Source organism: Manihot esculenta, chromosome 12 (assembly GCF_001659605.2).
Source record: "Manihot esculenta cultivar AM560-2 chromosome 12, M.esculenta_v8, whole genome shotgun sequence".
NCBI classification, from domain to species: Eukaryota; Viridiplantae; Streptophyta; class Magnoliopsida; order Malpighiales; family Euphorbiaceae; genus Manihot; species Manihot esculenta.
The window spans coordinates 26379077-26451165 of record NC_035172.2 but is presented as its reverse complement, the minus strand read 5'-3'; the positions used below and the strand labels follow the sequence as shown (position 1 = coordinate 26451165).

Below are 72089 nucleotides of genomic sequence, written 5' to 3'. Positions count from 1 at the left end.
TAATGTGTTCAAACTAAAAATTAAAGCAAAAATGGACTTAAAATAAGTATTCAGAGATATGCACCCCCACACCTAATTCATGCATTGTAACGACCCGAAAATCGGACCGTTACCGGCGCTAGGATCCAGGTCGGCTTAAGGCCGCCGGGACCCGTAGCAAGCCTGACATGCAACCTGTAAACCTGTTTAATCCCATACATGATCAACAACATACATAAAAATTAAAACTTTCCTTTCATTCATACACCAAACTCAACCTGTGCATGCACTAAACATGATCATAATCATATCCATGACCCCTCTGTGGGATCTCATCAATGCCCCAATAGGCGATACAATATATGTTGAGTTGGTTGACATAAACATCTAAGATCATGTATTAAAAGGGACACCTTACACATAGAGTCAAGCACAACCTCTAATCCTCAACATCATTACATTACATAAATATTCATAACTTTACATTTCATCATGTCCACATTCTACCTATTACATACAAATGACTTCAAAACAAGATGAAAACTTGTGAAAATCGTGAAAGATTTGAAGGAAGAACTCAAAGATTGGTGAGGGACGGCGGAGAGCTCACCTTGGCCGAAAATGGGGAGAAAAGCTCGCCCATTTCGGCTAAGGGACCCTTTTATAGTGGCTGGCCAGGCCACGTTCGGGGGCCGAACGTGCCTCCGCATGCATGCCATGTTCGGCGGCCGAACTTGAGGTTCGGCAGCCGAACCTGGACTTTTCTCACTTATGCCTTCGGGGGCCTAAGGCACACCCGAAATGCATGCATGTTCAGCGGCCGAACTTGAGATTCAACGGCCGAACCTGGGTTTTCCTCCAAGGTTATTTTCATGCAAAAACTCATTTCCTTTTTACTTAAAACCATGGAATACATTAAAACATTTTATGAAAACATGTTTCTACCCTACTAGAGGCTTCCGACATCCGAGATTCCATCGGACGGTAGGAATTTCGATACCGGAGTCTAGCCGGGTATTACATTCTCCCCCCCTTAAGAACATTCGTCCCCGAATGTTCCTCAACTAGCACATGCAAGGTACACAACATATCATACACATAAAACACATGAAACATATAAGAAACTAACCTTAGAAAAGATAAGGGTATTGCTGGAGCATGGACTCCCGTGTCTCCCAAGTGCATTCTTCCAAATTGTGGTGGTTCCACAGGACTTTCACCATCGGGATTTCCTTGTTTCTTAGCTTTCTGATCTGGGTGTCTATGATCCGTACTGGCTGTTCAACATAGGTGAGATCCTCTTGGACCTCCACATCAGGCTCACTAAGAACCTTGCTCGGATCGGACACAAACTTCCTTAACATGGAAACATGAAAAACCGGATGGATTCTTTCCATTGAAGTAGGCAAATCCAGCTTGTACGACACATGTCCAACCTTTTGCAAGATTTCAAAGGGTCCGATGTATCGTGGGGCTAGTTTACCTTTCTTCCCAAAGCGAACCACTCCTTTCATTGGAGACACCTTGAGCAATACAAGATCCCCCTCCTGAAACTCTACCTGTCTTCTGCGGATGTCTGCATAACTCTTCTGTCTACTTACAGCAGTCTTGATTCTTTCTCTGATTATGGGTACTACCCTGCTGGTAATCTCTACTAGCTCAGGCCCTGCCAAGGCCTTTTCTCCCACTTCTTCCCAGCAAACAGGTGATCTGCACTTCCTCCCATACAAAGCTTCATATGGAGCCATCCCGATGCTAGCATGATGGCTGTTATTGTAGGCAAACTCCACCAAGGGTAGATGCTGCCTCCAAGAACCGCCAAAGTCCAGCACACACATTCTAAGCATATCCTCTATGGTCTGGATGGTCCTTTCTGATTGTCCGTCCGTCTGTGGATGGAAAGCAGTGCTAAAATCCAACCTGGTACCCATGGCATTCTGCAGACTCCGCCAAAATCTGGAGGTGAACTGGGGCCCTCTATCCGACACTATTGAAACAGGAACCCCATGCAGCCTGACAATCTCATCAACATATACCTGCGCCAACTTGTCCACAGAATAGCCACTCCTGACAGGGATGAAGTGAGCAGATTTGGTGAGTCTGTCCACAATCACCCATATGGAGTCCAATCTGTTGGACGTCGCCGGTAACCCCACTACGAAGTCCATAGCTATATTTTCCCATTTCCACTCTGGAATAGGTAGCGGGTTAAGCATTCCAGCCGGCTTCTGATGTTCCAGCTTCACCCTCTGACACACTTCGCAGGCTGACACAAACTGTGCCACTTCTTTCTTCATAGCTGGCCACCAATAAACCTTCTTCAGATCTTGATACATCTTGGTGGCTCCGGGGTGAACGTTGTATCTTGCATTATGAGCCTTTCTCATAATGTCTCCCTTTAGCCCTATGTCATCTGGTACACATAGTCTGCCCCCATAGCGGAGGATCCCTTTGCTGTCGAATCTGAACTTACTATCTTTGCCTGACTGAACAGTCCTGGCAATCTTCACTAACTCTGAGTCCTCATGCTGTTTCTGAGCCACCTGCTCCAGAAACACGGGTGCCACTCTCATCTGGGCTACCAAAGCACCTGTACCAGACAACTCCAACTGTAGACCTTCCTCAACGAGCTTGTAAAACTCCTTCACCACTGGCCTCCTCTCTGCGGATATGTGGGATAAACTGCCTAGTGACTTCCGGCTTAGGGCGTCTGCCATGACGTTCACCTTACCCGGATGATACTGAATCTTGCAATCATAATCACTCAGCAGCTCTACCCATCTCCTCTGTCTCAAGTTCAAATCTCTTTGGCTCAGGATGTACTGCAGGCTCTTATGATCTGTAAAGATCTCACATTTTACCCCATAGAGGTAGTGCCTCCACATCTTGAGTGCAAAGATTACTGCTGCCATCTCAAGGTCATGTGTGGGGTAATTCAACTCATGCTTCTTCAGCTGCCTAGAAGCATAAGCAATCACCCTCTCATTCTGCATTAGTACACAACCCAGTCCCATACGGGACGCATCACAGAAGACTGTAAAGTCCTCATCACTAGATGGCAGAGCTAACACTGGTGCTGAAGTCAACCTCTTCTTAAGCTCTTCAAAACTCTCTTCGCACTAGTCGGTCCACACAAACTTTTGATTCTTCCTGGTTAACCTGGTCAGAGGAGCTGCAATTTTCGAGAAGTCCTGGACGAACCTCCTGTAGTAACCTGCCAAACCCAAGAAACTCCTGATCTCTGTCACTGAAGTGGGTCTAGGCCAGTTAGCCACAGCTTCTACCTTCTTGGGGTCCACCTCTATCCCATTTTTTGTCACAACATGTCCCAAGAATGAAATTCTCCTCAGCCAGAACTCACACTTGGAGAACTTGGCATACAAGCCATGCTCCCTCAAGGTCTGTAGAACCAACCTCAGATGATGGGCATGCTCCTCTGCATTCCTGGAATACACCAAGATATCATCTATGAAGACAATAACGAAGTGATCCAGGTACTGGCTAAACACTCTATTCATGAGATCCATGAATGCTGCAGGGGCGTTGGTTAACCCGAACGGCATTACAAGGAACTCATAATGCCCATATCTGGTCCTGAAGGCTGTCTTCGGCACATCCTCCTCCCTTATCCTTAGCTGATGGTACCCCGATCTCAGATCTATTTTGGAGAAACAACCTGCTTCGGCTAGCTGGTCAAATAGATCGTCGATCCTAGGCAACGGGTACTTATTCTTGATAGTGACTTTGTTCAACTGCCTGTAGTCGATACAAAGCCTAAGGGATCCATCCTTCTTTTTGACAAACAAGACTGGAGCACCCCAGGGTGAGGTACTCGGTCGGATGAAGCCCTTGTCTACCAGCTCTTGCAACTGTTCTTTCAACTCTTTCAATTCTGCTGGTGCCATCCTGTAAGGAGGGATAGAGATCGGTCGAGTTCCAGGCATCAGTTCTATCTCGAACTCTATCTCCCTAGCAGGTGGTAAACCTGGCAGCTCGTCTGGGAACACATCCAAAAACTCTCTGACCACCGGCACCGAGGCGGGCTCTCTAACCTGACTGCTAAGCTCTCTCACATGAACCAAATACCCCTGACATCCCCTCCTAAGCAACCTACGAGCCTGAAGAGCTGATATCAGACCTCTAGGTGTACCCCTCCTGTCTCCCCTGAAGACTACCTCTGACCCATCCTGACCTCTGAACCTGACTACCTTGTCCCTGCAGTCCAAGGTAGCACTATGGGTAGATAACCAGTCCATCCCTAGAATGACGTCAAAATCTGTCAAATCTAGAACCACCAGGTCGGCGGACAAGCATCTTCCCTCAACAAACACAGGACTGCACTGGCAGACTGACTCTGCCACTGATGGATCACACTTGGGTCCACTAACCCAGAGAGGACACTCCAACCCAGAGATCATCAACCCCAACCTCTCAACGGCTCTCGGTGCAATAAAAGAATGAGATGCACCAGGGTCCATCAAGGCATACACATCTGAACAACCAATGACTAAGTTACCTGCCACCACGGTGTTAGATGCATCTGCCTCCTGCTGTGTCATCGTGAAGATCCGTGCTGGAGCTGATGGACCTTCACCTCTGAAACCCGCTGAAGAAGAGGCTGTCCCTCTCCCTCTACCTCTGCCACTGGCCTGAGTCGTGGCTGGAGCTGCTGGCTGCGCTACACTACCTGAAGCTGTCTGCTGGGACTGTGCCATCGGGGCTGCTCTTGGACATTCTCAAGACATATGCCCCTCCTGACCACATCTGTAACAGGCTGTCGTCCCAAACCGACATACTCCCCTGTGTGGCTTACCACACCTTGCACAAACTGCATTATCCGCACCAGAGCTTGAGCCACCTCCAAATCCCAGACTGGACTTAACCTTGTTCAAGAACTTGTTCTTCTTGGACTTCCTAGAGCCTCTGTCCCACTTTTTACTACCTGAAGCTGCTGCACTCATTGAAAAAGAGCCTGGAGTCTTAGAACCAGAAGGCTGTGCCACTGACTGCTTGACTTTCCCCTCGATGATAGCACTAGCCTCCATCCTCCTAGCCATATCCACTATGGCATGGAAGCTCTCCCTATCTGCGGACTGGATCAAGGAGGAATACCTGGAGTGAAGCTTCATGATATACCTCCTTGACTTCTTCTGGTCTGTGTTAAGAGTTTACCCTGCAAACGGCAACAGCTCCAAGAACTTGTCGGTGTACTCCTCTACACTCATTTCCTCTGTCTGCCTTAACTGTTCAAACTCAATCATCTTCAATTCTCTTGAACTGTCAGGAAAAGCCCATCCTACAAATTCATTTGCAAACTCCTCCCATGATAGGCTGTCCAACCTCGGGCTCACATAGTTCTTAAACCACTCACGGGCCTTTTTGCATTTTAATGTGAACCCAGCCATCTGAATGGCTCTACTGTCATTTGCCCCTATCTCATCTGTAATTGTCTTGACCCTCTCAAGGTACACAAACGGGTCATCTCCGGTTTCAAACTGGGGAGCACCCAGCTTCATGTAGTCGGTCATCTTGACCTTGCTCCTACCAGATGAGCTAGGCTTAGGCATATGGGTTGCTGGAACTGTGGGTTCTGCTGATGGTGGAGGAGGTGCAACATTTTCTGAGGTAGGGTTTGCTGGATTTGGATAGTAAGGTGGGGGTGGATACATTGGGTATTGTGAATATGGTGGGTAGTAGGGTGGGTATGGCATCTGTGTGGGATAAGGGGTGAAGCTAGGGTAATCCGATGTACCTCCCATCGAATACCCGGGATTTTGTGAGAAGTGTGGGTAGTGGGGTGGCTGAACAAATCCCGAGGCCTGAGTACCTCCTTGGGACTCTCCCATTCCCTCTTCTGACATGCTAACTCCCAGACTGCCATCCCTCCTCTGCTCTACATCCATATCATCCCCCATGTCTTCTGACATTCCTCCCTGAACTATTCCCCTCACTGATCTGCTCCTACCCAGATCCAGAGACCTTCTAGGGTCTCTTACTGCTCTTTCTCTATTAGACCTACTAGACATTGCCCTAGGCAATGTAGGAGGACGGGCGCTCATGCCCTCATCCTCAGGTGGCACTCCAGTCAATCGTGCAGATCGACGAGTTCCTCTCATCCTATTTTCTGAAAACAGCACCAAACACGTAAACATTAGCATCATATGGTTCATGTGGGCACACATGAACCCGCATCACATACATCACATAACAATCATAACATTAATGCACATGCATATTATCATGGCATTTCACATCATTATACAAGACAGGACTCCACATCCTATCCTAGTGGACATGATCTTTCCTATTGTGCTTGACCTTCTATAACATCTATGAGCCCGACACTCTAGGTCCGACCATATGAACCTAGGGCTCTGATACCATTCTGTAACGACCCGAAAATCGGACCGTTACCGGCGCTAGGATCCAGGTCGGCTTAAGGCCGCCGAGACCCGTAGCAAGCCTGACATGCAACCTGTAAACCTGTTTAATCCCATACATGATCAACAACATACATAAAAATTAAAACTTTCCTTTCATTCATACACCAAACTCAACCTGTGCATGCACTAAACATGATCATAATCATATCCATGACCCCTCTGTGGGATCTCATCAATGCCCCAATAGGCGATACAATATATGTTGAGTTGGTTGACATAAACATCTAAGATCATGTATTAAAAGGGACACCTTACACATAGAGTCAAGCACAACCTCTAATCCTCAACATCATTACATTACATAAATATTCATAACTTTACATTTCATCATGTCCACATTCTACCTATTACATACAAATGACTTCAAAACAAGATGAAAACTTGTGAAAATCGTGAAAGATTTGAAGGAAGAACTCAAAGATTGGTGAGGGACGGCGGAGAGCTCACCTTGGCCGAAAATGGGGAGAAAAGCTCGCCCATTTCGACTAAGGGACCCTTTTATAGTGGCTGGCCAGGCCACGTTCGAGGGCCGAACGTGCCTCCGCATGCATGCCATGTTCGGCGGCCGAACTTGAGGATCGGCGGCCGAACCTGGACTTTCCTCACTTATGCCTTCGGGGGCCTAAGGCACACCCGAAATGCATGCATGTTCGGCGGCCGAACCTGGGTTTTCCTCCAAGGTTGTTTTCATGCAAAAACTCATTTCCTTTTTACTTAAAACCATGGAATACATTAAAACATTTTATGAAAACATGTTTCTACCCTACTAGAGGCTTCCGACATCCGAGATTCCATCGGACGGTAGGAATTCCGATATCGGAGTCTAGCCGGGTATTACATGCATTGTCCTCAATGTATTGCAAATATTAAAGTTCAAAGAAAACTGAGTACTCCCCTGGTGTGGTTGGTGTGGTGCGATCAACTAAGCAAGCTGAGAGGGATGATTAAGTGGAACTCCTTCCACTACTTGCACTATGAACCCTTCATAGTATAGTTGCAGGTATGGTTCATCCCAAACATCATGTTTTGCACCCTTCTTTGTTTTGTCTTTATACCATGGTTCATCAGTTTGGGCATGGAAGATTTGTTCATAGAAGCCACTCTCATTTTCTTCAGATTCTGAAAGTTGCTGCGTGGGGAGCTTTTGTTTGGGCAGGCAAGATTCCACTTGTATGGGCGGTTGGAGTTGCGATCTGAGCTGAAGAGGTGCGGGTGGTCCTTTATCTTCCTGCGTTTGGTCGCAGTTTACCTGCTGAATGCAGCAGACTGTTGCTTTCAGTTTTGGCTCTTTTTGGCTTCCTTCATCTTTCTGGCTAGCCTCCCTACAAAAGTCATTGTTTAGCATATCATCTTGATTCATATCAAGAACTTCTTGACTCAAACAATCAATGATATCTAAACTATATACGGCGGACATGTCATGGGGATATTTCATAGCATCATAAATGACTCGCGGTTGTCGAAGCCGGTCAAAAATAACCTCTACGGTTATCAACAATCTTACAACTGCAGATAGTGGTAAAGGATCGAATCCACAGAGAATTGAATACTTATCTATTTTTCTCAAACAAGATCAACTGAAAGCACAATTGGAGGTAAGTAACTGAAGGCAAATCAATAACAAAGTGTAATAAAGTAAAAAAAGGGGGGTTTTGAGATGATTTGATTAACAACTATTGAAAGCAATTAAAACAGCAAGTAATTAAAATAAAAGAGGAAATCAATATGAGAAAAGTCTAGTTGAAGATATGGATCCACTTTGGTTGTTTGGGTTGATCATTGAAACTTATGTTCTCTTGATTGGTTCAATAGATTAGTTATGGGGGTGGAAAACGCTTCTCACCACCATGTCTCTCCTTATGATTAAATCAATTAGGGAACGTCCTCTAATCAATTACTAATTAGCAAATTGCCAAGGAACGTCCTTGGGCCTTAGGCATCAAAACAATTGTCAATTGCATGAAGAAAGAGAGAGATCCAACCCTAGCTACTCAAACGCTTGAGATGTTGCTAGATCACACAATTCCTTAGTTTTTACACCAAGTGTTCTTAGGTCAGAATATTTTCAGCAATTACGGACTAAAAAATATCCCAACTAACAATCAATTAACTTTGTAATCAAGAATCAAGTGGCCAATTTGATCAAAACAACAAAGCAATCTTAGATTTAAGCACACAATTGCATGAATATTGAACTTAATCAAAAGCAAACACTTTATGTGCAGGTCTCACAACCTTTTAAACAACCTTAGTTTGAACCAAACTTCAACTAGAATTAAGGTTTCAGCCACTCATGGCTGAACCAAAACAGAAAATAAAAGAAAAGAAAACAAGAAGATGAAGAACCAAAGGGGAGAAGCCTTGGAGAGCCTTGGCCGAACCTTGGAGGAGTTGTGTGGATGTAAATCTTTTGTTCTTGTGTTCATAAGGACTTTAAATATGTCTTGAGAGGCTGCCTAGGGTTTCTTGGGTGTCCATGCAACTTTTAGAGGCTGTCCAAAATGCCCTTGGTCTTATATGTGCCTTCTATGTGCATTGCAAGGACTTTTTGGTCTTTTAATTGTTGCCCAAGTGTGTCCAAGAAGTTTCCTTCACATTATTCATGCACTAAAGAGGAAGGTGGAGCCTTGTTTTGAATTTTGAATGTGCATGGCATGAAGTGGGAAACATGTGATCTCCAAGATTTGGCTTCTTGAATAAGGAAGAGGCTGTTCGGAGGGACTTTCGGCCGCCTAAGCTTAGTTTCGGAGGCTGGACTTTCGGCTCTGGACGAGACTTTCGGCCGTCGAAGGTGCCTCCGAAGGTGGGTGACTTTCGGCTCTGGACGAGACTTTCGGCTTTCGAAAGTGCTTCCGAAGGTGGGTGACTTTCGGCTTCCGAAGGTGGTTTAGTTTCGGCTCTAGACTTGACTTTCGGCTTCCGAAGGTGGTTTTTCCAGATTTGGCACTTTTTGGCATTTTTAAGAGCATTTTCTCCGGATTGTCTCTTTACACCTAATATCTGCAAAACATGATTAAAACCCCAAAATTAGGTAGAAAAGGTGTAAATAAACATCAATAAGATCATGATAATATGGACTAAAATATGCTCTATCAATAAACATTAAATTTTATCACTTCCCCTTCAAATTCCATGGTCAATGTGTCATCATGCACATCTATCTTAGTTCTGGCTGTGCTCAAGAAAGGTCATCTAAGTAGGATGTCTGAAGTAGTGTTGCTATTGTCCTCCTCCATATCGATCACATAGAAATCTACTAGAAAGACAAATTGATCTACTTGCACTAGAACATCTTCTAGAACTCCTTTTGGATATACTAAAGATCTGCCAGCCAATTGAATGACCACTCTAGTGTCTTTTAGTGCACCTGCATTCAAAGAATTATAAATAGAAAGAGGCATAATATCAATTGATGTACCTAAGTCACACATGGCCTTTTTGATTCCCACATTGTCAATTTTACAAGAGACAGCAAACATCCCTCTATCTTTGCACTTGGCTGGGAGTTCTCTCTTTATGACAGCTGTCACAACTTCTCCCACACTTACCTTTTCTTTCTCAACAAGCTTTCTTCGGTTAGTGCACAGTTCTTTAAAAGATTTTGCATAACTGGAAATTTGTTTCATAGCATTTAGCAAGGGTATGTTGATCTCCACTTTCCTGAAGGTTTCAAGGATCTCTTTTTCTTCTTTTTCTTTTTGTGATTTTTCAAACCTTTTTGGAAAGGGAGGTGGAATTGTAACGACCCAGAAATCGGACCGCTACCGGCGCTAGAATCCAGATGGGCTTAAGGTCGCCGGGACCCGTAGCAAGCCTAACATACATCCTGTATACCTGTTTAATCCCATACATGATCAACATTTACATAAAATATTAAACTTTTTCTTTCTTTTACCGAGCTCAACCTGTGCATGCACAACTCATAATCATAAAACCCCACACTGGAGCCCTCATCAAATGCTCCAATGGGGTAACATATCATACATTAGCTTGGTTTACATAATACATCATTAAAAACCTTTCATTAAAAAGATCATGTATCAAAAAAGGATTAACTTTACATACTAGGGTCAAGCACAACTCTAAACCTCAATAAACATCATTACGTTACATTAATGAACTATACATCACATTCCATTACTTTCATGTCCACATCTAGCTATTACATAAAACTTGACTTTACTCTTGCTGACATTCTGATCTAGTCCGTACCTACAAACCTGGGGGATTAAGGGAATGGAGTGAGCTACTAGAGCCCAGTGAGCAGAATAATAAAACATTATATTTAAAGTTCATGCTTTCATGAAATGCATCACATCACAAACAAATCACCTTAAGGATGAACTTGTCACCAATAGCCCTCTACACAATCCAATCATGCCAGGGGCGTAGTGCAGGCCACACCTGGTCTTTCTCTTACACATAACATAACATACATATCCATTCGTGCCGGGGGCGTAGTGCAGGCCACACCCGGACTTTCTCTTACATTGTGCCAGGGGCGTAGTGCAGGCCACACCTGGACTTCCATACCATATCATCATCATATCATATCATGACATACGAGGGCTAATGGATCATTCAATGTTCATCCGCATCAACATCATATTATGCAATGCAACATATTCGTGAATTCTAATGCAAACAACCTAATATATCTCATGGCATTCGTGATGCATGAACATGCTCAAAACTGATTTATTTACTTGAAACATAAAGAGTTATTCTACTCACCTCAGGCTAGCTCTGAAAGACACTGAAGCAGCTAACTCACTGCTGGGGTCCTCGGTTCCTCAGGTCCGAACCTACACAGGTGGACGCAAATGAGGGACCAAACATATACTAACATGACTCTGAACTACTCCCCAAAAACCCCCTAAAACATCACAAACATGCATAGAAAATCATGCAAAGGAAGGCTGAACAGGGTACTTTCGGCGGCAGGTTCGGCGGCCGAAAGTCCCTCCAGAGCTGAAAGTCATGCACCTTCGGCGGCACTTTCAGCGGCCGAAGGTTCCTTCCAGATCCGAAACTCGTGCATGCTCGGCGGCACCTTCGGTGGCCGAAACTCCTTTCCAGAGCCAAAAGTCCACTTTCGGGGGCAGGGTTCAGCAGCCAAAAGTTTGCCTCCACAGGCAGGTTCGGCGGCCGAAAGTTCCTTCGGCTGCCGAACCTGAGTTCTTCCAAAGTGGCAGAACTCAGCCATCCTATGCACATTTGCCTCCCAAACCTTTCAACTCAAATCCAACACTTCCAAAACATGCATACACACATACATAAGCTTATAGGGGTCTCAAACTAACCTAAACCCCAACACAAACACATCAAACATACTTATACAACATACATTAACCATAAAAGCACATAAGTCTTAGCTCTAAACAACTAACCTAATCATGCATTTCTACCCCATGAACCTTGAAGAAACTTAGTCAAAACATGAAAAAAGGTGAGGATCTACTTTTACCTCTTGAAGATCGAGAGGCGAGGCGATCCAACTCGGAGGTGGGAGAGATCTAGCTCTTTTGGCCTCCAAACTTCAAAAACTTGTTCTAAGCTCACAAATCTTCAAAAATCAAGTAAACGCTTGTTAACACTTGAAAGATTTGAGGAAAAATCATCAAAATCAACCACGGGAGGGCATGGACTCACCTCTAGCCGGAAATGGGGAAGAAACTCGCCCATTTTCGGCCATGGGGCTTCTTATGGGGGCTGGCCAGGCCACCTTCGGAAGCCTAAAGTGCCTCCAAAACTCATGCAAGTTCGGCCGCCGAACATGAGGTTCGGCGGCCGAACCTGGATTTCCCTCCATGGTCTTTTTCATTCAAAACTCAATTTCTTTCTTACTTAAAACCTTAAAATACTTTAAAACATTTTATACAAACATGATTTTACCCTTCTAGAGGTTTCCGACATCCGAGATTCCACCGGACGGTAGGAATTCCGATACCAGAGTCTAGCCGGGTATTACATTCTCCCCCCCTTAAGAACATTCGTCCCCAAATGTTCACCAAACAAGCATACATAGCATAAAACATAAACATACATACAAAACACTTAACACTAACCTTAAAAGAGATGAGGATATTGCTGGAGCATAAACTCCCGTGTCTCCCAGGTACACTCTTCGATATTATGGTGATTCTAAAGGACTTTCACCATCAGAATTTCCTTGTTTCTTAGCTTTCTGATCTAGGTGTCTAGGATCCACACCGGCTGCTCAACATAGGTGAGATCTCCAAGGATCTCCACGTCAGGCTCACTAAGAACCTTGCCCGGATCCGACACGAACTTCCGTAACATGGAAACATGGAAAACCGGATGGATTCTCTCCATTGAAGCAGGTAAGTCCAACTTGTACGATACATTCCCAATCTTTTGCAAGATTTCAAAGGGTCCGATGTACCGTGGAGCTAGCTTACCTTTCTTCCCGAACCGAATCACCACTTTCATCGGAGACACTTTGAGCAATACCAAACCCCCTCCTAAAACTCTACTTGCCTTCTACGGATATCTGCATAACTCTTTTGCCTGCTCACAGCAGTCTTGATCCTTTCTCTGATAATTGGTACCACTCTGCTGGTGATCTCTACTAACTCTGGGCCTGCCAAGGCCCTTTCTCCAACTTCTTCCCAACAGATAGGCGACCTGCACTTCCTTCCATATAAAGCTTCATACGGAGCCATCCCTATGCTAGCATGATAGCTGTTATTATAGGCAAACTCCACCAAAGGTAGATCCTGCCTCTAAGAACCGCCAAAATCTAGCACACACATTCTGAGCATATCTTCTATAGTCTGGATGGTCCTTTCTGACTGTCCGTCAGTCTGTGGATGGAAAGCAGTGCTAAAGTCCAACCTGGTACCCATAGCATTCTGCAGACTCCGCCAAAACCTGGAGGTGAACTGGGGTCCTCTATCAGACACTATTGAAATAGGAACCCCATGCAACCTAACAACCTCATCAACATACACCTATGCCAACTTGTCCACAGAATAGCTACTCCTGACAGGGATGAAGTGAGCAGATTTGGTCAGTCTGTCCACAATCACCCATATGGAGTCCAATCTAATGGACGTTGCCGGTAACCCCACTACGAAGTCCATAGCTATATTCTCCCATTTCCACTCTGGAATAGGTAGCGGGTTAAGCATTCCAGCCGACTTCTGATGTTCCAGCTTCACCCTCTGACATACTTCGCAGGCTGACACGAACTGTGCCACTTCTCTTTTCATGGCTGGCCACCAATAAACTCTCTTCAGATCTTGATACATTTTGGTGGCTCCAGGGTGAACACTGTATCTGGCATTATGAGCTTCCCTCATAATGTCTCCCTTTAGACCTACGTCATCTGGTACACACAATCTATTCCCATAACGGAGGATCCCCTTGCTGTCGAATCTGAACTCTTCGTTCTTGCCCGACTGAACAGTCCTGACAATCTTTACCAACTCTGGGTCCTCATGCTGTTTCTGAGCCACCTGCTCCAGAAACAAAGGTGTCACTCTCATCTGGGCTATCAAAGCACCTGTACCAGACAACTCCAACTGCAAACCTCCATTAAGGAGCTCGAAGAACTCCATCACCACTGGTCTTCTCTCTGCCGTGATATGGGATAGACTGCCAAGTGATTTCCGGCTTAAGGCGTCCGCCACAACATTCGCCTTACCCGGATGGTACTGAATCTTGCAATCATAGTCACTAAGCAGTTCTACCCATCTTCTCTGCCTCAGATTCAACTCTCTCTGACTCAAGATGTACTGCAGGCTCTTATGATCTGTAAGGATCTCACATTTTACCCCATAGAGGTAATGCCTCCATATCTTGAGTGCAAAGATTACTGCTGCCATCTCTAGGTCATGTGTAGGATAATTCAACTCATGCTTCTTCAGCTGCCTAGAAGCATAAGCAATTACCCTTTCATTCTGCATTAGCACACAACCCAGTCCCACACGGGACGCATCACAATACACTGTGAAGTCTTCATTACTGGTAGGCAGAGCTAACACCGGTGCTGAAGTCAACCTCTTTTTTAGCTCCTCAAAGCTCTCTTCACACTGGTCAGTCCATACAAACCTCTGGTTCTTCTTAGTCAGTCTGATCATAGGAGCTGCAATCTTAGAGAAGTCCTGAACGAACCTCCTGTAGTAACCTGCCAAACCCAAGAAGCTCTTGATCTCTGTCATTGTAGTGGGTCTAGGCCAGTTAGCTACGGCTTCCACCTTTTTGGGGTCCACTTCTATTCTATTTTCTGATACAACATGCCCCAAAAAAGAAATGCTCCTCAACCAGAACTCACACTTGGAGAACTTGGCATACAAGCCGTGTTCCCTCAAGGTCTGCAAGACTAACCTCAGATGATGGGCATGCTCCTCTGCATTCCTGGAATACACTAAGATATCATCTATAAAGACAATAACAAAGTGATCCAAATACTGACTGAAAACTCTGTTCATGAGATCCATGAATGCTGCAGGGGCATTGGTTAACCCGAACGACATCACAAGGAACTCATAGTGCCCATAGCTGGTTCTGAACGCTGTCTTCGGCACATCCTCTTCTCTTATTCTCAGCTGATGGTACCCGAATCTCAGATCTATCTTGGAGAAACACCCTGCTCCTGCTAGCTGGTCGAATAGATCGTCGATCCGAGGCAACGGGTACTTATTCTTGGTAGTGACTTTGTTCAACTGCCTGTAGTCGATACAAAGTCTAAAGGATCCATCCTTCTTTTTCACAAACAGCACTGGAGCACCCCAAGGTGAGGTACTCGGTCGGATGAAGCCCTTGTCTACCAGCTCTTGCAACTGCTCCTTAAGCTCCTTCAATTCTGCTGGTGCCATCCTGTAGGGAGGGATAGAGATCGGTCTGGTTCTAGGCATCAACTCTATTTCAAACTCTATCTCCCTAGCAGGTGGTAAACCTGGCAGCTCGTCTGGGAAGACATCTAAAAACTCACTGACCACGGGCACTGAGGCGGGCTCTCTGACATGACTATCCAGCTCCCTCACATGAGCTAGAAAACTCTGACAACCCCTCCTGAGCAGCCTACGAGCCTGTAGGGCTGATATCAAACCTCTAGGTGTACCCCTCCTGTCTCCTCTGAAGACAACCTCTGACCCATCCTGACCTCTGAACTTGACTACCTTGTCTCTGCAGTCCAAGGTAGCACCATGGGTAGATAGCCAATCCATCCCTAGAATGACGTCAAAATCTGTAAAATCTAGAACCACAAGGTCGGCTGAAAGGCATCTCCCCTCCACAAAAACTGGACTACACTGGCAGACTGACTCTGCCACTGACGGGTCACACTTGGGTCTACTGACCCATAGGGGACACTCTAACCCAGAGACCACCAAACCCAACCTCTCAACGGCTCTCGGAGCAATAAAAGAATGAGATGCACCAGGGTCCATTAAGGCATAAACATCTGAACAACCAATTATGAGATTACCTGACACCACGGTGTTTGATGCATTTGCCTCCTACTGTGTCATGGTGAAGATCCGTGCTGGAGCTGATGGACCTTCACCCCTGAAACCCGCTGAAGAAGAGGCTGCCCCTCTCCCTCTGCCTCTGCCACTGGCCTGCATCGCGGCTGGAGCTACTGGCTGAGCCACACTACCAGAAGCTATCTGCTGGGACTGTGCCACAAAAGCTGCTCTAGGACACTCCCATGCCATGTGTCCCTCCTGCCCACATCTGAAGCAGGTTGTAGTCCCAAATCGACATACTCCCTTGTGCGGCTTCCCACACTTCATACATACTGCACGATCTGCACCTGAGCTCGAGCCACTCCCTAATCCCAGACCTGACTTGATCTTGTTCCAGAACTTGTTCTTTTTGGACTTCCTGAGGCCTCTGTCCCACTTTTTCTTTTCACCTGAAGCTGCTGCATTCAGAGAAGAGGAGTCTAACCTTCCCCCGCCGGGGGTCTTGGAACCTGAAGACTGTGCCATTGCCTGCTTAACTTTTCCCTCGATTATTGCACTAGCCTCCATCCTCCGGGCCATATCCACTATGGCATGGAAACTCTCCCTCTCTGCTGACTGGATCAAGGAGGAATACCTGGAATGAAGCCTCATGATATACCTCCTTGCCTTCTTCTGGACTGAATTCAGATTTTGCCCTGCAAACGGCAACAACTCCAAGAACCTGTCTGTGTACTCATCTACACTCATCTCCTCCGTCTGCCTCAGCTGCTCAAACTCGATTATTTTCAGCTCCCTTGAGCTATCAGGGAAAGTCCATCCAGCAAACTCATTAGCAAACTCCTCCCATGATAGACTATCCACCCTCGGGTTCACATAATTTTTAAACCACTCTCGGGCCTTCTTACACTTCAGTGTGAACCCAGCCATCTGAATGGCTCTACTATCATCAGCCCCTAACTCATCTGTAATCATCTTGACCGTCTTAAGGTACTCAAATGGGTCATTACCTGTTTCATACTTAGGAGCATCCAATTTCAAGTAGTCGGTCATCTTGACCTTGCTCCCTCCAGATGAGCTAGGTTTAGGTATTTGGGTTTCTAGGACCATAGGTTCTGCTGGTGGTGGAGGAGGTGCAACATCCCCTGGGTTAGGGTTTGCTGTACCTGGATAGAAAGATGGGGGTGGGTACATAGGGTACTGTGGGTATGGTGGGTAGAAAGTGGGTATGGCATGTGAGAAGGGTAAGGGTTAAAGCTGGGGTAATCCGATGTACCTCCCATCGAATACCCGGGATTCTGTGAAAAGGGTGGGTATTGGGGTGGTTGAACAAACCCCGAGGCCTGAGTGCCTCCTTGAGACTCTCCCATACCCTCTTCAGATATGCTCACACCAAGATTGCCATCCCTCCTCTGATCCACATCCATATCATCCCCCACATCTTCTGACACACCACCTTGAACTGTTCCCCTTCTGCTCACATCAAAAGACCTTCTAGGGTCCCTTGATATTCTCTCCCTGCTAGACCTGCAGGACATTGCCCTTGGCAATGCAGGAGGACGGGCATCCATGCCCTCACTTTCTGGTGGGACTCCAGTCAATCATGCAGATCGACGAGTTCCTCTCATCTTGCTTTACTGAAAAAATAGTACACATCACATAAAACATTAGCATCATATGGTTCATGTGGAAACACATGAACCCGCATCATATACATCACATACACAGCATATCATCAATGCACATGCAAAAAATCATGGCATTCCACATCATTATTCAAGACAGGACTCTACATCCTATCCTAGTGGACATGATTTTCCTATTGTGCTTGCCCTTCTAGAACATCTATCAGCCCGACACTCTCTATAGGTCCGACCATATGAACCTAGAGCTCTGATACCAATCTGTAACGACTCGGAAATCGAACCGCTACTGGCGCTAGAATCCAGATCGGCTTAAGGCCGCCGGGACCCGTAGCAAGCCTAACATACATCCTGTATACCTGTTTAATCCCATACATGATCAACATTTACATAAAACATTAAACTTTTTCTTTCTTTTACCGAGCTCAACCTGTGCATGCACAACTCATAATCATAAAACCCCACACTGGAGCCCTCATCAAATGCTCCAATGGGGTAACATATCATACATTAGCTTGGTTTACATAATACATCATTAAAAACCTTTCATTAAAAAGATCATGTATTAAAAAAGGATTAACTTTACATACTAGGGTCAAGCACAACTCTAAACCTCAATAAACATCATTACATTACATTACTAAACTATACATCACATTCCCTTACTTTCATGTCCACATCTAGCTATTACATAAAACTTGACTTTACTCTTGCTGACATTCTGATCTAGCCCATACCTGCAAACCTGGGGGATTAAGGGAATGGGGTGAGCTACTAGAGCCCAGTGAGCAAAATAATAAAACATTATATTTAAAGTTCATGCTTTCATGAAATGCATCACATCACAAACAAATCACCTTAAGGATGAACTTGTCACCAATAGCCCTCTACACAATCCAATCATGTCAGGGGCGTAGTGCAGGCCACACCTGGTCTTTCTCTTACACATAACATAACATACATATCCATTCGTGCCGGGGGCGTAGTGCAGGCCACACCCGGACTTTCTCTTACATTGTGCCAGGGGCGTAGTACAAGCCACACTTGGACTTCCATACCATATCATCATCATATCATATCATGACATACGAGAGCTAATGGATCATTCAATGTTCATCCGCATCAACATCATATTATGCAATGCAACATATTCGTGAATTCTAATGCAAACAACCTAATATATCTCATGGCATTTGTGATGCATGAACATGCTCAAAACTGATTTATTTACTTGAAACATAAAGAGTTATTCTACTCACCTCAGGCTAGCTCTGAAAGACACTGAAGCAGCTAACTCACTGCTGGGGTCCTCGGTTCCTCGAGTCCGAACCTACACAGGTGGACGCAAATGAGGGACCAAACATATACTAACAAGACTCTGAACTACTCCCCAAAAACCCCCTAAAACATCACAAATATGCATAGAAAATCATGCAAAGGATGGCTGAACAGGGCACTTTCGGCGGCAGGTTCGGCGGCCGAAAGTCCCTCCAGAGCCGAAAGTCATGCACCTTCGGCGGCATTTTCGGCGGCCGAAGGTTCCTTCCAGATCCGAAACTCGTGCATGTTCGGCGGCACCTTCGTCGGTCGAAACTCCTTTCTAGAGCCGAAAGTCCACTTTCGGGGGCAGGGTTCGGCAGCCAAAAGTTTGCCTCCACAGGCAGGTTCGGCGGCCGAAAGTTCCTTCGGCTGCCGAACCTGAGTTCTTCCAAAGTGGCAGAACTCAGCCATCCTATGCACATTTGCCTCCCAAACCTTTCAACTCAAATCCAACACTTCCAAAACATGCATACACACATACATAAGCTTATAGGGGTCTCAAACTAACCTAAACCCCAACACAAACACATCAAACATACTTATACAACATACATTAACCATAAAAGCACATAAGTCTTAACTCTAAACAACTAACCTAATCATACATTTCTACCCCATGAACCTTCAAGAAACTTAGTCAAAACATGAAAAGAGGTGAGGATCTACTCTTACCTCTTGAAGATCGAGAGGCGAGGCGATCCAACTCGGAGATGGGAGAGATCTAGCTTCTTGGGCCTCCAAACTTCAAAAACTTGTTCTAAGCTCACAAATCTTCAAAAATCAAGTAAATGCTTGTTAACACTTGAAAGATTTGAGGAAAAATCATCAAAATCAACCACGGGAGGGCATGGACTCACCTCTGGCCGGAAATGGGGAAGAAACTCGCCCATTTTCGGCCATGGGGCTTCTTATAGGGGCTGGCCAGGCCACCTTCGGAAGCCTAAAGTGCCTCCAAAACTCATGCAAGTTCGGCGGCCGAACCTGGATTTCCCTCCATGGTCTTTTTCAAAACTCAATTTCTTTCTTACTTAAAACCTTAAAATACTTTAAAATATTTTATAAAAACATGATTTTACCCTTCTAGAGGTTTCCGACATCCGAGATTCCACCGAACAGTAGGAATTCCGATACCGGAGTCTAGCCGGGTATTACATTGCCAATTTTACAAGAGACAGCAAACATCCCTCTATCTTTGCACTTGGCTGGGAGTTCTCTCTTTATGACAGCTGTCACAACTTCTCCCACACTTACCTTTTCTTTCTCAGCAAGCTTTTTTCGGTTAGTGCACAGTTCTTTAAAAGATTTTGCATAACTGGGAATTTGTTTCATAGCATTTAGCAAGGGTATGTTGATCTCCACTTTCCTGAAGGATTCAAGGATCTCTTTTTCTTCTTTTTCTTTTTGTGATTTTTCAAACCTTTTTGGAAAGGGAGGTGGAATCTTGAAACTTACTTGCTGATTTGTATTCTGCTGGTGTACTGGTTCTATTTGACAAGTTTGTTTGGACAAACAGTTTTCTGGCTGTTTTTCTTCATCAGCTTGTCTTTGCACTTGTGAACTTCCATCATCAGCCTTGGCATCTTGAAGCTCTTTCCCACTTCTTAACATGATTGCACTTACATTTTTCCTGGGATTGATCTCTGTTTGCGATGGCAACTTTTTTAGAGACTCAAGCTTGCTCACCGAGGTGGCTATTTGACCCATTTGCTATTGGAGGCTTTGGATAGAATTTGCCAATGATTTCATCATCTCCTCAAGGTGTATGTCGGTCCTTTGAGGTGCTGCTTGGGCTAGATTTCTTTGATAGTTTTGGTAGTTGTTAGCCCTAGCATAGCTGAAGTTCGAATGGTCCCTCCAACCTGGATTGTAGGTGTTAGAGTAGGGATCATGTCTCGGCTGGCTATTGAATCCTCCAATTGCATTTACTTGCTGGTCATCCTTATAAAGAGTAGGACATTGATCAGTTGGGTGTCCTACATGTGCACATATCTCACATGGTCTGATTTGCTGAAGTTGTTGAGCTTGACCTATGACAAGACTTCTCACAGCAGAGGTTAGTTTAGAAATTTGAGAAGTGAGAATAGATGTACTTACCTCATTGACTCCTCTTTGCAGCTGCTTTTCATCTCCATATTGTCTGGATGCTACTGCAAGTGTTCAAATCAAGTCTCTAATTGCTTGAGGTATTCTATCTTCAATTGAACCTCCACATGCTACATCAATGAATTTCCTTTCGGATGGTAGCCAACCTCCATAGAAGAATTCTATGAGTGATTTATGTGAAATGTCATGTTGAGGACAACTTGTACACAATCCCTTAAATCTTTCCCAATAATCATACAAATCTTCAATTTCTTTTTGCTTAATGCCACTTATCTCTCTTCTTATGTCTATGGTTTTAGAAGTTGGGAAATATTTGTTCAGAAAAGCTCTTACCATACCATCCCAAGAAGTGATTGATCTAGGTAGTAAGTAAAATAACCAATCTTTAGCATAATCATCAAGTGAGAATGAGAATGCTCTCAGTTTTACATGCTCTTTAGTTATGCCTTGCAGCCTCATGGATGAACATACAATGTGAAATTCTTTCAAGTGCTTATGTGGATTCTCATTCTCCAAACCTTTAAATTTAGGTAGTAGATGTATCAAACCTGTTTTGAGCTCAAAAGAGACTGTCAGAGGGGGATAGGTGATGCAGAGAAGTGCTTGATCACCTATAGGAGCTGCCAACTCTCTCAGTGTTCTTTCTCTTAACATTAGTGGCCTCATTGCTGGATTTTTTGGCTTTAATTCATCATGGGCAGCAGGTTCAGCATGGGCAGCAGGTTTTGCATTGTTTTCAGCCATCTCTGCGGCAGTTTGGTGAAGTTCAAAAGGTTCTGAATCAGTTCCTGCGATGGTAGGTTCCTCTGTGGCAGGTTCAGTGGTGGCTTGCTCCCAAAGTGTGGCGACTTGCTTCCCAAGTTGCTTGATTGTTCGCTCAATTTTTGGATCATAAGGTAGAGTTTCCTTATATCCAGATCTGGTCATGTAAGAAAAATAAATTAGTTAAATCAGTTCCCTGACAATGGCGCCAATTTTTTACTGTGCCGTTGTCGAAACCGATCAAAAATAACCTTTTTGGTTATCAATAATTTTACAACTGTAGATAGTGGCAAAAGGATCGTATCCAAAGGGAATTGATACTTACCTATTTTCCTTATCAAGACCAAGTAAACAAACTAAAAGTAAATAAACTAAAAGTAAAATAAAAGGGGAGGTTTTGAGATTGATTGAATTAAACTAATACTGAAAGCTCTAAAGTGAAGCAAATAATTAAAGTAAAGAAATTCAATAATGAAAAAGGCTCTAGTTGAAAAATTGGATCCACTTCAGTTGTTGGGATTGATTATTGACACTTAGGTTCCTTTGTTTGATTCAATAAATTAGTTATGGAGGTGGAAGACGCTTCTCACCACCATATCCATCCTTAAGCATAAATCAATTAGGGAACGTCCTCTAACTAATCACTAATCAACAAGTTGCCAAGGAACGGCCTTGGGCCTTTGGCATCTAACAACTGTCAATTGCATTAAGAAATAGAGAGGCCTAATTCTAACTACCCAAACGTATGGTAATATTGCTAGATCATGTAATTTCCTTAGTTTTTACATCAAAAGTTACTTATGTTTGAATAATCTAAGCAATTACGGACTTAAAGCTATCCAAACTAACAAATTATTACTTTGCAATCAAGAATCAATTGGCCCTATTGATCTAAACCACAAAGCAACAATAGAATTAAGCATGAAATTGCATAAATATTGAAAAAAAAAAAAGATAAACAATGTATGTTCAGATCTCCCAATCCATAAAACAACTAAAGTCTCATCTAATTTTCAACTAGAAAAAGAGGTTTCAGCCACTCATGGCTGAAACAAAACAAAAAAATAAAAGAAAGAGAAGAAGAAGAAGAAGTGGCCAGCGGCTTGGAGAAGGTGGCATCTTGCAATCCGAATGGGGAGAGAAGAAGGGAGCGTGCGGCTCTTGTGATGCTTTTATAGCTGAAGGTGTTACCCTAGATTTCCTTGTTGAGGTGGAGCATTCTTTTGAATTTTGAATTTTGAATTCTTGGAAGGCAAGTGCATCTTCTTGAGATTTGGCTTCCTTAATAAGGGAAAGACTTCTTGAAGATTTAAAATTTGAATTTCAAATTATTCTGCTGACTGTACTTTCCTTATTTATCTTCACTTTAGCTACAACTTGGCTTGGGCAAACAACTTATTCTCCTTTATCCTCTTTTAGGCGGTTTTAAGAGCATTTTCACCAAATTACCTATTTACACCGTTTTCTGCAAAATAAGATCAAAACCATAGAATTAGGCAGAAAATGTGTAAATTAACATTAATAACAACATGATAAATGGGTCTAAATTTGGCCTAATCACCTGCTTCCGAAAGTCAGTGACTTTCGGATTTGTGAGGGACCTTCGGCCGCCGAAATTGCCGCCAAAAGTCTCCTGCCGAGTGTAACGACCCGAAAACCGGACCGCTACCGGCGCTAGGATCCAGATCGACTTAAGGTCGCCGGGACCCGTAGCAAGCCTACTATACATCCTGTCATACCTGATAAATCCCATACATGATCAAACATATTCATAAAAACTTTAAACTTTTCACATATACCAAGCTTGACCTGCATGTAACATAACTGTAAACGTAAAACCCCTTACTGGAGCCCTCATCAAATGCTCCAGTTGGGTCAACATCTCAAATGTCAATTGTAACACCCCTTACCCTATCAAAGAGTAGATAGAGCAAGGAATGTCACAAACTATACCTTTTTAGATATATCAGGACTAAACAATTTCTTTTATCTGTAAATACCAAGTTTTTAGGTAATGCATGTAACTTTCATCAAGTGATTAAAATAAATGTGAGATTTCTAAACCAAAATTTTTCGGCAGAATTTCCTCTGTTTCATTAGCACTTTAACCTGTAATACATATGAACATCACACTTATAATTACACTAACAACTGTCATTTGATATCTTACTATTTTTGATTACATAATCTTTACAACTCACTCTATTTAATATGCACATGCCAAAATAAAACTGTACTATGACTCAGAGACTCAAAAGAACCAGCTATGATAATGGCCTTGATATCTGATGTAGACCTTTGATGAACTTCGCGTGCCTACTTTATCTACAACCTGCGTGAGGTAAAAACCAACACGCTGAGCTAAGGCTCAGTGGGTGATAACAACAAATAACAAAATAGCGTAAACAAGTTCACGTTTACAGATAAACAGAATAAAAAAACAAGCACCTCCCGAAAGTGTCTCGTTCCCGACTCGCTAATCACACTGTCTACTTTAATTCTGAATACGTCCGTTTATTTATTTGAGTTTTCTATGATTCAGTTATTAGCAGATCAGATTTAAGCTAGCACCTCCCCTAATGCCACTTACTCTAGTAATGAAATAGCCTAACTCATACCTAATGATGGCACTACTCTAGCTATGGGTTTGAGGATGTTACATCAAGTCTGGTTCAACATGTCTCATCATTAAAACATTTACATCAAGATCATGTACAATAGGGATTTACAATAAACACTAGGGCCAAGCACAATACTAATCCTCATTACATTACTTTACATTACATCATTTTACATTTCATTACATTACATGTCCACTAACACTCTATTACTTGACATAACCAAGGCCATTACCCTTGCTGACTCCCTGTGCTATCTCTGGTCCTGCAAACCTGGAGGTTAGGGGAAGAGGGTGAGCTACTAAAGCCCAGTGAGCAGAATAGTAAAATAGTTTATAAAGGTATGCCATCATGAAATGCATCACAACACAAGTAAATCACCTTAAGATGGTATTGTCACCAATAGCCCTCTACATATCCAATAAATGCCCGGCCCTCGACGGAGCTCCTCAGGACTTCCTCTTAAACATAACATAACATGTCCAACTGTGCCAGGGGCGATACAGCCACACCTGGTTTTCTCTTACATATACATATCATAACATGTCCGACTGTGCCAAGGGCGATACAACCACACCTGGTCTTCTCTTACATATACATAGTGCCAGGGGCGATACGGCCACACCTGGTCTTTCCATCTCATATCATATCATATCATATCGAGGGCTAATGGATCACCCAATATCCATCCACATCAACAATGAATAATGCGATGCGTCATATTCTTGGATTCTAATGCAATAACCTATAAACATGGCAATCATGATGCATGAACATGCTTAAAAGTTTATTTGCTTTAAAAATAAAAGAGTTGTGTTCTACTCACCTCTGGCTGATGCTTTACTGACTCTGTAGCATCTAGCTCACTGATGACCTTCTCGGTCTCTCAGGTCCGATCCTACACAGGTGGACTCAAATGAGGGACCAAACATACTCTAACATAACTCTAAACATCTCCCCAAAAACCCCCCTAAAACATCACAAAACATTCATAGAAAACATGCAAAGGAAGGCTGGACAGGGCACTTTCGGCGGTAGGTTCGGCGGGCGAAAATCCCTCCAGAGCCGAAAGTCCAAACTTTCGAGGGCGAGTTTAGGCGGCCTAAACTGCCTCCAAGTAGGTTCGGCGGCCGAAACTGGCTTCGGCGGCCGAACATGGGCTCTCCCAAAGGGCAGAACCTAAGCTCACATGCACATCCAGCCACCCCAAAGCCTCTCAATTCATACCAACTCACACAAAAGCATGCATAAACATATTTTCAAGCATTTAGGGGCTTAAAACTAGCCTATACCCCAACAATATCACATTAAGCATACATTTAACATAAAGGGTACATAAACCCTAACATTTTTTATCTACTCTAAACATGCATTAAAACCCTTAACCCCTTCTTAAAACTTACTTAAAACATGAAAGAAGAGGAGGATCTACACTTACCTCTTGAAGATCGAGAGGAGATGCGATCCCAAACTTGGAGATGTGGAGGAAACGAACTCCGGACGTCTCCAAGCTTCTAAAACCTTGATCTTTGCTTAAAATCTTCAAAACACGGTAAAAACTCATAAAAACTCTGGGAGATTTGAAGGAAAACATAAAATCAACCATGGAGGGTCAAGAACTCAGCTTTGCCCGAAAATGGAGAGAGAAAACTCGTCCATTTTCGGACATGGGGCCTTTTATAGGTGGCTGGCCAGACCACCTTTGGAGGCCAAAGGTGCTTCCACAACTCCACCATATTTGGCGGCCGAATTTGGGGTTCCGCGGGAGCAAAAGGGAGCCACCTTCGGGGGCCGAACGTGAGGTTCGGCGGCCGAACCTGGCATTTCCCTTCAAAACTTTCTTTTCTTTCAAAACTCAATTTTCTTTCTTGATCAAACCATAAAACATGTAAAAAAATTTTAGAAAACCTTTATTTTACCCTTCTAGAAGGCTTCTGACATTCGAGAAATTCCGAATTCCAACAGAGATTCCGCCGGAAGGTAGAAATTCCGATGCCGGGGTCTAGCCGGGTATTACACCCAGCCTTCTTCTGCTTGTTTTGTATGCATGCTATGGTATGTTTTAGGGGATTTTTTAGGGAGTTGTTTAGAGTCTTGTAATAGTTATGTTTGGTCCCTCATTTGAGTCCATCTGTGCAGGATCAGACCTGGGAAACCGTAGATGCCTACAGTAAGATAACTGCGTCAGTTGTAGGCGAGCGTCAGCCAAAGGTGAGTAGAACTAAACTGAATCATTATTTTAAGAAATTAAGCCTTTTAAGCATGCTCATGCATCATGAATGCCATGTATATGTATTAGGTTATTTTGCATTAGAATTCACGAATATGATGCATTGCATAATTTACTGTTGATGTGGATGGATATTGGATGATCCACTAGCTCTCGAGTATGATATGATATGATACGGAAGTCCAGGTCGAGGCCCATTCTACGCCCCTGACAATATGTAAGAGAAAGTCCAGGTTGAGACCCATTCTACGCCTCTGGCATTATGGATATGTTATGTTATGTTTAAGAGGAAGTCCTGAGGAGCTCCCGTTAAGGGCCGGGCATTATTGGAATATGTAGAGGGTTACTGGTGACAAGTTCATCTTGATGTGTATTGTTTATGCTGTGACGCATTTCATTCGATCATATGTTTATTAAACTGTTTTTATGTTCTGCTTACTAGGCTCTTGTAGCTTATCCCTTTCCCCTAACCCCAGGTTTGCAGGGTCAAAGATAGCTCGGAGAAGTCGGCATAGTGGCTAGTATAGTCTAATGTAATAGCATAGTTGTGGACATGTATTATTTAATGGATTAGAATTGTGCTTTGCCCTAATTTTTGACCTTGTAATCCCTGTTTTCATGATCCTTATGTAAAGGTTTTATGTATAAGTTTATGATTGAACTAAGCTTAAGGCATGTGATGTTTACTATACTGGAGCATTTGATGAGGGCTCTAGTATGGGTTTATGTTTTTAGTTTGATACATGCATAGGTCGAGTCTTGGTTCATGAAATGTTTATGTTTTTGTCACTTTGTGTGATCATGTATGGGATTTTATCAAGTACACAGGATGTATAGTAGGCTTGCTACAGGCTCTGGCGACCTTAAGTCAATCTGAACCCTAGCGCCGGTAGCGATCCGATTTCCGGGTCGTTACACCTGTCTTATAATTATAGCTCATGGCTTACTTTTGGACGACTGTTTGTATCACATCAGAGTTCTCCTGCTTGGTCTTCGATTCTTCATATTCAAAGGTGATAGTTATTTTCACGATCTGGGGCACGTAGCCTGTTTAGCTTGGTCTTCTATGCTTACGTCGCTTTGCATGCTCCTACCCGTAGATGATGAATTCCTTATTTTGTAGTTTTCACTTTTAATGAGAAATCTTTCCTTCTATACTCTTCGTCTTTATTTTCACTAAGTGTTTATATGCTCAGTACTTGACTATAACTCTTGTTCAATTATCATCAATAAGACTTAAATGGTCTCTTTAAAAGATTATTAAGGGGTTAACACCCAACCATAACAATCGGTTACTGGCTTGACTAGTGGCCACAAAATAAATAATTTGAAAAATTTGTAGAACGGAATTAACATCCGGACATGGGGTCTGGCAATTACCCACCTTGTGGTGTTTTTCGGTAGAAACTCGCCTTCGTCTTTTAGGACTAGCGCCTAAAGACTCACCTAATAATTACATGTCTTGTGGTACTTTTCAGCAGAAAACTTTCCTTTATCTTTCAGGACTAATGCCCAAAGACTCGCCTAGTGGTTACCTGCCTTGTGACACTTTTCGGTAGAAAACTTGTCTTTTTCTTTTAGGACTAGCGCCCCAAGACTCGCTGACAGTTATCCATCTTGTGGCGCTTTTCGACATAAACTCACCTTCGTTTTTTGGGACTAGCACCCGAAGGCTCACCTAGTGGTTATCAGCCTTATGGAACTTTTCGGTAGAAAATTTGCCTATGTCTTTTGGGACAAACGCTCGAAAACTTGCCTAACGGTTATCCGCATTGTGGCACTTTTTGGCAGAAATCCACCTTTGTCTTTTAGGACTAACGCCCGAAGGCTCTCCTAGCGGTTACTCGCCTTGTGGTGTTTTTCAGTAGAAAACTTGCCTTTTTCTTTTAGGACTAGCGCCTCAAGATTCACCTAGCGGTTACTCACTTCATAGTGCTTTTCGGCAGAAAACTTGCATTTTTCTTTTAGGACTAACATTCGTAGACTCACCTGGCGGTTACTTGCCTTATGATCAGGCATAAATGCTTTGTAGACTCTTTTACGAAATGGGACTAACACCTAATCGTGTGGCCTAGCGGATGCCTGCCTTGTAGCCTAGGCATGAAATGCCTTATTTAGCGAACTAACACCTGTTCATGTGGCATGGCAGATGCCACCTTATGGCCTAGGCATGAAATGCCTTAAAGACCTTTTTGCGAGATGGGACTAACATCCGGTCATGTAGCCTGGCGGATGCCCACCTTGTGGTCTTGGCATGAAATGGCTTGTTTAACAGGACTAACACCCAAATTACGGCCTGACAGAATCCGCCTTATAGCCTAGCATAAGATGCCTTATTTAGCGGGACTAACACTCAGATTATGGCCTGAAGGAACTTGCCTTGTGGTCTGACATAAAATGTCTTGTTTAGCGGGACTAACACCCAAATTACGGCATGAAGGAACCCACCTTGTGGCCTAGCATAAGATGCCTTGTTTAGCGGGACTCCGGACTATAGCCTAAAGGAACTCACCTTGTGGCCTTTTCTTGTCTCCTTCCTATCCTCGCCTCTTTAGCTTTTGGTTTGGCTTTTGACTCGTCCTTTTGTTATCTCTCAATGCTCGGACTTCATCTTCAAGCCTTATGTACTTCTAGGCTTTGCCCATTAGTTATCGGTACATAGTAGTTGGGCTCTTAATTAGAGAACCTATGAACTTGATGTTACGTGTTCCTTTTTTTAATGCTTTACATGCTATCTCATGATTTAATTTTTCCACTTGTATTGCTTTTACATTAAACCATGAGATAAAGCTCCTTAAAGACTCTCCCTCTTCTTGGTGAATCTTCCACAAGTTAGAGGAGAGCTTTTTAGGAGGTATACAAGTAATAAATGTGGATTTAAACAATATTGCAAATTGTATAAAGTTCTAAATTAAACCTAGACTTAGATGTTGGTACTATTTTCAATTCAAACCTGTGAATGGTGATGGAAACACTTGGCATAAGATGAAATTGTTGACATCCTGAAGCTGCATGGTTATCCTAAAGATTACCAGAGTGACTTCTAGGATCTGCTATTCTGTCATATTTGACCAAACTTAGAAGTTTGAACTTAGTGAAAAATGTTTCTGCCAAGATCTATTCTGAAAGGGGTGAGGCATCATCCAGCCCTTAATCCTTCTCTTGCTCCTTCTGATACCTTTGTACAGTTCGTATTAGCTTCCAGTCAACATCCTTTGAAGCCTCGTTTGACGACTCCTCTTCCTCTAGCTTTGTCTTCCCCTTGGACTGCATGTGAATTGCCTCTGTCCAAGTCCTTAGGGTAACAATAGAGGCGTCCTCCCTTACCCTAGGAACCATAAATGAGGCCTCCTTCTGAGCCCATAATCCTTCTCCTGCTCCTTCTGATACCTTTGTGCGACCCGTATTAGCTTCCAGTCGACATCCTTTGGAGTCTCGTTTGACGACTCCTCTTCCTCCAGATTTGTCTTCCCCTTGGACTGCATTTAAATTGCTTCTGTCCAAGTCCTTAGGGTATCAATGGAGGAATCCTCCCTTACCCTGGAAATTATAAATGAGGTCTCCTCCTGAGCCTTATGTTGCTCGAGAGTAGCCTGCAGCTTTATACTACTTGAGAGCGGCCTATAGCCTTTTAGTGTAGTAAAGCATCTACTCATTATTTAGATTGCTCAAATCAGCCTCATTGACCATCGATTGGGTATTTTGTCCACAACTAGGAGTGGAGAAAATGATTACGCCCTTATTGGCAACAGCCTTTGTAATACCCGGCTAGACTCCGATATCGGAATTCCTACTGTCCGGTGGAATCTCGGATGTCGGAAACCTCTAGAAGGGTAAAAGCATGTTTTCATAAATGTTTTAATGTATTTTATGGTTTTAAGCAAAAAGGAAATTGAGCTTTAAATGAAAAAGACCAAAGAGACATTTTCAGGTTCGGCCGCCGAACCTCAAGTTCGGCCGCCGAACGTGGGATGGTTTAGTGGGGCAAGTTAGGCTTCCGAAAGTTTCAAAGGTTCGGCCGCCGAACCTCATGTTCGGCCGCCGAACTTGCATGAGTTTTGGAGGCACTTTAGGCTGCCGAAAGGTGGTCTGCCAGCCCCTATATAAAAGCTCCATGGCCGAAACGGGCGAGTTTTCTCCCCATTTTCGGCCACAGTGAGTTCTTGCTCTCCCATGGTTCATTTTAGATTTTTTCCTTCGATCTTTCATGTTTTAACAAGCTTTATGTTGATTTGAAGATATTTGAACAAAAGAGCGAGTTTTGAAAGCTTGGAGACCAAAGAGTTGAGATCTCTCCCATCTCCAAGTTGGATCGTCTCTCCTCGCGTTCTTCAAGAGGTAAGAGTAGATCCATAGTTCCTTTAATGTTTTAAGTAAGTTTTATGAAGTTTCTTGGGGTAGAAATGCATGTGTAGGTTTATGTGGAGTTTATGGGTTTACTGTGCATTTATGAACAATGTATGTTGGTTATGTATGTTGTAGAATAGGAAAATGCTTGTTTGAATGAGTTGGGAGGCTTTTATGCATGGAGAGGCTGAGTTTCTGCCCTTTAGGAAGAACTCAGGTTCGGCAGCCGAAGGTTCTTTCGGCCGCCGAACCTGCCTTTGGTAGCATGTATCGGCTGCTGAACCCTGCCCCCGAAAGTGGACTTTCGGCTCTGGAAGGGAGTTTCGGCCGCCGAAGGTGCCGCCGAACATGCATGAGTTTCGTATCTGGAGGGAACCTTCGGCCGCCGAAAGTGCCGCCGAAGGTGCATAACTTTCGGCTCTAGAGGGCCTTTCGGCCGCCGAACCTGCCGCCGAAAGTGCCCTATTCAGCCCTCCTTTGCATGATTTCTATGATTGTTTTAAGGTGTTTTAGGGGGTTTTTGGGGAGTATTTTAGAGTCATGTTCTTGAATGTTTGGTCCCTCATTTGAGTCCACCTGTGTAGGTTCGGACCCGAGGAACCGAGGACCTCAGCAGTGAGATAGCTGCTTCAGAGTCATTAGAGCTTCAGCCAGAGGTGAGTGGAATAAACACTTATGTTTGAAAGCAAATAAATATAGATTTGAGCATGTTCATGCATCACGAATGCCATGTGATATTCTAGGTTGTTTGCATTAGAAATTCACGAATATGTTGCATTGCATAATTTGATGATGATGTGGATGGATGTTGGATGATCCTTAGTCCTCAATATGATACGATGTGATATGACACGGTATGGTATGATATGGAAGTCCGGTTGACCTATTCCACGTCCCGGCACTATGTAAGAGAAAGACCGGTTGACCCATTCTACGTCCCGGCACGTTGGAATGTTATGATATGTTATGTTTAAGAGAAAGACCGGTTGACCCATTCTATGTCCTGGCACCTTGGAATGTAGAGGACTATTGGTGACAATACCATCCTTGATGTGAATTGTTTGTGATGTGTTGCATTTCATGAAAACATGAAATTTTAAATTGAATGTTTAATTGTTCTGCTCACTGGGCTTTATAACTCACCCCTCTCCCTTAACCCCCAGGTTTGCAGGTACAAGGTAGACTAGGAGGTCAGCAGGAGTAGAGTATTGTTATTGTAATAGCTAGATGTGGACATGGATATGATGTAATATAAAAGTATGATATAAAAATGTTATGTAATGATGCTTATGAAAGTTTAGAGTTGTGCTTGACCATAGTACTGTGTTAATCCCTTTGTGGCACATGATCTTAAATGTTTAATGATGATTATTGAAAACCAAACTTAATGTATGTATGTTACCCCATTGGAGCATTGTTGAGGACTCCAGTGTGGGCTGATGATTATGATTGTGTATAGTGCATGCACAGGTCGAGTTTGGCCAATGAATGAAAGAAAAGTTTAAAATTTTTATGTATGGGATTAAGCAGGTATTCAGGATGAATGTTTGGCTTGCTACGGGTCCCGGCGGCCTTAAGCCGATCTAGATCCTAGCGCCGGTAGCGGTCCGGTTTCCGGGTCGTTACAGATTGGTATCAAAGCCCTAGGTTCATATGGTCGGACCTAGAGTGTTGGGCTTATAGATGTTCTAGAAGGTCAAGCACAATAGGAAAATCATGTCCACTAGGATAGGATGTAGAGTCCTGTCTTGAATGATTATGTGAAATGCCATGATTATATGCATGTGCATTAATGATATGCTATGTATGTGATGTATGTGATGCGGGTCCATGTGCTTCCACATGAACCATTTGATGCTAATGTTCTATGTGATGTATGCTGTTTTTCAGAAAATAGGATGAGAGGAACTCGTCGATCGGCACGATTGACTGAAGTACCACCCCAGGACGAGGGCACTGATGCCCGTCCTCCTGCATTGCCAAGGGCAATGTCTAGCAGGTCTAGCAGGGAAAGAGCAGTAAGAGACCCTAGAAGGTCTTTGGATCTGGGTAGAAGCAGATCAGTGAGGGGAACAATGCAAGGGGATATGTCAGAGGATGTGGGGGATCAGATGGATGTGGATCAGAGGAGGGATGGCAGTCTCGGAGTAAGTATATCGGAAGAGGGAATTGGAGAGTCCCAAGGAGGCACTCAGGCCTCGGGGTTTGTTCAGCCACCTTACTACCCACCCTTTTCCCATAATCCCGGGTATTCGATGGGAGGTACATCGAATTACCCTAGTTTTAACCCTTATCACTCTCAGATGCCATACCCACCATACCCACAGTACCCTATGTATCCACCCCCACCCTACCATCCAGGTACAGCAAACCCTACCCCAGGGAATGCTGCACCTCCTCCACCACCAACAGCACCTACTGTCCCAGAAACCCAAATGCCTAAACCTAGCTCATCTGGGGGGAGCAAGGTCAAGATGACCGATTACATGAAGCTGGGTGCTCCCCAGTTTGAAACCGGTGATGACCCGTTTGTGTACCTTGAGAGGGTCAAGACAATTACAGATGAGGTAGGAGCTGATGACAGTAGAGCCATTCAGATGGCTGGGTTCACATTAAAATGCAAGAAGGCCCGAGAGTGGTTTAAGAACTATGTGAACCCGAGGTTGGACAGCCTATCGTGGGAGGAGTTTGCAAATGAGTTTGCAGGATGGGTTTTCCCTGACAGTTCAAGAGAATTGAAGATGATTGAGTTTGAGCAGTTGAGATAGACGGATGAGATGAGTGTGGATGAGTATACAGACAGATTCTTGGAGCTGTTGCCGTTTGTTGGGCAGAATCTGGATACAGATCAGAAGAAGTCAAGGAGGTATATCATGAAGCTCCATTCCAGGTATTCCTCCTTGATTCAGTCAGCAGAGAGGGAGAGTTTCCATGCCATAGTAGATATGGCTCGGAGAATGGAGGCTAGTGCAATAATCGAAGGGAAAGTCAAGCAGTCAGTGGCACAGCATTCTGGTTCCAAGACCCCAGGTGGGGGAAAGTTAGACCCTTTTTCTCTGAGTTCAGGCAGTAAGAGGTGGGGCAACACCACCAGGAAGCCAAAGAAGAACAAGTTTTGGAGCAAGATCAAGTCAGGTCTGGGATTAGGAGGTGGCTCGAGCTCAGGTGCAGATAATGCAGTATGCAAGAAGTGTGGGAAGCCACACAAGGGCGTATGTCTGGTTGGGACGACAGCCTGCTTCAGATGTGGGCAGGAGGGACACATAGCTCGGGAGTGTCCTAGAGCAGCTTTTGTAGCACAGTCTCAGCAGACAGCTTCTGGTAGTGTGGCTCAGCCAGCAGCTCCAGCCGCGACTCAGGCTAGTGGCAGAGGCAGAGGAAGAGGGGCAGCCTCTTCTTCAGCGGATTTCAGAGGTGAAGGTCCATCAGCCCCAGTACGGATCTTCACAATGACTTAGCAGGAGGCAAATGCATCGAACACAGTGGTGTCAGGTAATCTCATCATTGGTTGTTCTGATGTGTATGCATTAATGGACCCTGGTGCATCTCATTCTTTCATTGCTCCGAGGGCCGTCGAGAGGTTGGGATTGATGGTATCTGGGTTAGAGTGTCTCCTATGGGTCAGTGGACCCAAGTGTGACCCGTTAGTGGCAGAGTCAGTCTGCCAGTATAGTCCAGTTTTTGTTGAGGGAAGATGCCTATCCGCCGACCTTGTGGTTCTAGATTTGATAGATTTTGACGTCATTCTAGGGATGGATTGGCTATCTACCCATGGTGCTACCTTGGACTGCAGAGACAAGGTAGTTAGGTTCAGATGTCAGGATGGGTCAGAGGTTGTCTTCAGAGGAGACAGGAGGGGTACACCTAGAGGTTTGATATCAGCCCTACAGGCTCGTAGGCTACTCAGGAGGGGTTGTCAGGGTTTTCTAGCTCATGTGAGAGAGCTGGATAGTCATGTCAGAGAGCCCGCCTCAGTGCCCGTGGTCAGTGAGTTTTTAGATGTGTTCCTAGACGAGCTGCCAGGTTTACCACCTGCTAGGGAAATAGAGTTCGAAATTGAATTGATGCCTGGAACCAGACCGATCTCTATTCCTCCCTACAGGATGGCACCAGCAGAATTGAAGGAGCTTAAGGAGCAGTTGCAAGAGTTGGTAGATAGAGGATTCATCCAACCGAGTACCTCACCTTGGGGTGCTCCAGTGCTATTTGTGAAAAAGAAGGATGGATCCCTTAGACTTTGTATCGACTACAGGCAGTTGAACAAAGTCACTACCAAGAATAAGTACCCGTTGCCAAGGATCGACGATCTATTCGACCAGCTAGCAGGAGCAGGTTGTTTCTCCAAAATAGATCTGAGATCAGGGTACCATCAGTTGAGGATAAGAGAAGAGGATGTACCGAAGACAGCATTCAGGACCAGATATGGGCATTATGAGTTCCTTGTGATGCCGTTCGGGTTAACCAATGCCCCTGCAGCATTCATGGATCTCATGAACAGAGTGTTTAGCCAGTACCTGGATCACTTTGTTATTGTCTTCATAGATGATATCTTAGTGTATTCCAGGAATGCAGAGGAGCATGCCCATCATCTGAGGTTAGTTCTGCAGACCTTGAGGGAACATGGCTTGTATGCCAAGTTTTCCAAGTGTGAGTTATGGCTGAGGAGCATCTCTTTCTTGGGGCATGTGGTGTCAGAAAATGGAATCGAGGTAGACCCCAAGAAAGTGGAAGCTGTAGCTAACTGGCCTAGACCCACCACAGTGACAGAGATGAAGAGCTTCTTGGGTTTGGCAGGTTACTACAGGAGGTTCGTTCAGGACTTCTCTAAGATTGCAGCTCCCATGACCAGATTGACTAAGAAGAACCAGAGGTTCGTGTGGACCGACCAGTGTGAAGAGAGCTTTGAGGAGCTAAAGAAGAGGTTGACTTCAGCACCGGTGTTAGCTCTGCCAACTAGTAATGAGGACTTCACAGTCTTTTGCGATGCGTCCCGTGTGGGACTGGGTTGTGTGCTAATGCAGAATGAAAGGGTGATTACTTATACTTCTAGACAGCTAAAGAAGCACGAGTTGAATTACCCTACACATGACCTAGAGATGGCAACGGTGATCTTTGCACTCAAGATGTGGAGGCACTACCTTTATGGGGTTAAATGTGAGATCTTCACAGATCATAAAAGCCTACAGTACATCCTGAGTCAGAGGGAGCTGAATATGAGGCAGAGAAGATGGGTAGAACTGCTTAGTGACTATGATTGCAAGATCCAGTACCATCCGGGTAAGGCGAATGTCATGGCAGACGCCTTAAGCCAGAAATCACTTGGCAGTTTGTCCCATATTTCAGCAGAGAGGAGGCCAGTAGTGAGGGAGTTCTTTGAGCTCATCAATGAAGGTCTACAGTTGGAGTTGTCTGGTACAGGTGCTTTAATAGCCCAGATGAGAGTGGCACCCATGTTTCTGGAGCAGGTGGCTCAGAAACAGCATGAGGACCCAGAGTTATTGAAGATTGCCAGGACTGTTCAGTCAGGCAAGAATGAGCAGTTCAGATTTGACAGTAAGGGGATCCTCTGCTATGGGAATAGATTGTGTGTACCAGATGACGTGGGACTGAAGGGAGACATTATGAGGGAAGCTCATAATGCCAGATACAGTGTTCACCCTGGAGCCACCAAAATGTATCAAGATTTGAAGAAGGTTTATTGGTGGCCAGCTATGAAAAGAGAAGTGGCACAGTTTGTGTCAGCCTGCGAAGTGTGTCAGAGGGTGAAGCTGGAACATCAGAAGCCGGCTGGAATGCTTAACCCACTACCTATTCCAGAGTGGAAATGGGAGAATATAGCTATGGACTTCGTGGTGGGGCTATCGGCGGCGTCCAACAGATTGGACTCCATATGGGTGATTGTGGACAGACTCACCAAATCTGCTCACTTCATCCCTGTCAGGAGTGGCTATTCTGTGGACAAGTTGGCGCAGGTGTATATTGATAAGGTTGTCAGGCTACATGGGGTTCCTGTTTCAATAGTGTCTGATCGAGGGCCCCAGTTCACCTCCAAGTTTTGGCAGAGTCTGCAGAATGCTATGGGTACCAGGTTGGATTTTAGCACTGCTTTCCATCCACAAACAGACGGACAATCAGAGAGGACCATCCAGACAATAGAGGATATGCTCAGAATGTGTGTGCTAGATTTTGGCGGTTCTTGGAGGCAGCATCTACCTTTGGTGGAGTTTGCCTATAATAACAGCCATCATGCTAGCATAGGGATGGCTCCATATGAAGCTTTGTATGGAAGGAAGTGCAGGTCACCTGTTTGCTGGGAAGAAGTTGGGGAAAGGGCCTTGGCAGGGCCTGAGCTTGTAGAGATCACCAGCAGAGTGGTGCCCATAATCAGAGAAAGGATCAAGACTGCTGTAAGTAGGCAAAAGAGTTATGCAGATATCCGCAGAAGGCAAGTAAAGTTTCAGGAGGGGGATTTGGTATTGCTCAAGGTGTCTCCAATGAAAGGGGTGATTCGATTCGGGAAGAAAGGTAAGCTAGTTCCACGGTACATTGGGCCCTTTGAGATCCTGTAAAAGATTGGGAATGTATCGTATAAGCTAGATTTACCTGCTTCAATGGAGAGAATCCATCTGGTTTTCCATGTTTCTATGTTAAGAAAGTTTGTGTTAGATCCGAGTAAGGTTCTTAGTGAGCCTGATATGGAGATCCAAGAGGATCTCACTTATGTTGAACAGCCAGTACGGATTCTTGACACTCAGATCAGAAAGTTGAGAAATAAAGAAATCCCGATGATGAAAGTCCTTTGGAATCACCACAACATTGAAGAGTGTACCTGGGAGACACGGGAGTCCATGCTCCAGCAATATCCTCGTCTCTTTTAAAGTAAGTGTTATGTGTTTTATGTGAATGTTTATGTTTTATGCCATGCTATGTTTGTTTGGTGAACATTTGGGGACGAATGTTCTTAAGGAGGGGAGAATGTAATACCCGGCTAGACTCCGATATCGAAATTCCTACCGCCCGGTGGAATCTTGGATGTCGGAAACCTCTAGAAGGGTAAAAGCATGTTTTCATAAATGTTTTAATGTATTTTATGGTTTTAAGCAAAAAGGAAATTGAGCTTTAAATGAAAAAGACCAAGGAGACATTTCCAGGTTCGGCCGCCGAACCTCAAGTTCGGCCGCCGAATGTGGGATGGTTTAGTGGGGCAAGTTAGGCTTCCGAAAGTTTCAAAGGTTCGGCCGCCGAACCTCATGTTCGACCGCCGAACTTGCATGAGTTTTGAAGGCACTTTAGGCTGCCGAAAGGTGGTCTGCCAGCCCCTATATAAGAGCTCCATGGCCGAAACGGGCGAGTTTTCTCCCCATTTTCGGCCACAGTGAGTTCTTGCTCTCCCATGGTTCATTTTAGATGTTTTTCTTTCGATCTTTCATGTTTTAACAAGCTTTATGTTGATTTGAAGATATTTGAACAAAAGAGCGAGTTTTGGAAGCTTGGAGACCAAAGAGTTGAGATCTCTCCCATCTCCAAGTTGGATCGTCTCTCCTCGCGTTCTTCAAGAGGTAAGAGTAGATCCATAGTTCCTTTAATGTTTTAAGTAAGTTTTATGAAGTTTCTTGGGGTAGAAATACATGTGTAGGTTTATGTGGAGTTTATGGGTTTACTGTGCATTTATGAACAATGTATGTTGGTTATGTATGTTGTAGAATAGGAAAATGCTTGTTTGAATGAGTTGGGAGGCTTTTATGCATGGAGAGGCTGAGTTTCTGCCCTTTGGAAAGAACTCAAGTTCGGCAGCCGAAGGTTCTTTCGGCTGCTGAACCTGCCTTTGGTAGCATGTATCGGCTGCTGAACCCTGCCCCCGAAAGTGGACTTTCGGCTCTGGAAGGGAGTTTCAGCCGCCGAAGGTGCCGCCGAACATGCATGAGTTTCGTCTCTGGAGGGAACCTTCGGCCGCCGAAAGTGCCGCCGAAGGTGCATGACTTTCGGCTCTAGAGGGCCTTTCGGCCGCCGAACCTGCCGCCAAAAGTGCCCTGTTCAGCCCTCCTTTGCATGATTTCTATGATTGTTTTAAGGTGTTTTAGGGGGTTTTTGGGGAGTATTTTAGAGTCATGTTCTTGAATGTTTGGTCCCTCATTTGAGTCCACCTGTGTAGGTTCGGACCCGAGGAACCGAGGACCTCAGCAGTGAGATAGCTGCTTCAGAGTCATTAGAGCTTCAGCCAGAGGTGAGTGGAATAAACACTTATGTTTGAAAGCAAATAAATATAGATTTGAGCATGTTCATGCATCACGAATGCCATGTGATATTCTAGGTTGTTTGCATTAGAAATTCACGAATATGTTGCATTGCATAATTTGATGATGATGTGGATGGATGTTGGATGATCCTTAGTCCTCAATATGATACGATGTGATATGACACGGTATGGTATGATATGGAAGTCCGGTTGACCCATTCTACGTCCCAGCACTATGTAAGAGAAAGACCGGTTGACCCATTCTACGTCCCGGCACGTTGGAATGTTATGATATGTTATGTTTAAGAGAAAGACCGGTTGACCCATTCTACGTCCCGGCACCTTGGAATGTAGAGGACTTTGGTGACAATACCATCCTTGATGTGAATTGTTTGTGATGTGTTGCATTTCATGAAAACATGAAATTTTAAATTGAATGTTTAATTGTTCTGCTCACTGGGCTTTATAGCTCACCCCTCTCCCTTAACCCCCAGGTTTGCAGGTACAGGGTAGACCAGGAGGTCAGCAGGAGTATTGTTATTGTAATAGCTAGATGTGGACATGGATATGATGTAATGTAAAAGTATGATATAAAAATGTTATGTAATGATGCTTATGAAAGTTTAGAGTTGTGCTTGACCATAGTATTGTGTTAATCCCTTTGTGGCACATGATCTTAAATGTTTAATGATGATTATTGAAAACCAAACTTAATGTATGTATGTTACCCCATTGGAGCATTGTTGAGGACTCCAGTGTGGGCTGATGATTATGATTGTGTATAGTGCATGCATAGGTCGAGTTTGGCGAATGAATGAAAGAAAAGTTCAAAATTTTTATGTATGGGATTAAGCAGGTATTCAGGATGAATGTTTGCTTTCTACGGGTCCCGGCGGCCTTAAGCCGATCTGGATCCTAGCGCCGGTAGCAGTCCGGTTTCCGGGTCGTTACAGCCTTAGCAGTAGCTCGTGTATTGTCAGCCATTTTAGAGAATAGAAAAAGGAATAAAATACCGATTTTAATCTAAATGAACAAAGAGAATTCAATAGATTTTTCGGCAATGAAATCAAATGATGTGGTCAAAATGAAGCTGTGCTATGACTGATCAATCTGCAAGAAAGAGAATGTGAGCTGGTTGGTGCCTATGACAGCTACTTCGACGCTCAAGTCAGTAAACTAAAAAAAAGGGCAAATGTAAGGAATTGCTTAGAATTCAAGAGCAATTGTATAAGAATTGCGTACTTTATCCTCTATGATCGTTAGCTTTTATACTATAAGAAGATAGAGTTAATTATAGCATTTCCTAGAAATTCGGCTGGTGCTGGCTAATTGATAAAAGATCCCTTCAGCTAATTGATCGGAAATCTCGTGATTACACGCGTAACAGGAGTCTGTCTACTAACAGTATCTTTATGTAAAGACTTGACCTATTCAGGAAAGGGAGAGTCTTGATGAAAAACTGGGTACTACGGTATCTGAATTTTCCTTTCCATGCGTGGGATCGCGTATTGATTTATTAAACTCTTATTACGTCATAACTTATTTTGAGCGACTATTGTGTTACATCAATTTCTAAGAATTAAAATACTGAAAGTCTGATTTTAATTATGATTCTTAGCAAGAACCGTATCAAAATCGGCGTCGACTAAGCAAATATTCTCAAAAGCTTGAACGTCGTCGTTTTCTGGACAAGCTTTGCCGCGAAATCTACAAATTCGGACAATTCGTATCTGGGCCGTCTATAATAATGCAAGGTGGCCCCATGGACGTCGGGATGAGACTTGGATAGCCCAGATCCAAAATAGACCCTTGAAGAGCTCGCAGCGGAGCATCTAAGCTTCAAAACAAAACGAGGAAAAACCACAACAGAAGCAGTTTCCTGTTGCGATCACCTGCAAGATTAGGGTTTCCATCATTGAGGGAGAAATTGTGAGAGAAGATGTGGCACGAAGCCAGAAGATCGGAGAGAAAGGTCCACGACATGATGGACGCTGCTCGAAAGAGAGCGCAGAGACGAGCCGTGTACTTGGCGAAGAGGAGAGGCGATCCTCAACAATCTATTCAGGTCATCGGCAGTAGATGCCGGACCTACCGCGATGATGGTCTATACCAAGCCACCGAGGATCAGCAAGGCCTGTATGTTCCCTTTCGTTTCTATGCATGCGATTTTATTTACCGGTGGATTGCTATTGCAATGAATTATGCGCCCTTTTTTTGGATAACTCAATTTGTTGTTTTAGCCTTCAGTTAGAGTTTAGCTCCGGCTTTATTTTGACACTCTTTTCTTGAATTTTACACTTTGCAAATCGATTTTGGTTCTTAGAATTGTATTTTTTTAAAATAACTTTTCATTTAGAAATTCAGTTGGATGTTTCATGTACTCTTGCTGTCATTGCCCCTATATGTTGTAGAATATTTATCTCCCATTTGAACTTGACTGAACCCTTAAATTGACAGGATACCCTGGAACGGGAAACAGGATGTTCTAATTGACAGGTTTTCTCTTTTTCTCTCTCTCTCTCTCGCTCTTTGTATCCTCTTGAATAAATTCTCTCGTGTTTTCTTACATAGTATGAGTGTTGCTAAGGAATGTACCTTTCATTGTTGAAACAGATTTGATGGTCGTGCCCTGCTTGATTTTATCAGAGAGGCCGGGTCCAGACGTTTTCGGGCCCCAGAAAAATCTGAAGAAGAAGAAGAACTAGAAGAGTTTGTTAATTTTGAGCGTTACCGGGATTTAATTAAGCACCGACGTAGAGGATGTCGGTACTTTTTAATTTGCTGATTATGTGTTTACTTCTCATATCTAATTTGTTTTCTTCATTGTCTTTTACTTATGACAAAACCAACCAAAGCTAAGGTTATTCACCTTTGGATTTCAATGAGTTGTCATGAGATCATAATTTTTTTGTATGAGTAACGTATAAGTTACTGAAGGAGAGAGTTTTTATTTGGGAATGAACAGTTACTGATGAAGAAGGTTTGCAACATGTAACCCAAGAGATGGAGGCTAAGGCTGTTATTCCATTTGCTTCAGACAGGTTTGTCTCAGCCCCCTTTTTCCATTTTGCTTAATTGGCAGACAATTTCCTTTTTGTTTCATTTTCTTAGCTGATGTTACAGGTAATAAAAAATATAAAAAAGAACTGAAACAATCTTTGTGATGTAATATTATTTTGATAAATTTGCAATTTCAATAAATCTGTATTTAATTTTTGCACAGGTAGTTTAGATGTGCATCCACTTTTCATGTCATTACTTTAGAATCAGCCATTGTGTGTGCGCATATATGAATGTTCTGAAATCAGGCTTTTCAATTGGTTTTGGAATCGGAGATTGTGTAAATGGAATTGGAATGGTTCAGCTGCTGATTCTGTGAAAATTGTTTGAACTTTAAGCAGATGGTGTTTTAATAATAGCATATATTTGCAACTTCTGTTGTGTAGACTTATTACTTTTGCCTAGTTATGTTGTGAGCGTGACATACCTGCCATGTTGTAATTCTGACTCCTTTTAATTTCTCAAAGAAAACAATTTTGATTCTATTTATCAGTTGCTTAGGGAGGTTGTTAAAAGCTAAAACCTCTTAGATGGATTTGTTTTTATCTTAGCAAATAGCAATTGCTATGATGAGAAAATGGCATTTTTCTTGTGAAATTTGTAACTGTTGGCTATGTGGATAAGAATTTAGTTGTTTCTCTCCAATTGTTTATTTGCAGAGGCATGTCCCATCAATAACGTAAAAAATCATATTGCTGACTATAAAGATATTTTAATTGTCAGACAAATTCTGTGCTATAGCTGCCTAGTATGTTCCATGGACTTGGAAATAAGTATCAAATGCAAGTTCATGTCCGGCTGTTGTACCTTGTTATTTTCTGAAATGTTTACTGAGATTTATTTCATTGTGTTGGAAGTGTCAAAGTGTCATACCCACATATATGTATCTTTATATGAAATTTTATATGACATGCCTGCTTTTAGTTTGCTTCGCCATGTGAAATGTGAATTCTCATTGTTTTCTTGTCTAGTATGTGGAACTTGTTGGAGTCTTATGTTATAGGATTTTGAGCTTTGTCTTACTTTTGTATTGTTAGTTTGGCAATGATGATTGCATATGGTCTCATCTTTCACTCTCTCCATTTTTCCTTTCTTCTTTAAAATGAAAAATCCAGTACTTCTCAGCTGACACAAGCTCCTTCAAGCAAGGGTTCATATTCACAAGTGGGGTTCTCTTATGATGGTGATGTAAAGGAGGAATCTCAATTTTCAGATGGTGATGATAATGAAGAAGATGATGAAGATGATGAGGATGATGAGGATTTTAACAGTGATGATAGCAATGATGAAGGAATGGATATGATAGCAAAAGAATTTGGGGTGAAACGGTATGGGTGGCTTGTTTATATGGATAAAAGGGCAAAAGAGGAAGAGAAAAGGCAAAAGGAGATGATCAAAGGAGATCCTGCAATTGTGAGTCTCGCAACAGTGTCTTTTGGATTTCCCCTTTGTTGCTGTCATTAGTAATAGTACAAGGATTTCATTGTCTTGCTTGTAAATATTCAGAGGAAGCTGAGTCGCAAAGAAAGGAGGAAAGCTTCTCAGATTGAAAGGGAAAGAGAGAGGGAAGCTGCTCGGATCACGGGAAGTCGAGTGCTCCATCATGATCCCTACCGGTAGAAGGACAACTTTGTTCTAAACCAACATTCAAGCAACTAGGAAATGATAAATAAATGCACCTTATTATGTTTATGATAGATCATTTTGTCTTTGTAGGGAACCTAGAAGAAGTCCAACTTATGAAGCTTATTCTCGTTCCAGAAGGTAGCTCAGCATTTTGCTGACATTTATGCTTTCTGTTCATTTGTCCATTTTTGTTTTCTTTTCCCCTACATCATGAGATCTCTTCTAGATTTTTTGTTGTCTGATTTTCTTTTATTTCTAGGTCGAGATCAAGATCTCGTTCATACTCACCGTCACATTCAAGGCGATATGCTCGAGGAGGGCATTCTGATGAAGTTCATCGTAGCAAGCCAAGGACTCCTAAAATAGAATATATCACTGAGTTTGGGGGCTCTGGTGAAGGGGACGAACCAAAGCTTGAAGGATATTCTCCACCATCATCTCCTCCATCCCAAGCTGATATGTTGAGCCGGTCGGAGCACTCGACCTTTAATTATTGCAAAGATAGATTGGACAGTCTTTACACTGCTGCAGCTTATCCATTTTGTTTCCTGAAGAAAACTTTTGTGGTTTAAAATAGATCAGGCCTAGGGTTAAGTGCCAAGATGGAGAGGAAAGGAGGCTTCCTTTCTGGAGCTCATATTTCCCTGAAATGGTGTTAATATAGTTACTTCCAAGTGGTGTGGGACTGTTGGAATGGTTTTTAACTCTTGTGCTGCTCTGCAGGCAATCTTCTGGTCGCATACTTGAGGCTTTGCATGTGGATCCTGCATCTGGTGTATCCCTTGATAAGGAAAAGAACGCCAAAGCAGTGAAACCAGCAGTAAGGTATGGGATAATGTCTAGAGACACTGATGATGTTCGCACACATTACTGTTTGGTAGAATTTGAACCCACATCGTTATGTGTTATGATACTTTTTTTCTTTTTCAACAGCACGTCATCAGCACTAGCAAAGTTAACCAAGGCAAGTAGTTCTGGGGGTCCCTTGAAGCAGCAGCCAGGGGAGAAAAAAGAAACTCCTCAGGGGAGACTTAAAAGGATCATGAGCAAACAGCTAAACAAACAAAGTATGATCTTAAAATAAGCGCTTCTGTCATTATACTATTCATTGGCACTCTAATTTTTTCTCTCTCTTTCTCTCTCTCTCTCTCTTCCCCACTGCTCTTGCTTTCTGCCACCATTTCTTCTCGCTTGCCCAAGGATTGCTTTGAGGAAATATTTTTTGTTTGTGTTGGAAGAATAAGTTGGTTAATCTGCTTATTCCCTCAATTTTTGAGTCCTTTATCTTTAGCTTTTATTCTTCTGCAGTTAAAAAGGATACTGCTGCTGAGATAGCCAAAAAACGAGAACAGGAGCGTCAGAGGCTAGAGAAACTCGCAGAAACGAACCGGTTAAGTCGTTATAGGCGTCGTAGCCGCAGTAGGAGCTATAGTCGATCTCCACCTAGGTATTTCATGTTTTATGCAATAAGTAATAAATGGAGTAAATTTATAGTTTTATATTAGTTTAATGAATTTTTTTACATTTGTCATGCCATTTCAAAACTCTGATTGATTTTTGTTGGAGATTATATGTTAGGTAGAAGCCTAACTCGGAATATTGTGAGAATAGGAAATAGAAAGAGAGAATAATAGAAACAGAGGGGAGATAAGGGGGAGAGAGAGAGAGAGAGAGAGAGAGAGGAAGAGAGAGAGAGAGAAAGAAGGAGAGAATTATTAATGACTCTTCAAGAATTCTATTATGTTTCTGTACATAGTTTCAGCCCTTTTTATACAAGATTTCTCTCCCAAAATAACTGCTCTAACTACTTCAGCAGTTATAACTATCTCTAACAACTTTTCCCTCCAATTACACTGCTAACCCAGCCCTATTCTTATACCTTTTCCTTTGATACGTAACAATACCCCCTCCATTAAGGCATGCTTGTCCCCAAGGATGCTGAAACTCAGGGAATTGAGCTTGGATGAAGGCCCTGTCCTCCCACGTGGCTTCCTCGGCAGTGAGATTGGTCCATTGAATTAGGTCCTGATTAACAGATTGACCATCTCTTTCAAGGGTCCTGGTCTTGAGTACAGCAGCGGGAGCCACCAGTACTTCTTCCTCCACCATTGTAGGTAATTGAGTTTGAGGTACTACGGTATCTCCCAATTTTTTCTTGAGTAAGGATACATGGAATACAGGGTGTATGGAAGTGTTTTCTGGTAATTGAAGCTGGTATGCTACTTTTCCCACTCTTTTCAACACCTGGTAAGGCCCATAGTACTTGGCAGCCAACTTTAAATTCTTTCTTAGTGCCAAGGAGGTTTGTCTATACGGTTGCAATTTGAGGTATACCCAATCTCCTGCTTGGAATTCCCTCTCACTTCTTCTCTTATCAGCTTGTTGTTTCATCCTATTCCTGGCCTGCTCCAAGTTGGACTTAAGCAGATCATGTATGTGTTGCTTTTGAGTGAAGAACTCAGCTACTGCTTGTACTGGAGATTCTGCTGGTAGGACAGCTGGTAGAGCAGGAGGATAATATCCATATAAAGCCTCAAATGGTGTCATTCTGATGGCGCTATGATAGGAAGAATTATACCACCATTCTGCCATAGGTACCCACTTACTCCAACGCTTAGGTTGTTGATGACACATGCACCTCAAATATGCTTCTACGCACTGGTTTAGTCTTTCTGTTTGGCCATCTGTTTGAGGGTGATAGGCAGTGCTGTAAGTTAATGAGGTGCCTAAGCCCTTGAAAAATTCCTTCCAAAAGAGACTTGTAAAAACTTTATCTCTATCAGAAACTATGGACAATGGAGCTCCATGCAATTTGTAAATGTTATCCAGAAAAACCTGGGCTATTGTGGCAGCCGTGAATGGGTGAGACAGAGCAAGGAAGTGGGCATACTTGGTATATCTGCAGACTACTACCATTAACGTATCGTTGCCACCAGATCTAGGAAGTTTTTCTATGAAATCCATTGTGAGATGCTGCCAACTTTGATTGGGAATTGGTAAGGGCTGTAAAAGTCCAGGGCTGGCTATTGTTTCTCCTTTACATTGAGCACAAGTTGTACACTGCTGCACCCATTTTAATACTGTTGAGTGCATGCCAGGCCAAAAGAAGTGCCTTTGAAGCCTTACATAAGTGTTATTGATGCCTGAATGTCCCCCAAAAACACTATTATGGTATTGATCCACCAGCATCTGCCTCAGATTGCCTGTACTTCCCACATACAGCTTCCCTACATGGTACAACAACCCTTGCTTCAATTGGTACTTATCATGAGCTTTAGGATCTAGGGAGAGCTGTGTTATTAACTCTGTAGCCTTAGCATCTTTGTCATAACTAAGGAGCAGCTGTGATTTCCACGTTGGCACTATCACCGAATGCATGGCATATATTCCATCCTCAGGGTTATGTCCTCTTCTTGATAGGGCATCTGCAGCTTTGTTCTCAACCCCCTTCTTGTAGAGTATCTTATAATCTAACCCCAACAACTTAGAGATACCTTTTTGCTGTAAACTAGTGTGGAGTCTTTGCTCAAGGAGATGCTTAATACTTTCATGATCGGTCTTGATGAAAAAGTGTCCTTGCTCCAAATAGTGCCTCCATTTAGAGATAGCATATGTAATGGCCAATAGTTCTCTTTCATACACAGAGAGAGCTTGCGTTCTAGGGCCAAAAGCCTTGGAAATGTATGCAAGTGGGTGGCCATTTTGTTGGAGGACAGCTCCCATGCCATTGTTGCTTGCATCTGTCTCTATAACAAAGGGTTGTGTGAAATCTGGAAGTGATAGCACTGGGGCTGAAGCCATAGCTGTTCTTAGGTTTTCAAATGCTTCCTGGGCTAAGGTGGACCATTTGAACGCGTCTCTCCTTAGTAAATCAGTCAAGGGTTTGCATATAACACCATAACCCTTTATGAATTTTCTGTAGTACCCCGTAATCCCCAAGAAGCTTCTAAGTTCTTTCACAGACTTCGGTGGAGGCCAAGAGATCATGGCTTCAATCTTTGCCGGATCAGTAGCTACTCCTTCCCCTGAAATAATGTGCCCCAAATATTCCACTTTATTTTGCCCGAACGAGTATTTAGACATCTTTGCAAACAACTGCTGTGTCTGTAGAACTTGGAACACAGCCTCCAAATGTTGCACATGGGATTCCATATCAGGGCTATAAATCAGTATATCGTCAAAAAATACTAATACAAACTTCCTCAGAAATCCTTGAAATATGTGATTCATCAGGCCTTGAAAGGTAGCCGGTGCATTTGTAAGCCCGAAGGGCATTACTATGAATTCATAATGCCCATGGTGAGTTTTGAAAGCAGTCTTAGGAATGTCCTCCTTCCTCATTCTTATTTGATGATATCCAGCCCTTAAATCAATTTTAGAAAACACCTTAGCGCCATGTAACTCATCTAGTAAGTCGTCAATCATAGGGATTGGAAATTTATTTTTAACAGTGCTGTCATTTAGCCTTCTATAATCAATGCAAAATCTCCAAGTGCCATCCTTCTTTTTGACTAACAGCACTGGGGAAGAGTAAGGGCTGGAACTTGGTTGGATTACTTTAGAGGCTAGCATTTCATTCACCAGTTTTTCTATTTCTGTTTTCTGGTAATGGGGGTATCTATAAGGCCTAACATTGATAGGCTTTGTATTGGGAAGCAATGGTATTGAATGATTGTGTGATCTCCAAGGCGGTAGGGACTGAGGTTCTTCAAACACAATACTATATTTGTGCAGCAACTGTTGTAAGAGTGGATGAAGGTTACCTTTGGAGGTGGAGCATACTGTAGGGTAATTTGCATGGTCTGATTGTTGTGACTTCACCCAAAAAATTGGAGATTGAAAATCCAGCCCTTGCTTGTGAAAAAGCTTATTAAGACTGCTGCATTCTTGAACTTCACCAGCATTAGAATCCTCCTTAACCCCTTTTAAAGTAACTCTTCTCCCTTCTTTTTGAATTGATATTTGTAGCCCTTCAAAATCAAATAATACTGGATTGACACTCTTCATCCAATCTACCCCCAATATCATGTCAAAACCCCCCAAATCCAATATTCTCATAGGGAAAGAGAATAAGTGTTGTTGTGCCTGCCACTGAAATTCAGGACACATAGTGGAACTCATTATTTGCCTCCCATCAGCAACTCTAACCACAGTAGGAGGAATTTGTACTAGAGGAATCTTTAATTCTTGGGCAACCCTTTTATCCAAGAAAGTATTAGTGCTTCCACTATCCACTAAAATCACTAATTGTCTATCCTTATACCTTCCGAGGACTTTAATGGTGTCTTCTCCTTGGCTACCTTCAATGGCATGGACAGACAATGTCATTTCAGCTTCTGTCTGCCCCATTTCTAATGCTTCTTCTATTACCCCTTCCTCTAGATACTCATCACCACTTTCCTTACCTTGCTCTTCTATTTGCAATGCCATGACTGCTTTAGGCTTGCATTGGTGCCCTGGGAAAAATTTATTCCCACATCTATAGCAAGGTCTTGATGGCTTGGTAGTGTTTACAAGATTTGTATTGTCTGGTTTGGTGGAGGTTTGATTTACGGAGTTAGTACTGGTCGTGGAGTAAGGTTTAGTAGGGACATTTGAGGCACTTTTGGAGATTGTGCTCTCATTTGGGGGTTTGGTGGTATAGGGAAAATTATGGTGTAGCTGAGCAGTTTTATAAGTCATCGAGTGGGGGTTAATAGTATTGGAATTGGTAGTATTTTTATAGAAGGTGAATGTGGGTTTCGAGGCTAAGGTAGGTTTCCCATTACTGTGCAGCAGCTGCTCTTGTAACCTTGCAATCTCAAATGCATGAGCAAGATTGGTAGGTCTCAACATTCTTACCATAGGCCTGATTTCATCCCTGAGGCCTCCAATGAATCCTGACAAGAAGTAATTTTCCTCCAAGGTAGGTACAAATCTTTCCATCCTCACCCTTATATCCTCAAACTTATCTTGGTAATCCTCCACGGACCCTTCTTGCCTCATTTTCATAAATTCTTCCACAACATCTTCTAATCCTTTCTCCCCAAACCTTCTACATAGATCAGCCTCAAATTCTTCCCAAGACTGATTACTTCTTCCTCTAACCCAGTTATGGTACCAAGAATCGGCCTTACCCATCAAATAAAGGCTTGCTATGCTTACCTTTTTTTTATTTGGCACCTCATAAACTTCAAAGTATTTGCTGCATTTCCTAAGCCAGCCCCTTGGGTCGCCCCCTTCAAAAGTAATCAACTCAATCTTTGGCAGCATCTTTTCGAGTTTCGAATTCTCCATAGAAGTGGAGCTGCTGGCACCTCCATTCCGACCAACCCCCGATTCTTTTGGAACCGGTAATATTCCCTTCCCCAAGATCCCTGTGGAATCTTTACTTCCAAGATTGTTATTTTCTCCACTTTTCATCAATTCTTTCTCAACAGAACCACTTTCGTTGCCCTGGGTAGCCCACATTTTTGCCATAACAGCAGTCAATTCTTCCACGATGGATTGCTTTGATTCTGCAATATTCTTGTTTACTCTACCAACTTCCTCCTGCAATTCTTTGAGGTCCACTCTTGCTTTTTCTACATCCTTCCGTGTTTCGCGAGAATCGTCCTGGAGAATTCTGACTTGATCTTCCAATTCCGCCAATTTGACGGCATCCGGCCCCACCACTACTGATCGCGCCATTCTTGCGATATTCAAAAAAACAGTTTGTAATCGATGCCCACTTCGGACCTGCTTTGATACCAATGTTAGGTAGAAGCCTAACTCGGAATATTGTGAGAATAGGAAATAGAAAGAGAGAATAATAGAAACAGAGGGGAGATAAGGGGGAGAGAGAGAGAGAGAGAGAGAGAGAGAGAGAGAGAGAGAGGAAGAGAGAGAGAGAGAAAGAAGGAGAGAATTATTAATGACTCTTCAAGAATTCTATTATGTTTCTGTACATAGTTTCAGCCCTTTTTATACAAGATTTCTCTCCCAAAATAACTGCTCTAACTACTTCAGCAGTTATAACTATCTCTAACAACTTTTCCCTCCAATTACACTGCTAACCCAGCCCTATTCTTATACCTTTTCCTTTGATACGTAACATTATATTGTGTATATCCTGTTTGGGTCATGTTGCCATTTTGTTGCTGCTTCAAGAATATTATTGGTCTTTTATATTACAGAGTCGAGACCACGTCAAATTTTAAGATCTTGAAGCCAAAATTGATGTTTGTTAGGATTGATAACCATCAATATTACAAAGTCTAGGAAAGAAGTTAAATTAGCCTTTTTTATAACTAAAAAAATTATTGCGGTGCCCCCTTCATCATCTTTATAGTGGAGCTATTAATTTAGAATAATTAAAATAGATCCCCCTCCCAAAAAAAAAAAGAATAAATAAATAAAATCTTGGATTCATTCACTCGTTTGATATCAAATGCAGAAGACACCGACGCAGTAGAAGTCCAAGTAGGAGCAGGAGTTCTCGAAGATACCATTCTCGGTCCCGTTCTCGGTCCCGTTCTCGGTCCCATTCTCGTTCTCGGTCTCGATCTCGGTCTTATTCCCGTTCCCCAAGGTAGTAAGGCTGCAACTTTAATCTTTTAAAGAAAATATTGTTGCTTGATATGGATCATTCTCTAATCTAATTTAGAGAGTTCTGCATTGCAGGGTGAGAAGTCGATCAAGGCAATCATAGATATGCTGGAATATATTTCTGTTTTAAGCATTAAGAGGGCACTTTTGGCCCTAAAAGGCAATATGGTGATGTATTAGGCAAAGATAATGGAAATTGCATGAGCCCCAATCTCTGTTTTTTGTTCCTAGTGTTTGATCGCATCTACCATTTCTGTACACTGCAAGATATCCAATTAAAAGTATATATTAAGTTGTCTTTGATAATGTTGGTTTATTCTTGAGTTTTGTGTTGTATGCTGTGTGGGAGCATGATAGCAGTGTATTCTAGAGTCGATAGTTTGTAGATTAGTTTACAAGATTATGGATTTTATTAGAAGGGTATCCAGGGTCTTGATTTGAATTCAATCCGCATGTTTAAAATTTTCATCCTTTTCTAAATGAGAAAGCTCGTAGTCTCTGGTGCATTGATCAACTTTTTTTTTTTTTTTTTTTTTTTTTTTTTTTTTCTTTTTTCTTTTTTTTTTTTCAAATTTCATTGTACTGTTGATTTTTGTTAATCTAAAATTTACCATTTTTTTCCATTCTTAATTTGACGTTTTTTTTTTTTTTTAAATTTCAAACTGGATCGTGCTACTTGTAACTTCTAATGTTAAATTCGCTTCTCTCTCTCTCTCTCTTTCTTTCTTTCTCTCTCTTTTTTTAAATTATATTTAATCATAGGAATGATGCACTGAAGTTTGAGAGGAAGCGATTTCTCCCATACACTACTTGGTAGAAATTTGACTAAACACCGTTTTGGAATAATATTTTTTCAAAAAAATTTTCGTAATTATTTTTTTTCGAAATGAAACAGTTAATTTTTTTTTTCTTTTATAAAATGAAACATGTCAAACAAATGTGAAAAGATAATTACTATCAAGTCCTTTAATTTTTAAAAAATTTATTAATTAATTCTTATAATTCTCAAGTTCAATTAAAATATTTCTTATTATTTATAAATGTTGCTAGTTCTTTTGTTATATTTTCTATCAGTCCATAGAATTTAGTAACAGTGAACTGAGAGATAAAATTTTAATGCCCAAAATATTCCAATCTCTTGCTCATCCTTCCCCGCGTGTATACCTCCCTCCCCTTATTTCAGCCTTCTGCTGCTCAATTCCTGTAATTGCCTTCGATAGATAGCTTGCTTCAAAATCCACTACTTTCCCTGGCTTCTTGTTTTGCTTGGATATCCAAATTCTCCTCCAATAAATCTCAACTCTTCCAGTCTCGGCCTGGGTCAGCATATCCATACACCCAACAGCCATCGGACATTGTAAATGCAAGCAAGACCCAATGCATGGAACTGCTTTGCCAACCGGTAGGCCAATGCTCTATGAGTCATCACCAACATGAAAATCCCATATGGATCCTGCACCACCCGGTTTGAGCCAACTCCAACACATCACGACACGACCCCCTTAGATCGTTTGGATGCAGTGGGCTTGGATAGGAATTTCTTAGATTTTGGTCACTTCTTGCCACCAGAATGTAGAATGTGGACAAAATTATTTTTTGTTGGATTGGATTTTGGTCACTTCGCTATTATTTTTTGTCTCCTCTGACAAAATAACGATTTAAAAGGATTTCCACAATAATAACCATAAACTTTTCTATATATTTGTTGCTCTTTCGCTATTATTTTTTGTCTACCCTTCTGACAAAACAACGGTTTAAAAGGATTTCCACAATAATAACCATAAACTTTTCTATATAGTGAAAAAGGAAAAAACCAAATGTCGTCCACACATTTAGAGATTTTCAAAAGCAACAAAAAAATAAAAAAGTATATGTAAAATCGATCCAATTGAAACGATGAGTCATTGAACATGCATCACTGGACCCGATGCTATAGAAAGGAAAGGGGCACCTTCCACGATCGCAGCGGTTCCCTCGCTAAGATTAGAGACTAAACACACAACAAAGAGTGAAGAGAAGGGATCTCACGAGCCACCATGGATCACTATCACCCGTCTTCACGCATGTCGGACAGATTTAAAGGAGGAGAAGAAATAACCAAATATCAAATTATCAAGATAGGTAGAAATTTATATTTCAATTTTTTATTATCACAATTATTATAACTCGTCATGAAATAATTTTTTCGTGACAATACTATATACGTCATTATAAATTTTTTTTTATTATAAAATTTTTTTATAATAAAATAATTTTTTTTATCAATAAAAAATTTAATGCTAAAATTTTAAAGAAAAGTATAATGTTAAATATATAATGTAATAAATATTTATAATTTGTTATCAAATATACAAAATACATGACAAATCTAATATTTTATCATTAATTTGTCATAAAATTAAAATATTTTATCACAATATAATTTCTATTCTAAAAGATTGATAGAAATTTATTTTTAAATTTATTTTTATGACAATTATTATAACTCACTATTGAATAATGTTTTTCATGATAATACCGTATACGTCATAATAAAATTTTCTTTTCTTATAAATTTTTTTAGTAATAAAATAAATTTTTTATCAACAAATAATTTAACACCAAAATTTTTAAAAAAAATATATTATCAAATATATAATATATAAATATTTATAATTTGTTATCAAATGCATATAGTAAATGTAAATCTAATATTTTATGACTAATAATATTTATGCTGCGACGTTATATATTACCTTAAAATAAAAATATTTTATTATAATACAATTTTTATTATAAAAAATTAATAAAAATTTATCTTTAAATTAAAATAAATGTTTTATGATAATTATTATAATTTATTTTAAAATAATTTTTTTCGCAATAATATCATGTAAATTACAATAAATTTTTTTTTATTATAATTTTTTTATAATAAAATAATTTTTTTTATCAATAAATAATTTTACCTCAAACTTTTTAAAAGAAATATAATATTAATCATATATTAAAATAAATATTTATAAATTACCATCAAATATACGTATTAAGTGATGAATCTATATTACAATGGCATAATTATATATTTAATAATAAAATTTATATTGTTAAAAAGTAATTTATTATAAAATATTAAATTTATTGTAGTGTATAATTTTAGTGTTATAAACTAATTTTTAAAAAATAATAAAATATAAAAATTGTTGCCGAGCCATTTTTACTGGTATCGATAATCTACGTATATAAGGTAATTGTATAAGGGATCAACAATTTAAGTGTTAAAATTTAAATTTTACAAATTTTGTGTAAATATCAGTAAAAAAAAACAAAACGATGTCCTTTATTAACAATATTTTTTAACTGTTCATATTTTTTAATTTATTGGGACTGAATCATTTTGTGACAAATTACAGTAGAAAATTATTATTTTTAACTGAAATTATATAGTACCAATAACATATTTAATAAACTGTAACTATATTTTTTAATAATATTTTTTATTTTTTATAATATAAAACTAAGAATATTGAAAAAATTAAATATAATAAATTTATATTCTTAGTATATTATTAGATATATTTTATATTACATTTAATTTTATAAAAAATATATATAATATATTTTATTATAAAAATATTTAATTATATTATAATAATATATTTTAATTTATTAATTTAAAATTAAAAAAAAGCCTGCTAGCCTGCTGCGTGGCATGTTGTCAAAATTATATTATTTAATTTTTTTGAAAGCTGCCTGACAGTTTCTTGACTTGAGTGTACCTGCCGTGTTTAAAAAGCGCAGCTGTTTTAAAAAATAAAACTTAAATATTTTACTGTTTATCTAACAGACTAGGTGGGATTTAACTACAGGTTAATCCTTATTTAATAAAATTTTTTATCTCAACCTCAGTCCCTCAGTTTGGTAAAGATTTGACTGATTTATACTTAAAAGAAACATATTTTGAAAGGTACAAGTGGGATGGCAAAGAGCCCCATCATCTTCCTTTGTCGCACTTTGAGGGATTATTCATAGTTCTATTACTTCCTTCTTGCTTCTGTTGTGGTGCCTTCTGCTTTATGGAGCTGGAATTTATTTGATCTTGAGAAGCTCTGAAGGCGTAAGGGACTCCCTTTTCCATCACAATTTTTTTTATTAATGGAGCTTGCAAGCCATAGTGGCTCAGAGGGAGCAGAGCTTCTACTGCTATTTTCTTGTGTTCCAGCTAAGGTTTTTTGAGATTTAAGGCTTAGATCTTGAGCTTGCTTTTTGAGTCTTTTTTTTTTTTTTTAATTTAAATTGAGTTTTAGAACCATGATTTATTTTTTTATAAAAAGAGTAAATTTATATTTAAACTATAAAGCAGGACAAAAAATATTAAATAAGAATTCCCCAAAATAGAAAACCAAGGTTATAGCTAGGGTGAGCATTCGGTCGGTTCGGTTCAAAATCGAACTGAACCGAATAAATTAAAAATCGAAATTTTAGTGTTTATGAAAATCAAACCGAATCGATTTTGATCAGAAACCGAACCGAACCGATTTGATTCGGTTCGATTCGGTTCGGTTTGATTGGTTTCGATTTTTAATAATTTTTTTATTTTTACACTTTATTTTGAGTATTTTAAAATTTAATTAAAATATTTTAATCTTAATGTGATTTAATTTCTCTATATTATTAAAAAAATATATTATTTTTACTAATCAGTTCGGTTCAGTTTTTTCGATTTTTTTTTATCAAAACCGAACCGAACCGAAATAATTGAAATTAAAAACCGAACCGAACTGAAATATATAAAAAATCGAACCAAAATTTCAAATCAATTCGATTCGATCAATTTTTTTAATTTGAACCGAATACTGCTCACCCTAGGTGAAATTGGTTTTAGACTTCTACAGTACTGTACAAGGAGCCTCAAATCATGAGAGAATTGCATTATTATACAGTTGCAGTGGAATCTTTAAGTCAAATTGGTATCACTAACTAAAACTCGTTGATAACAAAAGGATGAACATAATAACGTAGTGAGCAACTCCACATAATATAATTTCCTAGGATGCCATTATGTCTCCCCAAAGCACAAATGGTTGTGAAAGGATAATGATTATAAAGATCTTCTGCAGCTGCAAATATGAACTCTCAGTTGGGTCATCACTAATGTCAAAGTAATGATCTTGGGCTTGGACCACTATCTTCCCTGGAACAAAAGTCAAACACTTGTTTTAGTACTCAAATCTTATAGAAGAGGCAAGTGACCTTTCCATTATGACAAAAGCTTGCAGTAGCTCAAGAAATTTTACTGTTTAGATTTTGTAACATGAGAAAATTCATTTCCTGCTTTTTTTTAATTTGAAAAAGTATATTAAAAAAAATCTTTAAAATTCAAAAAGAAAGATAAATTAGTATTAAATTTTTAAAACTTTTAAAAAATTTACTAATTTATCTCTATTTTAAAATTACTTAATTAAAATATTTTTATATTTTATAAAAAAAATTAACTTTTTAATTATTCGATTAAAAAAATCTGTTAATGATCTTAAATATTTATATTATTTAATTTTATAATTTTAATTATATATATTATTTAATATTTATAATTTCAAATATCTATATTAGTCAATATATTAATTTTAACTGGTAAGAATTTATTATTAGTTCTTATAATATGAAAATTTTTACTATTTAGTCCCTGCGGTATAAGAAAATTTATTAGTTAATTTTTAAATTTTATAAAAATATCTACTAATTAGTATTTCGTAAGGAATATATTTTAGACTTTTTTTTGCAACACTTAACAACTAAAACCAACAAAAGACTAATTAATAGATATTTTAAACTTTAGAGACAATTTAATATATTTTTTACCGTACTAATTAATAAATTTTTCTATCCACAAGAATCAAATTATAATTTTTTTTCTTAGCTTAATATGCTTATTTTTATCCTAAGATTAGTTGGGCCAAGATGAAATGTCATGAGATCTTTTTCTTAATTAATAGCTTGAATTTAAGTTGACGATTTACTGAAACAGGACGATTTATACTCTATTAGAAATTTTAACCAATATCGTTTATTAAAACAAAATACAAAAAGGCTAAAATTTGAAATTTTTTATAAAATTTTTAGGAATTTAAAAGTACATAAATAACGAAAAAAAACTATTTATAAAAGCAGAAAAATCTAATGTGAAAATTTATAAAAAAATTTAAAAATAATTAAAATGAAAAATTAACTTCTAAAAGATAGAATTTAAGTCTCGAATTTTGCAATAGGTATGTGATTTCATCGTATTTCTAAAAGTTGTCTGTATCGAAATTCTCTTTTCGAAAAGCTATTATGGGTCTCCAATGGATGCCGTAAGTAAAAGTTAAGCCATTTTCTTCATCACTTGAGTCTGATTTAAATCTTTCATAAAATTCAAAACTAATTGCTCTGTATCATTCCTTTCCACTTGTAAAGAACTCGACCATGAGTTGTCATCAGCAGATTAGTACTGAAACAGATCCACTACGTTAAACGTTTTGAAAATTTTCATATAATCTGGGAGGTCAAGAACATAGGCATTGTCATTAATTTTTTGAACAATCCGAAATGGACCAATTTTTTTTAGATCAATCTTTTTTTGGTCAAATTTTTTCTGTCCTTAACTGTGCGATTATTGAAGCCAATCAAAAATAAACTTTTTGGTTATCAACAATTTTATAACTATAGATAGTGGCAAAATGATCGAATCCACAGGGAATTGATACTTACCTATTTTCCTTATCAAGACCAAGTAAACAAACTGAAAGTAAAATAGAAAGGGGGGGTTTTGAGACTGATGAATTAAACTAATACTGAAAGCAACAAAATAAAGCAAATAATTAAAGTAAAGAAATTCAATAATGGGAAAGGCTTTAGTTGAAGAATTGGATCCACTTCAGTTGTTGGGATTGATCATTGACACAAAGATTCCTTTATTTGATTCAATAAATTAGTTATGGAGGTGGAAGACGCTTCTCACCACCATATCCCGCCTTAAGCATAAATCAATTAGGGAATGTCCTCTAATTAATTACTAATCAACAAGTTGCCAAGGAACGTCCTTGGGCCTTTGGCATCTAACAACTGTCAATTGCATTAAGAAATAGAGAGACCTAATTCTAGCTACCCAAACGTATGGTGATATTGCTAGATCATGCAATTTCCTTAGTTTTTACACCAAGAGTTACTTGTGTTTGAATAATTCAAGCAATTACAGACTTAAAACTATTCAAACTAACAAATTATTACTTTGCAATCAAGAATCAATGACCCTATTGATCTAAACAACAAAGCAACAATGGAATTAAGCATGAAATTGCATAAATATTGAAAAATAAAAGATAAACAATGTATGTTCAGATCTCCCAATCCATAAAACAACTAAAGTTTCACCTAATCTTCAACTAGAAAAAGAGGTTTCAGCCACTCATGGCTAAAACAAAATAAAAAAATAAAAGAAAGAGAAGAGGAGGAGGAACCGGCGGCTTAGAGAAGAAGGAGGTGTGTAGCTTGCAATTCGAATTGGAGAGAAGAGGTCTTCTTGCTTGTTTGTGATGCTTTTATAGTTGAAAGTGTTGCCTTAGGTTTTCTTGTAGAGATGGCTTTTGAATTTTGAATTTTGAATGCTGAATTTTGAATTTTGAATGTTTTCTTTTGAATTTTGAATTTTGAATTCTTGGAAGGCAAGTGCATCTTCTTGAGATTTAGTTTTCTTAATAAGGGAAAGACTTCTTGAAGATTTAAAATTTGAAATTCAAATTACTCTGCTGACTGTACTTTCCTTATTTATCTTCACTTCAGCTGCAACTTGACTTGGGCAAACAACTTGTTCTCCTTTATCCTCTTTTAGGCAGTTTTAAGAGCATTTTCACCAAATTACCTCTTTACACCGTTTTCTGTAAAATAAGATCAAAACCACAGAATTAGACAGAAAAAGTGTAAATTAACATTAATAACAACATGATAAATGGGTGTAAATTTGGATTGATCAAGTACTCCCACACCTAACCCTTTGCTTATCCTTAAGCAAATAAACTTAGTCAAATAAGCTCTCTTTGCTACTTGATCCTTTATTTCCACTTAAACTCTTACTCTAGATCCCTACTTTGAAGCATTGCAGTGAAGAGTGTATGCACCAAGGTTACTCTCCTTCTTTACTTGTCTCCCTTTACCTACCATGGCTACTAATTGTTTTCCTCATTAAAGAGATTATACATGCATATATTCTTGTTCAGTTTATACTTTTTCTAGTTTTCGGAGTGACTTGCCCTTGACTTGAAACACTTTATTCGGCCTTTTGCACTTTATTCTTGCTTGAAAAATTCACCAACCTTTTGACGTGAAGGTACATATTTGTGATACCCACCTCCAGTTACTCAGTTGGTCACCTGTCCAAGTGACTACTAGCTCTGTTCATAGTCTTTTGACCATTGGAACAGTTTTTCATTTGTGCTTTTGAAGTTTTTGCCTTTGTTGAATTTCTTTCTCTCAATGAACTGGGCAAATCAACACCAATTACTAAAACAAGTCATGTTTAGTTTTTCACACATCTTTATTATTCTCTCTAATGAGTAATGTCATATATTTTTCACCATGGTAAGCTTAAAGATCCAATTCGAAAAGAAATTCCCAAAAATGAATACAACTCACTGCAATTGATTCAACTTAGGTTTAAAGAGTGATCACATCAATAGGGTCATGGAAAGAAAGCTCATTCAACATAGCCTATGTATTTGAGTAAAGCATACCAAAACATAAAAAGAAAAAAAACTGTGGCTACATGTGTGTGCATTAAAGGCAAAAATAACAAAAATGAAAAAAAAAATCTCACCTAATGTGTGCAAACTAAAACTTAAAGCTAAAATAGACTTAAAATAAAAGTTCAGAGATATGCACCCCCACACCTAATTCTTGCATTGTCCTCAATGTATTGGAAATATTAAAGTTCAAAGGAAACTGAGTACTCCCTTGGTGTGGTCTGTGTGGTGCGAAACACTAAACAAGCTGAGAGGCGAACAGATGTTCGCCTGGAAAGTCTTCCTTGATTGGACATGGCTCTAAACTAGTAGGGAGTCGACATAGGTGATCAGCCACTAGATTCTCCCTCCCTTTCTTGTCTCATATCTCCATATCGAACTCTTGTAATAGCAAAATCCACCGAATGAGTCTCGGTTTTGCCTCCTTTTTCTTGATCAAGTATCGCAGGGCTGCATGGTCTGAGTAAATTATGACTTTAGTCCCCAGGAGGTATGGTCTGGATTTTTCTAAAGCAACTACAACAGCTAAGAGCTCCTTTTCTGTTGTTGAATAGTTGCTTTGGTCAGCGTCCAATGTGCGAGATGCATAGTGAATCACGTGAGGTGAGTTCCCTACACGTTGTTCCAAGACTGCCCCCACAGCGTAGTTACTTGTATCGCACATGATTTCAAAGGGCAAGTTCCAATTAGATGCCTGAATGATTGGGGGCAGTCACAATTAATTCCTTTATCAGATCAAATGCTGTCATGCAACCTGCATCAAAATCAAATATTATATCTTGCTGGAGCAATCTGCATAATGGCTGTGTGATTTTAGAGAAATCTTTTATAAATCTTCTGTAGAATCTTGCACCGCCAATGAAAGAGCGGATCTCTCTAACGTTTGTGGAATAAGGTAGATTTTTTATGGTATCCATCTTGCCTTTGTCCACTTCAATTCCTTTGGCCGAAACAATATGGCCTAAGATCAAACCTTGGTTAACCATGAAGTGGCATTTCTCATAGTTAAGTACAAGATTTGATTCAAGGCATCTTTGAAGGATCTTTTTCAGATTGGCAAGGCATTCTTCGAAGGAGTTACCGTACACTGTGAAGTCATCCATGAAGACTTCAATGATTTTTCCCATATAATCTGAAAATATGCTCATCATACAGCGTTGGAAGGTAGCAGGAGCATTGCATAGTCCAAATAGCATTCTTCTAAACGCAAAGATACCAAAAGGACAAGTGAAGGTGGTCTTCTCTTGGTCTTCTAGAGCCACTGAAATTTGATAAAATCCTGAAAAACCATCTAGACAGCAATAGTGGGACTTACCTGCAAGCCTTTCTAGCATCTGATCAATGAAAGGTAAGGGGAAGTGATCTTTCCTTGTTGCTGCATTTAGCTTCTTATAATCCATGCATACTCTCCACCCATTCTGGATTCTAGTTGGAATAAGTTCTCCTTCAGCGTTTGGTACAATGGTGATTCCAGTTTTCTTTGGAACTACATGCACAGGACTTACCCATTTGCTATCAGAGATAGCGTAGATGATTCCTGCGTCCAGAAGCTTGACTATCTTCTTTTTCACCACTTCCATCATAGGAGGATTTAGTCTTCTTTGAGCATCTTGGACAGGCTTGCATTCCTCCTCCATGTGTATTCTATGCATGCATGTGGTGGGGGAGATGCCTTTTATATCATCTATGGTCCATCCTATGGCTCTCTTGTGTTTCTTCAGTACTTTTAGGAGGCTTTCTTCTTTATGTTGGCTTAATTGATTTGACACTATCACTGAAAGTGTTATTTCAGCTCTCAAGTACATATATTTCAAGTGGCCAGGAAGAGGCTTCAGATCTAGTTCTGAAATTTTTTGACCTACAATCTGCTGTCTGGGCAAACAAGTGTCTGCCTGCGTTGGATGTCTGGCTGAACTGGATTCTGCCTTCTCCTTTTGTTTGGGCGATTCGAGTTTCACTTGCTGAAGTGGCATGGGCGGTCCATGGCTTGTCTGTGTTTGGTCGCAGTCTATCTGTTGAATGCAGTAGACTGTTGCTTTCAGCTTCAGCTCCCTTTGGCTTCCTTCATCTTTTTGGCTAGCCTCCTTGCAAAAGTCATTGTTTAGCATATCATCTTGACTCATATCAAAAACTTCTTGGCTCAAACAATCAATGATATCTAAACCATAAATAGGGGACATGTCATGGGGATATTTCATGGCATCATAAACATTAAATTTTATTACTTCCCCTTCAAATTCCATGGTCAATATGCCATCATGCACATCTATCTTAGTTCTGGCTATGTTTAAGAAAGGTCGTCCAAGTAGGATGTCTGAAGTAGTGTTGCTATTGTCTTCCTTTATACCAATCACATAAAAATCTACTGAAAAGACAAGTTAATCTACTTGAACTAGAACATCTTCTAGAACTCCTTTTGGATATATTACAGATCTGTCAGCCAATTGAATGATCACTCTAATGTCTTTAAGTGCACCTGCATTCAAAGAATTATAAATAAAAAGAGGCATAACATTAATTGATGCACCTAAGTCACACATGGACTTTTTGATGCCCACATTGTCAATTTTGCAAGAGACAGCAAACATCCCTCTATCTTTGCACTTGGCTGGGAGTTTTCTCTTTATGACAGTTGTCACAACTTCTCCCACACTTACTTTTTCTTTCTCAGCAAGCTTTCTTCGGTTAGTGCATAGTTCTTTCAAAAATTTTGTATACCTGAGAATTTGTTTGACAGCGTCAAGCAACGGTATGTTGATCTACACTTTCCTAAAGGTTTCAAGGATCTCTCTTTCTTCTTTTTCTTTTTGTGATTTGTTAAATCTTTTTGGAAAGGGAGGTGGAATCTTGAAGCTCACTTGTTGATTTGTATTCTGCTGGTGTACTGGTTCTGTTTGACCAGTTTGTTTGGACAAGCAGTTTTCTGGCTATTTTTCTTCAGCAGCTTGTCTTTGCACTTGTGAACTTCTATCATCAGCCTTGACATCCTGAAGTTCTTTCCCACTTCTCAACATGATAGCACTTACATTTTGCTTAGGATTGACCTCTGTTTGCGATGGCAACTTTCCTTGAGACTCAAGCTTGCTCACTAAGGTGGCTATTTGACCCATTTGCTGTTGGAGACGTTGCACAGAATTTGCCAATGACTTCATCAACTCCTCAAGGTGCATGTCGGTCCTTTGAGGTGCTGCTTGGGCTGGATTTCTTTAATAGTTTTGGTAGTTGTTAGCCTTGGCATAGCTAAAGTTCGAATGGTCCCTCCAACCTGGATTGTAGGTGTTAGAGTAGGGATCATGTCTAGGCTGGCCATTGAATCCTCCAATTGCATTTACTTGCTGGTCATCCTCTTGAAGTGTAGGACATTGATCAGTTGGGTGTCCTACATGTGCACATATCCCACATGGTCTAATTTGCTGAAGTTGTTGAGCTTGACCTATGACAAGACTTCTCACAGTAGAGGTTAGTTCAGAAATTTGAGAAGTGAGAGCAGATGTACTTATCTCATTGACTCTTCTTGGCAGTTGCCTTTCATCTCCATATTATCTAGATGCTGCTGCAAGTGTTGAAATCAACTCTCTAATTGCTTGAGGTGTTCTATCTTCAATTGAACCTCTACATGCTACATCAAAGAATTTCCTTTCGGATGGTAGCAAACCTCCATAGAAGAATTCTATGAGTGATTTATCTGAAATTTCATGTTGAGGACAGCTCGTGCACAATCTCTTAAATCTTTCCCAATACTCATACAAGTCTTCAGTATCTTTTTGCTTAATGCCACTTATCTCTCTTCTTATGCCTATGGCTTTAGAAATTGGGAAATATTTGTTCAGAAAAGCTCTAACCATACCATCCCAAGAAGTGATTGAACTGGGTGGTAGGTAAAACAATCAATCTTTGGCATAATCATTAAGTGAGAATGGGAATGCTCTCAGTTTCACATGCTATTCAGATATGGCTTGCGGCCTCATGGATGAACACACTATGTGAAATTCTTTCAAGTGCTTATGTGGATTTTCATTCTCCAAGCCTCTGAATTTAGGTAGAAGGTGTATCAAACCTGTTTTGAGCTCAAAAGGGGCTGTCAATGGCGGATAGGTGATGCAGAGAGGTGCTTGATCGCCTATAGGGGCTGCCAAATCTCTCAGTGTTCTTCCTCTTGGTATTGGTGCCATCATTGCTGGATTTTCTGGTATGAATTCATCATGAACAACAGGTTCAGCATGTGCAGCAGGTTGTCTATTGATTTTAGCCATCTCCGCGGCTGTTTGGTCAAGTTCAGCAGGTGCTGATTCTATTTCTGTGATTGCTGGTTCCTTAGGGGCAGATTCTGGTTCGTTGCTGGATTGCTCCCAAAGTCGCCTGATTGTACGCTCAATTTCTGGATCGTAAGGTAGAGTTTCCTTGCGTCCAGCCCTGGTCATGAAAGAAAAAAAAATTAGTTAAATCAGTTCCCCGGCAACGGCGCCAATTTTTGACTGTGCGGTTGTCGAAACCGGTAAAAAATAACCTGTTTGGTTATTAAAAATTTTACAACTGTAGATAATGGCAAAAGGATCGAATCCACAGGGAATTGATACTTACATATTTTCCTTATCAAGACCAAGTAAACAAACTGAAAGTAAAATAGAAAGGGGGGGTTTTGAGATTGATGAATTAAACTAATACTGAAAGCAACAAAGTAAAGCAAATAATTAAATTAAAGAAATTCAATAATGAGAAAGGCTCTAGTTGAAAAATTGGATCCACTTTAGTTGTTGGGATTGATCATTGACACAAAGATTCATTTATTTGATTCAATAAATTAGTTATGAAGGTGGAAGACGCTTCTCACCATCATATCCCTCTGATAGCGATTGTCGAAGCCGTAAAGAATAATCCTATTATCAATCAACAAAATAATTTGTAGATAGTGGCAATAGGGTCGAACCACAGGATTTGACACTAAAAGTCTTCCTAATAATGACTTTGGCAATTAGATAATAAAAGAAAATAAAGAGGGGGGTTTGTTTGAGATGATGATAGATTATAATTAAAACTGAGTAAAAGAAAGTAATAATTAAAGAGATGAGTAAATCAATGGGAGAAAAGCTCTAGTTGAAGTATGGATATATTTCCGTTGTTTAGAATTGATCATTGATTATTTGATACTCCTATTTATTTCAATAAATTAGTTTAGATTGTGGAAGACGCTTCTCATAACTAAATTCCTCCTTAGTTTTAGTTTGACTAGGAAACATTCGCTAATCAAACACTAGTTAATAAGTTGCCAAGGAACATCCTTGGGGTTTTTTACTTTTCAATTGTTAACTGCATTAAGACTTAGAGAAACCTAATTCTAATCTTGCCAACCGCGTGGTCAAGTTTAGATTATGCAACCAAGTGTGCTTGTGTTCAAACAATCTAAGCAATTACGGATCTAAATTATTTAAACTAACAATTTATCACTTATGCAATTAAAAGCAACAGGCTTTAATTGATTCTAATAACAAAGCAATAATAGCATGAAAATCAAGTTGCATAAATATTGAAGAATAGGAGCTCAACAATGGAGTTTTAAATCTCTCAATTCATCACAAAATTGAAATTTTCCAATCTTCAACTAGAAAAGAAGAAGTTTAGCCACTCATGGTGGACAAAAATACACAAAAAAGAAAGAAGAAAAAATAAAAGAAGAAGCTGCTGTGTTACTGCTGAATTTCTGCAGTATTTCGGATGATGATATGCTGGTTTTGGTGCTGTCCCTTTTATAGGTGGAGAGTCCTAATTCAATTAAGACTTGGAATCCTTTTAATTGGACTTCATGATGGTCTTTTAATTCCTCTTTGCTTTTGTATTTTATAATGAATAAAATTCCTTTGGTGAATAATTTTCTTTGGTGTGGCTTTTGGAGTTGTCATAGGATTGATCTTGTAGTGTTTGAAGTAGGATAGAACTTCAATACTTTTGAAATTTGAAATTTGAAATTTTCCTTTTTCCCGTGCTGCTGTCCTCCTCTGCGCCAGTTTGATTTGGGCAGTTGATTTGCCCAAATCGCTTGCCCAGATCATTTCTGCAAGTCAGTCCCAGTTTCCTGCTTCAGCTTCCTTCGAGTGATTTGGCCAAATCACTTCGACCCAATCAATTTTTCAACTTTTTCTGCACTTTTTCTCCAACTTTCTATTTTCTTCATTTTCTGCAAAAACATCACAAAAACATAAATTAAGCTGAAAAAATGTCTAATTAAACAGTAATAAAGATAGTAAAAATGTGGCTAAATTATGTTTGATCACCCTCCTTAAGCATAAATCAATTAGGGAACGTCCTCTAATTAATTACTAATCAACAAGTTGCCAAGGAATGTCCTTAGGCCTTTGACATCTAACAACTGTCAATTGCATTAAGAAATAGAGAGACCTAATTCTAGCTACCCAAACGTATGGTGATATTGCTAGATCATGCAATTTCCTTAGTTTTTACACAAAGAGTTACTTGTGTTTGAATAATTCAAACAATTACGGACTTAAAACTGTTCAAACTAACAAATTATTACTTTGCAATCAAGAATCAATGGGCCCTATTGATCTAAACAACAAAGCAATAATGGAATTAAACATGAAATTGCATAAATATTGAAAAACAAAAGAGAAACAATGTATGTTCAGATCTCCCAATCCATAAAACAACTAAAGTTTCACCTAATCTTCAATAAGAAAAGAGGTTTCAGCCACTCATGGCTAAAACAAAACAAAAAAATAAAAGAAAGAGAAGAGGAAGAGGAACCGGCGGCTTAGAGAAGAAGGAGGCGTGCGGCTTGCAATCCGAATGGAAGAGAATAGGTCTTCTTGCTTGTTTGTGATCCTTTTATAGCTGAAAGTGTTGCCCTAGGTTTCCTTGTAGAGATGGCTTTTGAATTTTGAATTTTGAATGCTGAATTTTGAATTTTGAATTTTGAATTTTGAATGTTCTCTTTTTAATTTTGAATTTTGAATTTTTGGAAGGCAAGTGCATCTTCTTGAGATTTGGTTTCCTTAATAAGGGAAAAAATTCTTGAAGATTTGAAATTTGAATTTCAAATTACTCTGCTGACTGTACTTTCCTTATTTATCTTCACTTCAATTGCAACTTGACTTGGGCAAACAACTTGTTCTCCTTTATCCTCTTTTAGGCAGTTTTAAGAGCATTTTCATTAAATTACCTCTTTACACCATTTTCTGTAAAATAAGATCAAAACCACAGAATTAGACAGAAAAAGTGTAAATTAACATTAAGAACAATATGATAAATGGGTCTAAATTTGGACTGATCAGTCCTCCACCACGTTCATTGTGCAAATACACCATAATTTGATCACCAACATCGAAGGATTTGAAACGCTTATGTTTATCAGCTGCAATTTTATACTTGTCATTAACTTCTGTAAGACATTGTTGTACCTATTTAAAAACGTCCATATGCTGATTTACCAAGTTATTTATTGTAATACTGTTATGAAAACTTGTAGGAAGGGTAATAAGGTCAACTGTATGCGCTGAAATTTTCTTGTACATAATTATAAATAGTGACATATTTGTAGAGCTGTGGACAGAACTGTTATAAACAAATTTTTCTTGGGCAAGAGTAAGATCCCAAATAGTTTTCTTGTCACTACAGATGCAACGCAGAAGATTGCCAAGAGTATGGTTCACTACTTTAGTTTGACCATCGGTTTGAGGATGAGCAGCACTGCTGTATCGAAGTTCAGTCCCAAAATGCTGCCATAAAGTCATCCAAAAGTAAGCTAAAAACTTCACATTTCTGTCAGAAGTAATGATCTTAAGAATACCACGTAAACGAATAACCTCCTGGAAAAATAGTTTCATAATATAAGAAACATCATTAGTCTTCTTGCAAGAAATGGAATGCTCTATTTTGGAAAACCTGTCAATGATAATAAAAATGAAACCAGATTCATGTTGAGTATGTGGAAGACCAAGAACAAAATCCATAGACAAGTCCTCTTAAGGATATTCTAGAATAAGTAATGGAGTGTATAAGCCCGTATTCTGCGAATGACCCTTTTGAGTTTGACAAATTGGACACTTCTGTATCATCAGACCTGTATTCTTTTTTAATTCTAACCAATAAAAATGCTCCTCTAAACCAGTAATAGTTTTATCATAGCCCAAATGACTACTCAAACCTCCACTATGGACCTGTCAAATTAATTTTTTCGCAGAGAAGAACAAGAAATGCATAACCTATTCTCTTTAAAAAGAAATCTACCATATATCAAAAACACATCAGCAGGTTGACGAGCTTGAACCTTCGCCCATATATAAGCAAAATCATCATCTGCAGCATACAAATTCTTTAGAAATTCAAAATCCAGACCTCCTGACTAACTGTAATCAATAAAGCAATCCTCTTACTCAAAGCGTTTGCTACCTTGTTACTATGGCTAGCCTATTTTATGATATAATGAAAAACTTTAAAATAAGCTGCCATCGAACATACATCTTATTCACATGTTTTTTAGTCTTAAAATGAATAAAAAATTAATGATCTGTGTGAACAATGAACTCCCGCCCTATCATATGATGTTCCCAAGTCTTAAAGTCTTAGAATACTGCATACAATTTCTGCTCATAAGCAAACCACTTCTTCCTAGTATTATTCAGTTTCTCACTAAAGAAGGCAATAGATCTATTAGACTGTGATAACACACTACCAATCCCAACTACACAAGCATCACATTCAACCTCAAACAATTTATCAAAATCAAGTAGAGTAAGAATAGAGGCAGAAGTAAGGTTATCTTTAATCTCCTTAAAGCTTTTGTTGACAGTTTCAGTCCAAGTAAATTTTTGCACTCTGATTTTCTTCAAACAATCTGTGATAGGGGCAACGATGCTGCTAAAATTTCTGATAAACTGCCGATAGAAAGTAGCAAGTCCATGAAAACTGTGAACTTTTGAAATATTTTTGGGAATGGGCCAGTTCCAAATTGTTTCTACTTTCTTCTCATTAACATGTATCTCTTATGCACTAATAACATATCCAAGAAGCAGAACGCGCTCTTTCATATAAATACATTTTTTAAATTAATAACTAGCTCATACTTTTGTAAGGCTATCATGACTTGACGGAGGTGCTGTAAAGATATTTTTTCACTACGACTAAAAATCAAAATATCATCAAAATAAACAACCACGAATTTGCATAAGAAAGGGTGCAAAACCTAGTTTATAAGTCGCATGAACATGCTAGATGCATTTGTCAAACCAAATGGCATAACCAGCTACTCGTACAAACCTTACTTAGTTTTAAAAGTTGTCTTCCACTCATCTCCCTCCTTAATTCGAACTTAGTGGTAGCCACTTTTAAGGTCGATATTTGAGACGACTTTAGACTTTGATAACTGATTCAGCATGTCATCCAGGTAAGGAATAAGAAATCGATATTGAACTGTAATCTTATTGATGACTCTACTATCCACGCACATTCTCCAAGTTCCATCTTTCTTTGGAACCAATAAGGCAGGGACTCTGCAAGGACTAATGCTCTCCTGAATGTGCCCCTTCTTCAATAACTCTTCAATATGTTCCTGAAGGATTTCGCTCTTCTTTGGGCTTATCTTGTAATGAGGTAAATTCGATAATTTGGATCCAAGAATGAGATCAATTTGATGTTGAATATCCCGCAAGGTTGAAAGCTTTGAAGGCTCCTCCATTACCCTAGAAAAATCTTCCAATAGCTCTCTAACGGGTGATGGTAAAGATGGTGCATCCTCCACTTTATCTTTTGCTTTCACGAATAAAGCAGTGTACCTTTAGATTTCTCAACTGCGCTTGATAACCTTTGCACTCCCGTAGAAATAACAACAACAGTTTTCCCTTCCACTTTAGAATGTTTTGCAGAATCAGAAGGCAAAATAGTAATCTTCTTCCTATTCCATGTAAACATGTACGAATTCTCCCTCCCTTTATACAAAGCATCAACATTAAACTGTCAAGGACGACTTAACAAAATTTCACAACAATCCATATCCACAACATCATAATTAACAGATTCAGTGTAAGATTTACTGATAGAAATAAACACATTGTAGATTCTAATGACTTCAATTGTCAAACCTTCCTTAATCCACTGAAGTTTGCATGGCGAAGGGTGAGACTATGTAAACAGCTATAGTTTTTCCACTAATTGCTTAGCTATCAGACTCTCACAACTGCAACTATCTTTAATTATCCTACAAATCATGTTTTTCACTTGACACTTCACGTAGAAAATCTTTCTCCTTTGTGTCTCATCCTCCTGTTTCATTGAACATAGAATTTTTTTCACCACGTAGGTAACTTCTCCATCTTCAGAACTAACAATAGACCCATCATCTTCTTTCTCTTCCTCCTCAGATTCAACCACCTCCTCAACTATACTAACCTGTCGACGATCATTATTAACTCCTCTACGTTTTGAAAAATTATTCAATCGATGTCCAGGTTGCCTGCAGCGATAACATATGTCTTCGGTTGATTTTTGATAAGGGTTAGTTTTGCCTCCTTTGTCTTCTGTATTGATGATTGTCTTTCTCTTACTGTCTCTCTTTTCTTTAATAGTAGTCTGATGAGTGCCAGAATTTATAACCCGAGAAGCTTGTCCGTTATAATTACCTTTTATGTTGCTGATTTTCTATCAAACTAGAAATTCTGTAATTAAAATTATGAGTAGACTGATGTTGAGGCTGCCATTCAACACGTTCTTCTGCTTTTTTTGCCATCACAATGGCATTTGCCAAAGTGAAAATCACAGCTACTCCCATCATACAACGAATTTTGTGATTCAGTCCCTTTTAATAATGAGCAACCTGCTGAGCTTCATTCTCACAGTTATTACACCTCGCTTGCAACCTTAAAAGTTCCTCTGTATATTCATCCACCCTTTGACTCCTTTGAGTACAGTCATGATATCGGTTATACAAAATCTAGGTATGATCACTAGGCAAAAACCATTGTTCAATCATCTGTTTCATCAACAACCAGTCTCATATAGGTTCAAGCCTCCTATGATAGCGTTCGTTTTGAACAAAATGCTACTATGCTGTTGCACCACCCTTTAATTTATAAGCCACAATCGGAATCTTTCAATCCTCTTTCACATTCATAACTTTAAAAAACCAATCAACCTTCACTAACCAATCAGGAACAGATTCTACATCCAATGAAGCAGACAAATTTTGAAGGTCTACCTTTATCTTGTAACCTTCATGATAATCCTTTCGATCTCTGTAATAATTTCGTTTTCTATCAAGCTAATTAGGGCGTCCCCATAATCCTGTTGAGGATTTGTGACTACAAGATTTGGAACTGGCTGTGGGCATTCGGCTGTGGCGGATTGGTTGTTACTCAGTTGTAGGGTTAGCTGTTCGATCATCTCCTTTAATTCTGTCAAGGATGCCTTAATTGCAGCGAATCGCGTCTCTTGATTGTCAGCCATGGATGAACTTCCGCTTTGATATCAACTAAAGTAGGACGATTTATACTCTATCAAAAGTTTTAACCAATATCGTTTGATTAAGACGAAATTCAGAAAGGTCAGAATCAGAAATTTCTTATAGAATTTTTGAAAATTCAAAAGTGCACAAACAACCAAGAAAATGTCTATTTATAATAGCAAAAAAACTCTAATGCAGAAATTTATGAAAATTCAAAAATAATAAAAATATAAAATTGACCCCCTAAACAATAGAATTTAAGATTCGAACTTTGCGAGAAGCCTATAACCCTTGTCGCATTTTTGAAAGTCGTCCGTCTCAAAATTTTTTTTTTTCAGAAAGTTATTGTGGGTTTCCAACGAATATCATAAACAGAAATTAAACCATTTTCTTGATCACTTGAGTTCGATTTAAATTTTTTATAAAATTTAAAATTAATTATTCCGTATCATTCAAAGTAAGCACTTTGCTCCCATTATGGATTGTGGATACAAATTCAATATTTGTCTGACGAATGGGT

General features: G+C 40.2%; 1 protein-coding gene across 1 annotated transcript; it reads left to right on the top strand.

Annotated features, from left to right (window-relative positions):
- Positions 1-40912: 40912 nt before the first annotated feature.
- On the top strand, positions 40913-51680 carry LOC110628161 (CLK4-associating serine/arginine rich protein). Its single transcript, XM_021774682.2, has 13 exons — positions 40913-41248; positions 41570-41608; positions 41726-41874; positions 42078-42153; positions 43288-43585; positions 43679-43788; positions 43889-43936; positions 44058-44267; positions 44522-44623; positions 44732-44865; positions 45107-45245; positions 51213-51347; positions 51440-51680. Exons 1-13 carry the CDS (start codon positions 41052-41054, stop codon positions 51465-51467), a joined length of 1665 nt encoding a protein of 554 aa, XP_021630374.1. The 5' UTR covers positions 40913-41051; the 3' UTR covers positions 51468-51680.
- The last annotated feature ends 20409 nt before the right edge of the window (positions 51681-72089 follow it).

What these genes read in the sequence shown, in the direction of transcription:
- LOC110628161 (XM_021774682.2), top strand. Translation starts at nt 41,052, where the DNA reads ATGTGGCACGAAGCCAGAAGATCGGAGAGAAAGGTCCACGACATGATG. An exon ending in CAGGATGTTCTAATTGACAG is followed by an intron (nt 41,609 to 41,725) that starts GTTTTCTCTTTT and finishes TTGTTGAAACAG; the next exon opens with ATTTGATGGTCGTGCCCTGC. An exon ending in CAAACAGCTAAACAAACAAA is followed by an intron (nt 44,866 to 45,106) that starts GTATGATCTTAA and finishes ATTCTTCTGCAG; the next exon opens with TTAAAAAGGATACTGCTGCT.